This window comes from Mesocricetus auratus, unplaced genomic scaffold (assembly GCF_017639785.1).
Source record: "Mesocricetus auratus isolate SY011 unplaced genomic scaffold, BCM_Maur_2.0 Super-Scaffold_100007, whole genome shotgun sequence".
Classification (NCBI taxonomy): Eukaryota; Metazoa; Chordata; class Mammalia; order Rodentia; family Cricetidae; genus Mesocricetus; species Mesocricetus auratus.
The window spans coordinates 12,520,283-12,591,116 of NW_024429191.1; the positions used below are offsets into that span (position 1 = coordinate 12,520,283).

Below are 70,834 nucleotides of genomic sequence, written 5' to 3' on the forward strand. Positions count from 1 at the left end.
CAGAGCAGTTCGTATCCTAAGAGCACTCAGCAAATGTTTGTTGAAAGACTTTGTGTCCATACGTATGTGATGTGATGCTATTTCAGTAAACTCCTAACTACTCATAGCCTGGCTCCTGGCATGACTTTCAGTCTTTTATTAAGTACCTACTATGTGCTAGCACAAGCCCCAACTCCAGAGTGATCAAGTCAGTTTATAATGTGACCTCTGGCCTCTGGTCTGAGAGCTGCTCCCAGGCTCTGCTGGTAAGTGGATGCTGAACAAGTCACACAGCCTTTGAGGGAGAGCTGCCCAAGAAGTCAACCCCAAGGCAGCTCTGGGGGTGCAGTAGGAGGAGGAGCCCAATTTGGTTGGAAAACAACCATTTTCCAGGAAGTTCCAGCTGGCTGCCGTGAGTGAGGGGGTGTCACCTGGCATCCCCCATCCTACTGTTGGCTTTTGGAGTCCCACAGGGCACTAAATCATCAGTGAGCTTGGAAAATGGGGTGGGGTGCTGCCCGAGAGGGGAGTGGCCACAAGATCCCAGAAAGTGGTACTCTGAGGTCCCTCTCCAGAGCAGCCCCACATGACAGATGACACATGGCACCGAATGCATGGGCCTTAGAGGACACTTGTCCCCTCTAGAGTGTGGGCAGTAGAGTGACTGTGGCCCAGAACCTTCTACACAGATGCGGGTGCCCGGGCTCCCCAGCTGAGCTTCCAGGAAAGAAGACGTGGGCAGTGCTGAGCTTCCTGAGACGTGGGGAAGCTGGCCAGGACTACATGTAGGGGCTGGAATCCTAGCCCCCACCACCTCCTGCTATTTGAGCCTTAAGATTCTCACAGGACCTCGGATCTCCCCCACCAAATGAGGACAATATTGTGTTTTCTAGGTCCTGAGGACCCATTTCCTGCAGCTGAACGTCTTGGACCAGGAAGCTGCATCCCAGCACCCTGTGTCTAAGGTGAATGTGGCTTTCACAGTTACTCGTAAGATGCCATGCCTCCTAAAGAGCTGGGTCTCAGATGGCACCAAAACCTGTACACAGGGTCCTGTCCCAGGCGTCCCTTAACTCACTGTGCAGCCATGTGTGAGGTGTGAATGGAGGGCACTGGCTTCCTTGCCCTCCTGCCCCTTGTTGAGATGATGCACACACAGCCTCCATTTCAGAGCACTGGCAAATGCCTGGCTTTTAGGAGAGAAACAGCCCCTACTGCTCTGTGGGAAACAAGGCAGCTGTTTATAGTGCCTGCAGAGCAGGTTAAACAGGCCTGTGGTGCCTTTCTGCCTTGGTGACAGGTCACCAGCAGCATGCTGGGTCCACCCCTGCGTCTAGGACCTCAGCTCCTGATTTCCTGGTGGTGGCTGTGGGTGACCCCTGCTGCAACGCCAGGGTCCAGCTGGGAAAGCGAGAGGCACAGCAGAGCAGGCTCTCCCAGGCCACTGAGACTGGGGCATTAGAGGCTGTGATCAGGCAGGGCCATGGCTGCCTGGAAACCCAGGTACCATCCCTGGTGACAGGGTGCCTCTGCCCATGCCCAGCACACGGAGAACTCAAAAACTTGGCTGAATACATTGGGCTGGGTACTCAACGCACCTGATTCTCTGGCTCTCACCCAGGCAAGCAAGGGTTCCTGTGGCTCTTTAAAAGATATAACTGCATGCAGGTAGTGGTCGTTCCAACTGTGGGGAGGCAGAGGCAGGCAGATCTCTATGAGTTCGAGGCCAGCCTGATCTACAGAACGAGTTCCAGGACACCCAGGGATGTACAGAGAAACCCTTTCTTGGGGAAAAAGAAAAACCACAGCTGCAGAGTGAAAGGGGGGACATGTGACCTGCAGTCCCTAAGGAAAAGCCAGCTCTCAGAGGCTCTTGCTGGGGACAGGAAGGGGCAAGCTGTGATTGGGCTAGATGGGCTAGATGCAGACACTCCCAGACAGAGAAGCAGTGCGGGGGGGGCTCCAACCACCCAGGCACACTGCCTGTGGCTTGGGCCGCTGTCAGGTGGGTCCGTGACTCCTGTCAGAGCGCGTTCCATGAACCTCACTTCTTGAATGTTTCTCCGCCCCTCTTCTTCCCTCACAGCAAGAGATGGCCAGATTCGGAGCTGTGAGAAAAAGTTGCCCCTCACAAGCTGTCTCTCAAGCTCTGGGAGCCTACAGAAACAGGGCTGGCCCAGCGAGGGGCAGGTCCTGGGAAATGGCAGCCAACAGACCCAGGAGTGGGGAGCGTCTCAGTCAGTGCTTCACAGGTATCTGACAAGCATATTAGTTCACACTGTAAGAGTCAACAGGAGAAAGAAAGGATCGGGACGAGGTCCAGATAGGGAGCCGGGTCTTCTAACTTCTGCCAGCTGGCCATTGGGACATGCCCACAGCTCACCTTAATTATACCAGGGGAGTTATGGAGTTGCCCCAGAACACAGGAGGGGCATTACAAGACTCCAGAGCAGGTAGGGATGGTGAGGGGCAAGGAGCTCGCTGTTTTGCTGGGTGGGGATGAAACAATCCAGGGTGCTAGAGCCGGGGACACCTGTCCTGGGCTGCCACGGGGAAGACTCCCCCTCTGAGGAAGCAGTGAAAGCCACCTGTGCTCTGATGTCCCCGCCCACCTTCCCCCTCAGCAGGAGCTGCTGCTTGGAGCTGTAAACAGTGAGCTATTTTTGCTTTCCCTTAGAAAATGTGAGTGCTTCTTTCTATGCCATTGAAGGAGTTCTGTGTAGGTTCAGGCATCCTGTGTTCAAAGCTAGCTCGTCGCAGAAAACCACATCCCCAGAAAGTGGACATCCGTCACATTAACCTCTGGGCCCGGATTGCACATTCCTTAGTGTTAAATACCCTCCCGGAGACGACGGATCCCTGCATAAGACTTCCACGCACGCGCTCTCACTCATTCTCTCTCACTCATTCTCTGGGCTGTCTCCCCCCACCCCGACGCACGCACACACACTCAACCCCACCCCAAACAAGCATTGCACAGACAGAGGGCACCCTTTCCCAGCTGAAGGTCACCGAGGAGAGGCAGGTGATCTGCTAGGCAGTTCCTGAGCTGAATCTTGGGACAGGCTTTTGGGGGCAACATGTGTTTGAGCCAGAAGCAATGTCTGCCTGGGCTCTGGCCCCCAGGACCCCACCTCCACACCTGTCCTGCCTTGCTCATCACTGCGAGTGGCAGATGAGAGATGGCTCCTGACCTTGGGCTCCCTGATAGCCATGGTGTCGCCCACCTAACAGGGGCTTCAGAAAGGTGACCTCGCCTAGACCAAGCCCGCTGCATAGCTACGGCCTGTAGATCTTGATGACATCCTTGATGGGCCGCCGGCAGATGGGACAGCAGGCCCGTGCCTGCCTTTGGAGCCGCAGGCCGCAGCTGTGACAGAGGCACATGTGTCCACACGTGTAGATGACCGTGTCCACCTCGCTGTCGAAGCACACTGTACACTCTCCATTCCTGCTGCCTGCTGGTTCAGGTGCAGAGAAGACTGGGGACACTGGGGGACTCAGTGGGGAGCTGGGGGCTGTCACTGTCAGAAGGGAGAGAGGACATCATTAATGGCTCTCAGGAGGGCTCCGCGGGGCAATTCCAAGAACACGGTGTTCCCATGGTGGAAATGGGGCACAGTGTGGCGAGAGCCCCGTCTTTGTTCACTCTTGACATTTTTTGATATTGCTGTCCCCAAAAGCACAAGGTAAGCTGCCTTCCTCAGCAGCCTTTGGCCTCTGAATCTCCATAGTTATGCTCGCGCTGAGCACGGCAGAAGGCAGGAGCAGATGCAAGGGAAAATACAGCAGGCCTGCTCAGGTAGCAAAGGCCAAGGCCACTGCCACAGCCAAAGGACCCATGCTGTCAGGAACCCTGTCCCCTGGGGGGTTTGCATTTTCTTACCCAGAGATGACTCTGATGCTGAGGAAGACTGGTTGACACCGAAGGTCATTTCTGAATCACTGTCATCCTGGGAGCCGCTGAAGGACCCCGATGGAGTTGTGGTCTCCGGACCGGACTGCAGGGTACCTGGGAGCCAAAGAGACTCTGTTAGGGGTGTGAGGGTGGCACAGGCCCTGCCAGTCCCTGTTCCTCGTCGCTCTGCAGCCCTTCTGTCTAGGGAGCCGATCAGAGTGACTGGAGGGTTCCATCAGTGTGGTGGATGTCTGTGTTTTACCCACCCAGCCTCCATTCCTACTTGGGCCCATTCACAGTGGAATGGATATAACTCTACTCCTAATTCAGAAATGGCCTTAGGATGCCAGGCCAGGACACAGACCTTTCCATCCTTCAAGCCCACTGTGATTCAAGGAAGGACACATAACCCAAGCAAGGCCACCCTGCCACTGCCATTAGAACTGTTGGGAAAGGGAAGGCTCATACCACTGAGAAGGCAGCCTGGCACGGGGAGCCCCTCTGTGGCAGAGGCCTAACTGAGTGGGGGCAGCACAGGCCTTGTCCTGATGACATGTATTCATTATCTAGCCCCGGCTTTCCCGAATCCATCCAACAGCCGCCCCCACTTCTGAGGAGTACTACCCTTTGTGGCTTGGGGCACTTAGAATGGCATTTTGTCAGAGCTACAGGATCCCTGGCTGTGAGTATTTCTCTCTGCCCAAGCTCAGTGCTAATTCAGAAACTATGTCCCTCCTTATGAAGAAGAGTGATGCCTGCATAACTCTGGCTTGATGGAAGGCCAGCTGACATAGCAGGAACTTGGGCAACTTGTCTCAGGCTGTAATACTACATGGGTGATTCAACAACAACAGAATACAAACAAAATAATCCTGGCCAACAACCACAGACACCATGCTCCTCCTCCACTCTCCTTCAGACACCCAGGTTGTAGCTATATGGCTGTGACACTCTATGCCAGACACCAGCTGGGGACATGAAAAGCAGCCCATCATTTCACCCCACGACAACCTCACCACCCAGGATACCGAGACCCAGGAGAATGATGTCTGCCCAGCACTTCAGGGCTATGTGACCCTTGGATTGTGAGGTCTGCCTTTCTGTAGTCCTGTGTGTAGACGGGGGTAATTATGTGGGTTCACAGGTGGCTGGGAGCATCGGGGCAACATGGAGGCATGGTGGCTGTGTCTGCTGAGTTGGGCTGTGAGGATGACACTGTGCTCTCTGGACCCTTTGCTCCCCCAAACTTAGAAGGTGCCCCCTCTACTGCAGCTAATGTCATACTGTGCAACGATCTCACATACAGTAGGTGGCTACCCTGTCCTTTGCTGGCAGGCAGCAAAGGCAAGAATCATCTTTAAAACAGAATGGCTCTCCAGTCATCAGTGGCACACGCCTTTAATCCCAGCACTCGGGAGGCAAAGGCAGGTGGATCTCTGTGAGTTCGAGGCCAGCCCGGTCTACAGAGTGAGTACCACGACAGGCTCCAAAGCTACACAGAGAAACTCTGTCTCGAAAACAAAAACAAACCAGAAAGGCTCACGCCTTCCCTCAGCTCTCTGCACGTGTTGGGTGCCTATTGTCTTGAATATATGAGTGAATTCTCCTCCCCCACCTCTCGCACACATAATTAATATGCATTATGCGGCTTTTAAAAACATAATCATAAGGGATATAAAAACTATACCCGCTGTCCAGCCAAGCTCTGACAGAAGCTGGGTACAAGAGGGAGCGTTTGTTGGGGCCTTGGGCCACTCACCCAGAAGGCGCAGCTGGCCCGCCGCTCCGCCGCGCACCGCGAAGAAAGCCCAGAGCGCCTGCGAGGTGTCCACGCACAGCAGGCGTCCCCGCGGGCGCCCGTTCACCGCCAGTAGTATGTCGCCGCCCGGCCGCAGGGTGAAGCTGAGTGCGTCGCCGCCGCTGGGGACCGGCCCGGCACGCGCCACCACCCAGTATTCCTTGCGGTCCAGCAGCGCCGCAGGGTCGGCGGGCAGCTCGGATGGCCGCAGCGCGCCAGGATCGCACGACGTGATGCCGAAGGCCACAGCCGCGGGTGCCGCCAGGCCCGGCCGGCCCACCTCCACGCACAGGCTCTCGCCGGGCCGCAGCGGCCGCTCGGAGAACACCAGCGTGCGACCGCCGTCCGGTCGGGGCGCGCAGGCCAGCCTGCGATCGGCAGACAGGCTCACGTCGGGGCCGCGTGTGGCGTGGAAGCGCAGCTCGGCGTCCAGCAGCGCGGGTGACGAGGCGGGTCGCGCGCGTTCGCGGGCCACGCACGGGACGGCGGCGTCCGGACGGCCGAGAGTCAGATGACCCAGCTTGGCCACCACCTGGTTGTTCTCCAGCTCATTGTTGTCAAAGTTGGCGGTGTCGTGGCTGCCAGGAGGGGGACAGGCGCTGAGGCGGGCCTGGCCCAGGCGCAGGGGTGTCAGTGTGTCCGCGAAGGTGCTCTCTGTGGGGCAGAGGAGAAGCATCTCAGGAGACCTGCTGGCACCTCGCACCCCAGGGTTCAGACCCTGGATCCCATGACCCCCAGACCTCAGACCCAATCCCTAAAGTCCTAGACCTAGAGCCCTAGACTGCAGTTTCCCCCAGAACTGAACCCCAGGTTCCCTCCGACTCCACTCCTTAACCCCCAAACCTCAGAATCTGGACCTTAGGTAGCACCCGCCAACCCCAGACCTCATCTCCTCCAGATCCCACCCCGCACTTCAAGCCCCATCCTTGAACTCCTAGACCTAATACCCTGGACCCCAGATTTGTCTGGCTCCCAGTTCCCTTGGACCTCACTCCAGATCCTCATGACCTTGAACTCTGGAGCCCAGGGCCCCCTGCCCTTAGGCCTGCAGGTGGTCAGACTGGATTGAGTACTGCCTGAGCTCCATCCTTGTGTGCCTGGCCTCCCATTGTTTTGAGGGCCTTCTCTTCCTCTCCACCTCACCTCCTCTTTTCTCCCCTCCTTTCCAGGCTGTTCTTGAACTTGTGATCTTCCATCGTAAGTCTCCCAAGCCCTGGGGTCCAAGCACCAAGCCCAGCTTCTTGCCTCCCTCTTTTTGTTCCTGTCTGTCTTTCCCCACAGGTTTTCATACATTTGCACAACTGGGCATTTGAAGAGCCTTTGTTGTTTCCCGAGAGCATCATCAGGGTAAAGAGCTAACCCTATACTGGGGCCCTAGCATGTGGCAGGTTGACCTGAGCTCATGTGTCTCACTTAATGCTGCAACTGACAGGTATGAACTATCACTGCTTCCGTGTGGCAAAGATGGGAGCCGAGGCACAGGGTGCAGGGGGCAGGATCTGGTACACAACCCAAGCTGTCTTGTCTAGATTCAGGGCTCTTCTGTACAATGACCCCGGGGACAGGCATGGCAGGACACATGACAGAATGGGAAGGGAAGAGGGAGTGTGGGTGCCAGCGTCTGGAGTGAGTGGGCGGTGCCTTTCCCTGGCAGTAGGGTACTGGAAGAATAAGGGGTAGGGGAGAGTCACTCAGCGCAAGGCTGCGTGTCAGAAAGGCAGGGAGGCAGCGGGCAGGGTGTGCTTTTGGGAGCTTTGGCTTGCTAAGTCCCCTGGGGTTCCTGTGTTGGGAGCTAGGTCCTGGATGAGTAAAAGGTAGCACAAGTTCTGAGAGATGGGGCTGAGCGCATGCCATAGGAAGTGCTGGTCCCCAAGGGTGAACACTGGGCTGGGGTGAAGTCTGTCCTGTGAGAATGGGTTGTGAGGACAGGCCTGACCCCCGGTTCTCTCCAGCTTCTGTCTCACTATGTGATCTCTTTCACTTGTACCCATACTGTGATGGCAACTCCCAGAGGCCCCACCAGAGGCCAGACCAGGGAGGCAGCCTAATCTGCTCCTTCAACCTGCACAACATCCCAAATAGACGTCACAACAAAGCTTTGGGTATTCTGTTACAGCAGACAGAAGAGCAACTAACATGGAAACCAACAGTTTAGAGATGGCTTTCAAGGGCTGATGATGTCCTCAGATCAGTAGGTAAGGAGAAATGGTCTTGCTTAATGAGAGATTGTTCAAGTCTACAATTGTTTATACATACATACATACATACATACATCTATATCTCTATCTATATACACATATCTCTCTTCATGTTATATTATACACACATACACACATTTCCGTACTCTGGGTAACTCTAAAATAAATATGTATGTATGTACATATGTATGTATATGTATATATACATATATATATATTTTTGGTTTTACAAGACAAGGTTTCTCTGTATTGTTTTGGAGGCTGTCGGTCCAGCCTGGCCTCGAACTCACAGAGATCCGCCTGCCTCTGCCTCCCGAGTGCTGGGATTAAAGGCGTGCGCCACCACCGCCCGGCTATATACATATATTTAAAATACATTTATATATACTTATAAAACATTTTTGTTATTTTTATGTTTATGTGTGTTTTGCCTACATATATGTACGTGTACCACTTGCATGCTTGCTGCCCAAAGAAGCCAAAAGAGGGCACTGGATCCCCTGAAACTGGAGTTACAGATGTTTGTGAGCCACCATGTGGATGCTAGAGTAGAATCTGGGTCCTCTGGAAGAGCAGCCAGTGCCCTTAACTGCTTGGGAGCCCTGTATGTACTGTTTTTACATGTGTCTATGTATGCTGTAATTCACAACTTAAGAAAGTGAGTGCAGCTAGCATAGAGTCTAGGGCCTTCTGTCTCAGCAGAGGGTATGTAGCCTTTCCTGTCAGGTACATGGTGGCTTGCAAGACCCAGACAGGACTGCTGCTCTGGCTTCCGTACCCACAGCCAGATTTCCCCTTGCAAAGAAGAGCCCACCCTCACAGCTATGACCTGAGGAGTTGAGGGGTCCTTCAACCTGGCCAGTCACTATTACCACACCCCCTGCCTATGGCCACAAGTCGAGATGGGGTTTGAACCCTATTGGGTGGATGAGGCCAGTAAGTCTTGAGACCTAGAAAAGCAGCTGGCAGGATGCAGGATTGTCACAGCAGGTGAGTGGCCTGCTGAGTAGGAAGTCTGCAGAATGACAGCAGAGCAAGAGGTGAAGAGCCCCCCCCCCGAACTGCCCTTTACCAGTGCTGCAAGGCGCGGTGTCTTTTTTCCACTTAAGTAATACTGAAGCAGCCAAATATTTCAGACTGTCTAGCCTTCGCTGCCATGGCTTTAGTGTGATATTTGTTTAATTTGACCAGCACTGGGCAGAGAAAGGATGGGGACCACTGGAAAGAGGGATGGATGTCCTTCAGCCATTCCTGAGGACCCTGCAATGTTCTGGGGGAAGAGGACAGCTGGAATGCCAGCGTACCTTAGCAGACGTGAGCCTCACTTTCCTTGTCTGCAAGCTGTCCTGGGGTGCACTAATTGATGAGACAGGCCAGGCACGTGTGACAAATACAAACGGGGAAATGAAATCTAAAGTAATTCCATCTCAAGGTGGCAGGATGGCTAGGAGGGAGGGGGCGGGAAGGGAAGGGAAGGGCAAGCACCCAGGAATTACAGTCCTGGCGGCAGGCTGTACCACCTGAGAGCCTTGGGTAAGCCTGGTGCTGGGAGCCAGACGTGTTGTCACTGGCTTTGGTGCAGCCTATGCAGAGACTTTCCAGGTCTCCCAGGGGACTCAGGGTACAGCCAGGGCTGAGAGCTAGTGACACATCCAGCCTTGAAGACTGGGAGCTCCAGGGCTGGGCACTTTCCTTCTCAGAACCCAGATTCTTACCTAAGCGGGGAAGTGCACCCTGGGCCTGCCCGCAGCAGTGTGACAGCTAGACCCTGCAGGAAGACGCAGGGCAGGGCACACACTTCCACCAGGCCTAAAGGTGTGTGCAGCCTCTAGGCCCCTTCTGACTTGGCTCAAGTTCTGAGGCAGTGAAGGCACAGCCCCCAAAGACGACTGTGCTTCCCAGGCTTGTGTTGCTGGATGAAATAAAGCCTGGTTCATTCGAATTTTAGATAAACAACTTCTTTTTTCTGGTATGAGCATGTTCCAAATACTGTCATAGGCGGTACACTACTAAACTTTTTGTTTTGTTTATCTTAAAATTAAAATGTAACTGGATGTCCTGTATTTTTATTGCTCCATTTGACAGCCCTGCCTTGACGTCATCTTTGGGATTTGCTTTGTAGGCTTTAGTCAGTGGGGTACGAGAAGCGGGGGACAATGAAGGGTACTGAGTTTTTCTCTACTCTGGGCTGAGAATTTTAAAGCAATTATATTGCCTCTTCAGAAGTCTGGGGTTCACAGGGTACATCGGACACTGGCTGTTGTGAGGTATCCATTGGTCAGTCCTGGGGTTCCTCTCTCCCCAAGCCAAGTTTTCCCAGGGACCTCTCAGGGTTGTACATTACATCATCCCTTAATCGCTGTGCATTCTTAATATTAAGTCATGGTGGCTTAACATCCGTTTATTTGCTGTTATTTGAAACCTTTCATTCAGTGCTTGGGGATCACACCTAGAACCTCACATGCTGGATAAGTGCTCTGTTACTGGGCTATGCCACAATTTCTTTTCTTTTCTTTTTTTTTCCTCTCTTTTGATTTTTTTTTATTTTTTTATTTTGAAGCAGTTTTACCATGTAGCTCTGGCTGGCCAGGAACTTCCTATGTGGATCAGGTTGGCCTCAAAGTCACAGAGATCTGCCTGCCTCTACCTCCTGAGTGCTGGGGCTAAAGGTGTGTGCCACCACACCATGTTCCTCTTCTTATTTTTATTAGCCCCCCCGGCCCCCCCAAAACTTAGCTTTGGGGGAGATAAGAAAGAAAACACCACACAGATCGTTAGTAACCACTGGCCACCCTGGGAGGGTCTCTAAAGCCTCTTTACTCCCCCACTGTCTCTTTACTCAGATGAACCAGCATCAACTTGCTTTTCCCATGGAAGGAAAGAAATACTTAAGGAGCCAGAAGCCTCCCCCACATCACCCCAGAAACTGTCTTATTGCTCTTTCGAACTGTAAATGTGGCCGAGGCTGAAGAGATGGCTCAGTGGTTAAGAGCACTCAGTGCTACTGCAGGGGACCAGGTTCAGTTCCCAGCACCACAGTGATTCATAACTGCCTGTAACCCTAATCCCCTGGTGGTCTGATACCCTCTTCTGGCTGTCACCACACACACATGATGTATATACAAACACTCAGGCATGTGCTCATACATATAAAAAAAGGCAACATAACTGCACACATGCACACACTCTAAGGTGCCTCTTAAGAGATATAAGGAGAAAGAGAAATTCACCCAAGACCCCATGACCCCATGACCCCCATGACCCAGAGACAGAGTGCCTCTTACTGCCCGTTATTTGTTTATGTGAACACTGTTCTGTGCCAGATATGTTATCTCGATTAGCACAGCTCAGGGATAACTTCCAAATAAGGAAACTGAGGCTCAGGTTTGTTCTGTTACATGGTGGGCTCTGCCACTTCCCCGGAAGGGTCATAGAACACTGTGGTGGTGGTGGTGGTTGTTTCCATGCAAGTTTGCTGAGTAAGAGAATGAAAGGAGGGGTTCCGAGTATCCTCTAGGTGTTTTCAGCCTCATTTAATCATCAAGGCCAGCCTCCAATCTGTATTTTTAAAAATTCCTAGCCCATTTGCACTGTTCATGTGTGGCTATGGTTTCCTGTCTGCTCACAGAGATGTGGGTTGGGGAGCCAGGGGAGATTGCTTCCTAGCTCCACAGGGATAAAGTGGTGGGAGACTGGGAAGGTTTAGGAAGGCTGCAGTTCTTGGAGATTTCATGGAAAACCTTGAAGGGTAAGGGTGGGCAGGGATGTGGTTAGAATACCCAAGTAAGGCCCCAGAGTCGAGCAGTGCTGTCCAATCTGATCCGCACAAACCTGGGGCACATTCATTCAAGCCAGCAGAGGTCCTTGCTCCCCAGCTGGGGGTCAAGTGCTGTCAGTGTTTCAGGCCCACGCACCCCTCCAGACACTGTTTGTTTCCTATAACCCTGCCAATAATCCCATGCAGTGGGTGCCATCGTGTGTTGGGCCCCAACCCCATGGGGTCTCTGTGAGTTGCTGGTCAGCCTACAAGTGCAACTTGTTTTCCAGTCCAAGTGCTTTCTGTTTTCTAGTCCTGGCTTACTGCCCTGGCCTTGACCCTCTGACATCAACATTCAGCAGAAGGAAAACAAGGATCTCTTCTACCTGGGGTTTTTCCACTATGCTGTAAACCTGTATATAAAGCTCCTCCCTCTTACAAGAGGGAAACCTGTTAGCACTTGCAATAAAGACACACACACACACACACACACACGCACACGCACACGCACACGCACACGCACACACTCTCCTGGCAATAAAGGCAGCACATGCATTCTCTTAGTACAAACAAGTGGACGTCTGGTCTCTCTTTCCCTGATACCTTGGAGTTGCTTGTGGTGCTGGCGCCGCCATTGTGCACCTGCTTTACAGGTAAGAAGAACTGAGGCTCAGACAGTGTCTGTCTCAGTGCCGATTCCACACAGAGGGTATGCGGAGAGCCACGTCTAGGCACAAGTCTCCATGACTCTCACGTCCCTGTCTGCTCTAACCACTTAGGACCTCTTCAGCGTCATTATTTCTGGGGACAGAGGAGAGTCTGAATCTGCCCCCCCATGGTGTGGGGGATGGGCAGACAAACCAGAAACAGCCCAAACATTTAGCTGTATAAACCATCTTCCCATCAAAAAGAAGCAATCAGCAGCAATTTCTGGGGTGTGCATCCGTATAGTCACAGGGCATTAAGAAACAGGCTATGCAGAAAGCTCAAAGAGCCAAGAAGAACCTCGGGAGGGAGGAGCTTAAGGCTACAGATGGGTAGGGAAAGCTGTCTATCCGTCCATCCACTCACTTTTTGCCCTCCATATTTTTCCTTGCAGGTAAATTACAGACAGGGCTGTGTCCAGCTTCCCTGAGAAACCTACTCTCCCTTCACACCTTCCAAGTCTAGGCTGGGTTTTTAACTGCAGCTGCTGAAGAGAACATGTGACTGCCATTAAGGGGGGGGGCAGAGAATGGCCTAAGGGTCTGTTGTCCTTTGGGAAGAGTAACTACTATGGAACCAGAGGAAATGGGCACCAACTCAAGGTCATTCAACTATGCCTTTTAAAATGGCTACTTTGCTGTTTCCTGTTTGTGTTAATTCTATATCCTTTTTTTTTTTTGAAACAGGCTCATATATATATATATATATAGCCTAGCTGGCATGGACCTCATTCCATAGACCAGGCTGACCTCAAACTCATAAGGACCCACCTGCTTTTGCCTCCCAAGTGTTGGAATTAAAGGCATGCACCACCCTACTCCTGGCCAAACTCTACACCAGTTTTCTTTAAAGTAACACACACACACATATGTTCTTAGGCCGTCCTTGTACACATATGATGTTAGGCAGTCCTTGTAGCCATATGACTAGGTTGACATAGGAATATTTGGGTCAGGTGATGGTGTGTGTGTGTGTGTGTGTGTGTGTGCATCTTTCCTCCATGCTCAGCAGTAGGGTGGGCCATACACATTTATATACACATAAACATACGTGTATATATGACACACTGTCTCAAGATGATGGGAGAAAACGTTTACATTGTAGGCATCCAGTCAGAATTTCAGCACTATGGGGGCCTCCCCAATGCACCTTGAGCTCCTCTGCAGTTAGCCTGGCTCTGGCTGCTGCACCTGACTGCCCACTAGATGAATAGGAGCCAGCAGAGGAAATGCATGCCGGGACTGGGGGGTGGTCCATGGACAAATGAACAAAGGCGTGAAAAGGGGGTGAATGGGTGAGTGAGCAGTGGTCTAAGAGTGACAAACTGGCTAGCCAAGGCGTGGACTGTGGGCCCCGCCCACATGGGTTCTCTCCCAATTCTGTAACAAAAGGACCCTGGGCCCCGCCCACATGGGTTCTCCCCCAATTCTGTAACAAAAGTAACTCTCTGTGCCTCAGTTTCCTCCTCCGGAAGTTGAACATCATTGCTTTTGTGAGAGTCAAGACACATGGAAGACACATGGGGATACACTGGGCAGCCGGGTGCCCGCAGGTGAGCCGAGCCCGCACCCCACCCGGGGCGGGGGGACTGTGAACGCTGTGGATGCACAGGCTGTGCCAACCGACCTACCCAGCAGCTGCACCTCATCAGTGATGCCATAGACGTCAATGAGTGCCCAGAGTGGGCCTCCCACGGCCACGCCACAGTGGAACAGCACCGGCTCACCATCGTTGACACTGTAGAAGACGCGGCCATGGCGATCGGCCCAGTAGGCCAGCACCGTGTCCCGCAGAGCCAGGTTCTCAGGCAGCGCCTTGGCCCAGTATCCAGGCCTTGTGACCAGGTCCGGGCAGGCGTACTTGGGGATGTCCTGTGCGCTCATGAGCGACGGGTCATGCGCAGTGAAGCCAAAGCGCAGGGCACCGCTCCAGCCAGGACGCACGGCCACCAAGCGCAGGCGCACCTGCTCATACAGGCGGATGGGCCTCTGTGTGAAGGTGACTCCGTTGCAGAAACTGTTGCGCCGTGTAGCCCTGCGCGAGTGGCCGTCCAACCGCACGTTCTTGCCCTTGGCCTGCGCGTGGAAGCGTGGTGCCTCGCCCAGGACCGCTCGCCTCTCAGGACCAGGGCCATAGCAAGGCCGGGTGGACAGGAGGCGTGCAGGAGGGCTGGAGTCTGTGGGCAGAGAGAAAGCCCGTCAGCGCTAGGTGCTCCTGTGGTCAAGGATTTTATTAACCATAAATTCCACTTTAGACTGGGCATGGACATCTTTTAGAAAGTTCCTGCCTAGACCTAAGGAGTTCCTGTACCCCTGTAGGGATCCATGGCAAGTCACTGCACACGCTTCACAGATGAGCAAGCCAAGGTTTAACGCTGGGTGGGCACTGAAGAGAGTTCCCTCTGCACACCCAGCTTATCATCGCCTGGCTTGGGGTCAGGTGACCTTTGCATCCCCAGAAAACCACCTCCAAGCCAAGAAGCTGCCTCCAGGACTATATCTGAGCTGCAGAGTGCCAGGGTTCTTTGAGGAACAGGAGTGGGAGTGCGGTGGGGAGGAGCCGGCGTGTTGACTGCTTTCCTTAAAAATTGTGTTCACAGGTCGGACACTAGTGGCACACGCCTTTAATCCCAGCACTCGGGAGGCAGAGGCAGGAGGATCTCTGTGAGTTCGAGACCAGCCTGGTCTACAGAGTTAGTTCCAGGACAGGCTCCAAAACAATACTGAGAAACCCTGCCTCGAAAAAACAAAAACAAACAAACAAATCTGTCCTCACAGAGAGGTAGGGATATGGGGCGCACACATTCTTCTGGAGTCCCTAAAGCAGCCTTCAGTCCCAGGCTCCCGGCAACAGTGACAACCCTGTCAGTCTCTCCACCTGATTTTCTTGTCTGCGCAAGGGCGCAGTAAACTCCCATCACTGATGGGAGGCCGTGTGGGTCAAATACGGCCAGATGGCTAGTGTCTGTAACTGACCACAACCTCACAGCCCCAGAGCTGTTCCAGTCAGGACTCCGGCTTCCTCCCTTCTCTGATAGTCAGGTGGTTAGCTTTTCTAGATTGTACGTTCTGAGTATTCATTTCTAAGGAGATTTGTTCTGAGGGCCTTTTAGGAGAACATAGCCATTGGTCATAACCCAGGTGGCCCAGAATGGAGTGGGAGTAGTCTTCCCCTCCTTCCTCTTTCCACTCCAAGGGAGGTGGCAGGTGGGTGATCACCACAGGGAGGAGTCCTGCATTTACTACAGCAGCCGAGGCCATTTTCAGAGCAGGCCACCGCAGTGCATTCTGAGGAGAATGACAGGCCACTGTGGGGACACTCCTCCCACGCTCAGCCCAGCGTGCCCTGTGCTGTGGTCCTCTCGGGGATGGCGGTGGAGGGTTTGGTTAACCCTGAGGCGGACGGGTGGCAGAGCAAAGGAAAAGAACCATCGGGGCCCCTCTCAAGGCTGAGGAGGGAAGCAGGCCTCTTCAGACAGAAGGCACCCACCTGCCAAAGGTGATGCCATGTCAAGGAGCAAGACAGAGTTAAAAAAGCAAAGCAAAACAAACAACCCTTCAGGGTCTGCTGTCAACTAATTGCTTAGCAAGCATACAGCAAGGATCCTACTATGCACCAGTGGGGATATAACTGTCCCCTCTGATAAGTCTGACTGCACTGGCGGGAATACACTGCAGAGAACAGCGAGTGAGAGCCCGCCCTGGGATTTGCACGAGAGCCTCTCGGATGGGTGACTGGGGCAGAGAACACCAAAGGCAGTGAAGGAATGGGGAGCTTAGGGAGGAGAACTCCAGGCAGTTCAGAGCTGAGAGACTACCCTGGAGACCGGGCAGGATGGGCTGCTGGGAGAGCCACAGCTGGGACAGGCCTGCAGAAACACAAGCTCAGATGGGAGAGAGGCCAGCAGGTGGCGAGAAGGGGCCAGAGTCTGAGTATGTCTTGAAGGCAGAGGAGATACGAAGGTCCTAAGAAATTTTCCACACAGAAATAAAAACACTCCCTATATTTGCTTTGAACATTTAAATAATACGTAGAACCTGCTCTTCAAAGGTGTTTTGGTCCTATGGTGTATGTTTGAAGGAGAGCAGAGAGGAGAGAAAGGGTGTGGTTGTGGCAGGTGTGGACCCAGGGGCAGGGCTTCCATCACACCTTACACGCCCATCAGAAGCCTGGTCAAATCAGGTCCTCCATAAAGGCAAGCTGCTGTCTGCTAGATGTTAGTTACCTTCAGGGATTAGCTTCTCCAACAACCTTTTTCAGAAATGGGCCGATGGAGGGTCAGGGCAGACAGAACCCCCTTTTGGACTCCACACAAGTGTCAGGGCCACTACAGCCTCAGGTTGGTAAGGCACACATTCCACGTCTGGGCTGCAGCAAGACTCCATGCTTTTCCACACACCCTACAGTCAGTCACAGGTACCTGCTGTTCTGCCTGCCCACAATGCTCCCTCCTCCCCAGTCCAGCTACTGGGGTGACTGCACTCAAACCCAGAAGCTGGGGTGCAATCCTGGTGGTTACAGACCTTTCGGCTTGGGATAGGCTTTTACTAACAGACAGGGCAGTCACCACACACCCAGCAAACCCCAGGGGTTGCTTAGTCTGTAGTACTTGCCCTGCATTCTCCCTTCCATTCTCACAGTAAAGCAACAGGGGCCTGGGCAGAAGGGCTGCAGGAAGGGCTCCTAAGAGGCTCTGGAGTGACACAAGAGAGCAGCAGGCCAAGCGCCCCATCCAGTGCTCACTCAGTCTTTTCTCTACCCGCTCATACTCTCTGCAGACCCCTCAGAGTGACTGGCATCTCTCTACTGTCACCGTGGAGCCACTCCGACAAGGAGCATACGAAGGCCAGCACATGCCCCAGCACCAGGAGCTGTGGGCGGCAGTGATGTCCACAGAGATGGCTCTTGGAAAGGCAGAAGGCAGTGCTGTGGGCAGAGCAGGGAATTGGTTGCTGTGGAGAAAGCAGAGGACAGCAGTAGTGGCAGCTCAGGGTGCCAAGGTTGGGCAGCCACTGTGTGAAGGGTTGGTTCATGTGCTGTCCATGTCCTGGGACTCAGCTGGATAGTCCTGAATGCCAGTCCAGGAGCCTCAGACCACATGGCATGACCCAAGGTGAGAAGGGGCTATGCACAGGCTTCCAGCAGACCAGCCTTCGGCCAGCCAGTACTGCCTGCAGGGCAGGGGGGCTTTGGAGAGGCAGCTCTCTTTGGAATCAATGCAATAAGAAGAACTACCGATTAGAGACATATAGGAGTTTAGAAGATGAAATCCAAGCAAGCAGGTGCCCAATGTGAGCCATGAGCAGGGGTAGCACACACATGCAGCCTTGGGCAGGCCAATGAACATGGGCTACAGCTTCCTCCAGTGCCTAAAGACCAAGGTCCCTTGCATCTGCTGAATTCTCCAGGAAGCATTAATAGGACCACAGATCAAAGCCTTCAGAGTACTCAAGTGTACTGTGACCTTGGGTGACTATTTCTCTCCTGCTCTGCTCTGGGCACAGTCTTACCTATCCATTGCATCTTCTCATCAAACAGTCCGGGAGCCTCAGCAGGTGTTTCTAGAGCCCAGTCTGATGATGTGGGCAGGTAGGTAGGCAGGGAGATGGGGAGATTCAGCCTCTGCAACTTTAGGATAAGTTCCCTGCAGATACCACTGGGCTTTCAGATAGCACTCACCCAATGGCCCTAGGCTGACATATTTGTTTAATCTTGATTACACAACCCAACTTCCCTCAGAGAATGAGGGATAAGCACTCTGCTTCCCCCTTACACACACTGAGGCCAGAGACTTGATGAGAGGCAAAGAAAACCAGAGTGGTGGTGGGTAGGATGGACGTGTTCTCCACACAGAGTGAAGACACTTAAAAAGCAAGGGCAACGGGTGTCCTGATGTGCCTCCAGCACCTGCTTTGCTGGGCCCAGGGACACAGGGGACCGGAGTTATCAGGAGAGCCAAGGCTCTGGGCATGTCAATAGGAAACTGAATTCAGTCACTTCAGCAGAGGCAATCAATGGCAGAAAATTGAAGGGAGAGATCAATCCTGCCAGGCCCAAACCCAATGCACTGTTCATCTCTGTGCTGGTCCTGCTGCAAGTCACAGTCCCCCACTCTGCATCCCCCACGATGGAGGTGTCTCAGCAACTGCAGCTGGCTTTTAAGGTGAATCCTCACCTTACTGTCCCCATTTCTGGTAGACAAGCTGGCTCCAGGCAGCCATCACCCTCAGTGCACACAGCTTAGCACTGAGGCCTGAGCCTGTTTGCAGACCCCTTCTCTGCAGCAGCCAGAGGACTTGGTCACTCACCACCTTTGCTAAAACTGTTGGCATGCACCCCATCCTGCCCCGGGCCCAGCCTTTCTGGCACTTCACCATGGAACATCCATCCCATCATAGCTGCTGAGCTGCAGCTGTGAACACAGCTCTCAGCTGCTGCCACCAGGACCAGATTCAGACAAGGGCATTTGGCTAGGATGAGGCTCCCAAATCACACCAGGGATAAACACTTTCCTCCCACACACAGCCAAGGACCCTGGTTAGTGAGGTCCGTCTAGAAACTTAAGAGCCAGTCAGAGAGGGGGATTTCTGGGAGGTGCAACAGTGCAGACCTTCGAAGTCACCCTTGTTGTTGACAGCAGGGACAGTCTCTGCCCGACAACCTCGCAGCCAGTAGCTCTGGCCCCATCCAGGGGTGTGGTATGGGTCTTTCTAGAGTTCAGCTGGAGCAACAATGTCTGACACTAAGCCATGCAGATTCAAAGCTGGGGTGGGCAGATTGGGCATCTGCACTGCCCAGTCCTGGGCAAGCCTCTGAATGCTCCTTGGGTGGCTGGCAGGGGTGATGAGAACATACACAGATGCCTTCCAAAGTTCTGGCACTTAGCAGAAAGGTAGAAAATGGCCACGCCCTCTATCAAAGTGCAATCAGTGGGCAAGTCCCTCACCTCAAACTAGGTCTCAATATGGAAGGGGCTCCAGACAGCACCGGCCTGTAGTCATACAGATCCAGCGCAAACCAGGCAGCGTTGTATGCTTGCTGTGTGACCGTAAACTCTGTGCTTAACAACTCTGAGCCTCAAGCAGACCTGGAAGACTAGTGGAAGTCATGTCTACCTTCTAAGGTTGTCCCGAGGATGGCACAGGCTCATGTGATGTGCCGTGTACACAGCACACAGTGGGTAGCTATAAAAATGTTGGTCCTTTCTTTAAGAAGTGTACCAGGGACATAGTCTCTCCCAGAGGACCCATGGCTTTGTCCAGGAAATTCTACCCAAGACCCTTAGGGTTACTTCCCCTCTTGTCCACAGACAGAGGTCTATTCTTAAGCAGCCATCCCGTGACAGGCACAGGTGTGCTGTCAATTAGCCCCAATCCTCATGCCATTGAGCCTTGGGCCTACACTGAGGGACCAGCACCCACTGCCAGGCATGTTGGGAGTTTTCCCAGTGCTGGTAGTGACAGCATTCTGGCTCCAGCCAGGAGCAGGGCTCACCCACCTTTAGCAAGAGCATGCCCTCTGCTGGGGACCCCTGCTGAGCTCCTAAGATGTGCTGGTCACAGGTCTTCACACTAGGACTTAAACTGTAAACACCCCGAGTCTGTTTTCACTGCGGGCCATTTCCAGGGAAGAGAAGGTGAGGCCATAAGGCCAGACTCAGGGGCCTGCTCTGTCAGAGCAGCTGGTTGGAGCGCTTGGGTAAGGGTACGGTGGAGTCACAGGCCTTTCTGGGAGCCATGAAGAGTGCACAGCCATCTCTCCCCAGAAACATACCCATACTCCATGCACAGAATCTGACATTCAATTTCCGAGGCTTCCTGAGCCCTTGGATCATCAGTCCTTAGATTGTAGACCTTGAGTGAGAAACATCTGGTTCAAGAAATAACTTGCTCAAGTTCAAAATGCAAACCAGCTCTGCAGGCAGACCAAAACAACACCGGGTGTGCACACATGTAGGTGTGTGCAGGGCACGCTTCAGAGATAAGAAAAACGAGGCTTCCCGCCATACCAAAGGGGCAAGGACTTGGATGTCCCTGGCAGCAGAGGGAACCTTTCCATTGGTAGGTTTGAAGTGGCTTGAAAAAGACAAACCCGCCCTGGCTACCCTGCCAAACACAGCAACAGGCGCACAAGGGACTTTGTTCTTGGCCTCAGAGGCCTGGCTGGCCAGCACCCTGGGTGGAAGAGGGCCAGCCCGCGCTGGATCCCGCCACCAGCTGCCTCCCCTTTGCTCTGCAAACAACTGTCAGCAGTCAACAGCTGTGGGGGTCTCTCCAGGCTGCTGGGGGGAAAGTCTTGTCTGTTCTCTGGGGACTTCTGAGTGTAGCAGCCCCTGGGCTGCACTGGCACGGATGGGAGCCCAGGCAGTGTCATCTCACCGCCCTCCAACTGCAAGGCCCTTGGGACAAAAGGACCCAGGAAACTCCAGCCTCTCAGGCACCAGCTTCAGGGTTAGGGCCCCAGTGCTGTGAGGGCCAGAGGGAATGTCCCTCATTCCTTCCCCGGTATGTCACTTCCTCCTCCATCCGACAGCTCTGCCGCATCTGCTCTGTGCCAGCGCCCGTGTGGGTTGTGGGGTGCATGTCCCAATGAGTCACATACGGGACTCCCCTGCCGCCTCTTTCCCCCGAGGAGGTAGACTTAGAGCTGAAAGCAGCAGGAAGGACACACGGACAAGCTGCACAAGTTGGAAAGGGTGACCCCGCAGACAGAAGGGGCAGAGGTGCAGTACAGGATAGGGAAATGTGTTCAGGCAGGGGGCAGCACCAGGAAAGTCTAGAGGGGAGAACAAGCAGACTGCCCTGGGAACCTTGAGTATGGGGTAGAAAGGAGCAGGAGGATGCAGAGGGAGCCAAGGGATGCAACACGAAAGGTCTTCAAGCCCGGGCAAAGGAGATCTCCGGGACGCTTGGGGACTGCTGAAGTTTGAAGCTGGACAACGACCCCAGTGGATCCAGCTCTCTGAAGAATGAGGATCAAACTGTGAGCCTGCCTGTCAAAGCCGCCCAGTAGGACGGGCATGAGAAAGGCAGCCAAGATTTTGAACACCGTGTCTAACTGCCGCACGCTCCTGCCTGGTCCAGTCCCCAGCCCCCAAGTGGCACTTCTCCAGGCAGCCCTGGCGGCGTGCACTGATAAACTGGCTAGAGCTGCCCGGGCCTGTGTTTCTCTCCCTTTGCCTTGCAGACAGCCACTCTCCCAGCCTGGGTGGTGCCCAGAGCAGAGGCACTGTAAGCCTCTGTGCCAGGTGAGCACCTGCAGATCCTTCTAAGAGCCGGGTGTTTGTGGGAACACACTCACTCATCGCCTTGCAGGGCAGAAAAGGGACGGAGAGGAATAGGCCCTACATCAAGGCTGCCTCTCTCCCCAGAACCCCCCCCCCCGGAACGGCACGGTCACCCCAGGTCTCCCGAACATCCCAACCTGCGAGAACGTTGCAGACGTAAGCAAGGCCATTGTGGAGCTTGGCACAGAAAGGGATTCTGCCTGGGTCAGGCAGGGTGGCAGTGGAAGTCATCAATCAGCTGGTTCAGAGCCTCAAAAAAGGTCACGGTTTGGCGGAACTTGAGATGAACAAAGGCAAAGTTTCTAAAAAGGGAAAGCGGTGACCATGGGGGAGGGGCGTCCCAAGGACCTGAAACCCTGAGGTGGGAAAAGAACTCAAGGGGAGCCTGCTGGAAGGCAGATCCTGGGAGCCAAGGCCCGCCATCTGCCCTGAGACAGAGGCAGCTGCTAGGGGCCCCACCCCTGAAGAAGAGGGGCTTGGAGAGGCAGAGGACCTGCCTAAGGCCCAGCAGGCTGAGGTGACTGACAGGGAGGTTCTGAGCAGCCAGGAAAGCTGGGTGCAGACCACGACTGTGGGCCGGAGTGTGCTTGGTTTTGTACCCCAGGCTGGCTCTTCCAGAGTCTCACAGGCCCCGGAGAACAGCCTGTTACCCTAAGAAGCAAAGGTGGCTGCTGGGCCTGTGAAAGCCTCCTTCCTACTGGGTCCTGGCTCCTTGTGGCCACTCTATAGCTCAAAGTCCATTTTTGGAGATGGAGAGGGGCTGGCCACAGCCAGGGCACAGGTAAACCACACCTCAGTGAAAGCCCAAGCTTGTTTCCATGGAACAGGATGTGAGATTTCAGATGTGACAGAGCAACTTGGTATTAATCCCTCAGCTCGACAATCTTAGGAGTGTGGATTCTTTGCCTCCAAGAATGAAGGACACTCGTGGAGTCCTACTGTGTGCAGGGCCCTGACTTCCGTCTGACATTCATTTGCAAACCCTGAGAAGGAGAGCAGTGCCATCATTATTCTCACCCTAGAGATACCAAGGGAATGGGGGTGCAGAGTGGGCAACTGTCTTGTCCAGGGACACACAAACAGAGGTTTGAACTCAGTGCCTCTAAGACCAGCGTTCCTTCAAACACCTCTCTTGGCGTTCCAGCCGAAGTCCAGTTGTGATTGCTCTGAGACCCTGGGCCAGCCTCCAGGCCTCAGGGGCCCAATCTGACAAATGGGAGATGGGGCAAGGTGATGCAGAGCTCCCTGGCTCCGAGAACAAAGTCCCCCGATGTCCAGGATGGAGTCCTACGCTATAACCCAGACACATGGAAATTCCAGCCTGCCATCTCCTGCCCTTGAACACCAAGAACCTTGAGGGAAAGGAAGCTCTCCTGAGGCCCAAGAAGCTGCTGCCTCCAGTGGAAAGTTACTGAGCCCAACTGTGGAGGCATGAGGTGGAACGTGAGCCTACCCATCTCATAAATCCATCATCCTGGAGGTCCAAGGGGGATGAAAACACATGCCCAAGGGCTATAACTGTGGTATAAACTGGGCGGTGTTGAGGGTGTAAACAAAATGCCCTGGGCACTCTGCCAGCCCACAGCCAGATGCCCCAGCCCTCCACTTCCCCAAATGGCTTACTCATTAAAAAGCTTTCCCCACCAGTGGGAGGTAAGGCCTGAGGTAAGGCCAGTGGAGTCCCTGTAAGAAAAAGGAATGAGGAAGGGCTAGGAAGCTTGGCAGCTGTCCTGGGTGGAGTTTCCAGGACATGCTCACAAGCACCAGAATCACTGAGCTAACTACACAGAGACTGGCTCGATTAGCTAAGACAGATAGCTACCTATCACCTCAGTGTCCAGATCTGTGAAATGGGCCTAAGCCCTGCAGACTATTAGGGGACAGAGGTGCAAGGCTGGGAGGGCCACAGAAGGCATCTCTGACTCACCGGGGAATTTCTTCCCAAGACTGGAGTGGACTGGCCTCCCAGGGTCCATGTGATGCATGACAATGCCAAGTCACTCTGGTGACAAGCACGCGCCTGTCACCTTTGCCCATGCGGCCCTGCCCGTCGTGTCTGAAAACAGCTCACAGGTCTTGGAGGCCCCAAGCTGCCAGTGGAGACACTTCCAATAGGATGGCACAGCTTCCTCCCAGCTGTACTTCCTACAAAGCCACAGGGCAGTGGCTGTCCCATGCATGGCTTTGGCAAAGGCTGCCCACCAGACCTGGGGGACTCTCAGGCGGGACACCATGGTGAACCCACAGGCCACTTGGAGCATGCCCAACCCACCGCTGCTGCAGGTGGGATTCAGGACAAATCACCAAAGAACACAGAGCTGCTCAGGGTTAACCTGCAGGGGGCACCCTCCTCTACCCAGCAGTCCCTGGAAGAGCATTCCTGCACCCCAAATGGCAGAAACTGTGTCCCTCATGGTACCTGTTTCTCACCAGTTACGTGGGGCTAACAGCAGAGGCTATTAGGGTCTGGGCTGAGGGTTAAACAAGTGTACTGGCTTGGAATAGGTTTGGCACACACAGGTTTCAGCAGTTCTTTCTCCCTCCCTCCCCCCCCCCCTCTCTCTCTGTGTCTCCTTCGAGAGCACCACCGGATCCAGGCTCAGCATGGAGCAGCTTGCTGGCTTGGTGGATTCACAGCTCTAAGGAGCCAGGTAAACACTGTACTGATCCAGAATTTGGAACACCTGAACAGAAGTATCATCACCTCAAAATGCCAGGAGGGGTTTGAAGCTTGGACGGTCATGTTACCTGGCTGGCTGATGGACAGGCAGGTCACAGAGCCAGTTAGATTATCAAGGCCCCTGGCCTGTGTGTCAGTGATGGCCAGCATGGGGACAGGCTGCTCTTGCCTGGCAGCCAGCTTTGCTCACTGAGTTCAGGTTGAGAAAATGTGGGCCCGTGGTGTCTGCCATCTCCTGGGTGTTCCAGTCCACTGGGCAAGAACATGCACCTTCAAAGTGACCGGTGCAGAGCCACGCCCACCTTTGTAGATGCAGAGCCAGGGAGCTGGGAGGGGATATTTTTATCATAGGCAACTGGCATAGGAATGTCATCTTCGGATGACAGAGAAGGCGTGCCCCAGGATGTTTAGGATGAGGACAAGGGGCAGCCACTTGAAGGGAGACAAAGGTTCCCGAGGGCAGGCCTGGGGTTGAGTTGGTCACCTGACCCAGGGCAGGTTTCATTACTGTTTCAAGTCTGCTTCCTCATCTTGCCCTTACCCTCTGCTTCAAACACTACCGCTGCCAGCCTCTGCGCTTGTATTTTAAACTCTCAGAGCACAGCACAAGGTACAGGGTTGCCTCTTTCCACCGTGGAGGAGTAAACAGCCTGGCCCTGACTCTGATGGGGAAGCTAACAAGCAGATTGCACCCCATCTGCAAAACCCTCCTACCACCCCAGCCCTTCCTGTCACCCCATTAATTCTGGCCCCCAGAACTCTGCACTCTGCTCCCATCTTCTCCCCAGACCTGGGGTCTTTGACCATGAGGCACTCTGCCGTCCCCAGCCACCACTCCCACTTTCCCGACAGTCTCCTCTTCTTTCAACAGACTGCCCCTCCTCCGGGGAATGCTCCCTGCATCTTCCTCAGGTATCCTCTGTCATAGTCACTTGCTATGTCTTTGCTGGTGTCTACCACTAAAACCCAACTCCTTAAAAAAACAGGCTGTGGTCCTTATTGTAGTCGAGTGTACCAACTGCCCAGTGTCAGCTTTCTCTCTCAAAAGTAGGTGTTGTGGAAAGGGCTGAGAACCCGAGACCAATGTGCTTGAAGGGAGTCCTCCAATCCTCGCCTAGGTGAGGCTGAGGGTCACTCAGCCAGCTGCCAGCCAGCGCTTATGGCCCCAGGAGCAGGACTGGGAACATCTTTCCCCAGTGACAGCCATAATCATGATGCTCCTTCCCGTTTACTGCTCCCAGCACACTACCCAGTTCACCCTTCCAGCCTGGGAGTTACCCCGTGTGTTCCAGCTGCTGCTGAGGATCCGGGGTGCAGTGTGGCTCTGCCCTCACCTCTCCTGCAGCCAAGTGGCCTCTGTCAACACAGGCTGTGACCATCAGAGAGGTACATTTTGACCTGTCACATGAACAGGTGGTGGGGCACCCTAGCATTTAGGAAGCAGAGGCAGGAGGACTGCCGAGTTCAAGGATAATCTGGACCACACAGAGTGAGTCACTGACTCTAAAGAGTCCCCCAGGACTGTAGAGATGGTTCTGTGGTTAAGTCTGTACTACTCCTGCAGAGGATCAGTGTTTGGTTCCTAGGACCCACAATAGGTGGCTTATTATATCCATTTCAGTTCAGCTCCTAGGGCTCTCAATGTTCTTCTGGTCTCTGCAGGTACTGCACACATGAGGTACACACACATGACGCGCGCGCGCACACACACACACACACACACACACACACAACCAAATCTTTAGGACTGGAGAAACTACTTAACATTTAAGAGCACTTGCTGCTCTCCTAGAGGGCCTGAGCTTAGTTCCCAGCGTTCACACCAGATGGTTTACAACCACAATAATTCCAGTTCCAGGGAACCTGACAATTGTGGCCTCCGAGGACACCTGCACTCATGTGCCCAATCCCACACGCATGCAAATGCATAATTAAAATAATAAGATATATTTAAAATAATCCTTTTGTAACAAGTACATGCCAGTACCTTTTCTATGCTGTATCCTTAAAGAGCGTTTAGCAGCTGGTGCTAACCCACAAAGGACAGGCACTCTGGAGGCCCAGCTTGGTTAGGGGATAGGGTGGCACTAGGCTGGTTCTACATTATGGGACATGTGGACCTTCTGACTGTGGCATTCAAGACTGTATCTCATGCCTGGCACATGACAGGTGTTGGTGGCTACTGAGTAACCAAACCATAAAGCCACATAAGCAGGTGCTCAGCAGGACTTCCCTTCAGAGTAACCCCCAGGAAGCCTTCCTGATTTCGGGGAGGGGCAGAGTGGAACCAGAGAGGATAAAACAGAAGAGGCCCGCCTGCTCTGCCCATAGACCATTTCTCCACCACCATCCCATCCCAGAAGAGATGCCCTGCATCTTCCTCCTCTACTCACTGTGGGCATAGCCCGGCCCACAGCACCCTTACAGGACCTCATCCAGGGGTCTTGCCCAGCCCTCCTGAGCATTAGTTGGCTGCATGTAGGTAGGTCTCAGGGAAGTTGAAGGAGCTACTGTGGCTCTGAGAGGCTCAGCTTAGCTACACAACAAAAGACATTCTAATGACTTGGGTGGTGGTGGTGGTAAACATGGCCAAGAGGACAAAGGAAACTCAACTCAGCTCCAAACTTCAGATGAGAGAAGGCAGAGGGTGCGAAGAGAAAAGCATTGTCCCTTGTTGGCTGGCTACTGCATGCTGACCAAGACTGCTACCTTCCCAGAGGCTGATAAAGTCATGGTTCAGGGACACCAGTGACTGCTCGCTCAGGGAACATCATCTCCGTGACCAGACAGGTTTGCTTTGTCTAGGAGGGTCTCGTTTGGCTGCACCTGGTCCAGGATGGTATTGTCTAGGAAGAAGGAGGGAGGGGCTCTGTGGGAAGGATCATCTAAGGCAGGTATGAGTACACCCCTTCTAGACTTAGCATCTGCAAGCTATGTGGTGGGTTAGGAAGCCTAAGTCTGTCTGTCTGTCTGTCTGTCTCTCTCTCTCTCTCCTGTAGTGGTGCCTCTGCCCTTGACCTTTCTGAGCCTTCATTTGTTGCCTGTGAAATCAAAGATGTCCCTCTGAACACTGGCAGCAGAGGTCTGGTCCAGCCTGCCCATGGTGGCCCATATAGACTCAGCCTACCTCCACAGCTAAAACTCCCACACAACTGATCAGTGAACAGACTCTGAAAGCTGTTGGCTTGGCCAAGCACTGGCCAACTTAATGACTAAACCAATCCCATAGTTTGAATTCAGCATCTCATCCAACCAGTGCTGGGTGAACCCTAGAGGTGCACAGGGAAGGGTCTAGAATGTGCTGGCTAGGAGAAAAGGGGAGAACTCTTCCTCATACCTACCCCATCCTGGAATGCTGCCCTTCCCCATTTCTACCTGTGATATGTTTATTTTCCCTTGGGAAGGCCAGTGAAGTGAAGAGCACTGCATGGCATTAGGAACCTGAGGGATCTCAGTCAGCTAAGTCCCAGCTTGGTTAGAGCCTGCGTGAGCTGGACTTATCCAGTATCCCTGTGTCCTCTAAACTGGAAGGCTTATACTGCAGCTGGAAAGGGAGGCTGGAGCACACAGTAGGAGCTTAGCAGATGCAAGGTCTCCTGCTGACCGTGCTCACTCCTGGGTCAAGGGTATCCATCGGAATATGTTGGTGCAGTTTGAGAGAGCTGCTGCGTGGGTTCCCGCCACCAAAGGGAACTTCTCTTTGACATTTCCTTATTGTGCCCTGTAGCAAGCCATGTGCAAGGTGGAATACCCAACAAACGTTATCTAAACCACGGGGGCACTTAATAAGTGTTATCTAGGCCTGGGTTGAATAACTGAGGACTTTGGAGCTAAATAAACCTGGGTTTCAATTCTGGCCCTGCCAACTAAAGGAGTTCTGTAGGCAAGGATATGTCATTTGACCTCTCTGAGCCTCGATATTCCATCAATTAAATGGGAGTAATGACCCTGCTGTGCAGGGTTGCTGGGAGAATTAACCCCATTCATTCACTCATTAATCAACCTAGCCCCTACTCCAGGAACTCAACATATACTGGTGATCAGACATACACATGTGTCACACAGTGACATTTGTGTGCTCAGGAGAACTACAAAGCAAAAAAGGGGTGAGTGGGAGGAATGACAATGTCTAGACCCAGTCTAGAGCAGGGGCCCGAGGGAAGGGAAGGGGGAAGTCACATGGGGGTCAAAGTGAGACTGCCAGGCAGCCCGCTGGGAGCGTAGCAGCCTTAAGAAACGTGCTGGTGTGTGATCGCAGCCACACATGTAGGGAGCCTGGCACGGAATCCAGGTGCTCAGCAAATGCCAGCTCTCTATTTCCAGTCCTGCGGGATGAGCCCCACACACATGTCCCTTCCCTGAGAAGGAAACACAAGTGTCCTCGGGGCAAGCCCGAGCCAAGCGTTCCTTCGGCCAGAGATGCGGCCTCCATTTGTGCTCCTCCACCCGGTGCTGAGCCTGCGCCAGGCACCAGGCTCCGAGATGGGCAAGGCAGGGAAGGGAACGAGATGACCAAGGCACGGGCCCTGACCTCATGGAACCCCATACAGAGTCACAAGAAGAAGCAGTGACATTGCAGCAACGTCGTGTGAACAAGCCAGGCCACAGGGCCGAGCGTAACCGCAGAAGGGCTCCCGCCAACGGTGACCACGGAGCTTGGTGGTGAGACATTGAGTGGACAGGGAAGAACATTCCAGGTGTGAGGGGCTGAGTGTAGAGGTTCCAGAAGCCAGTGGCAGGTAGACTGGAGAAAATACACAGCCCTTTCACATTTTTCGGCACCTGCCATCTGATGAGCCTCCTCCTCCCGCACTTGGTCCCTCAGACACTAGGGGGCTCCCACACTTACATACAGCATGGGATGGCCTTCCTTGACCCTGAGCCCCCAGCCTAGAGTGCCCCGCCCACAGCACCAGGCCCCAGAGGAATGGACACAGCGCGAGTCTCAAGCAATGCGTGGCCACCTGATGAGACTTGCCTGTCCCTTCCCTTACGCCAAGTGTGACCCACAGGTGGCAGAATGGCTTTTTAAAAACTAACTAGACTGGTACAGACGTTCTGGATTAAGAAACTGGGTATGGAGCAGTGGAGCGGCGTCTCACCCATGGGCTTCTGTGACTGCCATCGCTGATGACACCTCAGGTCCCTCGGGATGGTGGTTGGGTCTCCCCCATCCTAGCAATCGCCATGTACACAAGAAGCAGTTGTCACTCTAGTACAGACCCACGTTCTAATGCCACCTCTGCGGCTGACCAGCTTGTGACTCCACCTGGCTGACAGTAGGAGCCATTGAGTAAAAGCTGCCCAGGGGTTTATTAGTAGAAGGAGCTGTCTCCTTCCTCAGAACCCCGTGGACCTCAGGCTGGCCCTTCACAGACAATCCCTTCCAGAGGAGACAACTGTGGGGATGTCAACCGGGCTGCACTAAATCTGACCTACAGCCAACTTTCTCTCTGAGCTACCCCTCACCAAACACACACTCAGCCTTTGCCCAAAAGTGCTGCGAATGCCCAGCTTCATGCCCAAACACTTCTGAAGACTTGGGGCAGTAGGGGGGGCGGGGCAGATGGACTGACAGGGCCCATGCAGTCTCCCACCACTGCCTGGTATCAGGTCATTTCTCTTGTTCTGAGCTTCAACTTCTTGTGTAAAATCGGGGTGCCCTTCCTTACGAGGACATTTCTTTGCAGACAGGCAGTGGCACAGAGCCTCGGCGAGCTGACCTGTTCCACCATCATTAGGTATTTTCAGCGTGGTGTGGTGTCCCCCGGCCTCCTCACGCCCGCCCCACGCCCCTCGCCCACAGCCTTCTCTGGTCTGGGAAATTCTAGGGCGCTTTTAACTAGGGGGCGATGCGCTCCGCAGCAGAGGCTCAGAACCCCCAGCTGAGCGGACACCGGAGCTGGGCGCAGCCCGGCGCGCGTGGGAACGCAGCCAAGAAGTAGCACGTGTGGTGGGGGCGCCTGCCGGCTGCGCTCGGGGACCCGGGACACCCGTGCCCCGCAGCCCCCCTGGAGGCTCCGGCCGGGGGAAGCCCCGATGGCCCGCGGCTCGCTCCTCAGCCACCTCGGGCTGGAACAAAGGCGAGGGGCGCACGGCCAAGGCCAGGAGAACCAGGCGGGGGTCTGCACGGCCCGGCAGGGGTGCGGCTATGGGGATCAGGCTCAGACAGCCAGACTCCCGTGTGTACCCGGGGCTCCACGGCTGGGGCTGCCCGGGGAGGACCGAGCGCTCCGCGCCACCTCGGGGCGCGGCTCCGCGCGTACCTGGCAGGGTTCGGTGCACCGTGTTGCCCATCGCTGCTCCGAGAGTCCCGGCGCGGGGCTAGCTGGGCGGGCCGGGGGCCGCGGTAGGGCTGAGGGGCATTGCCGCTGTACCGGCGACCGGCGGGCGGCAGATGGGCGGCGCGGGCGGCGGCGAGAGGAGGCGGAGCCACCGGCCCGGGCGCGCCCGCCCCGCCCCCGCGCCCGCCGCTAACCGTGCCGGGGCGGGGCCGCTGCCACCGCCGCGTCTTTTGAAAGTTTGCACCGGCAAGGCGTGGGAGAGGCGGGGCTGGCCTCCCGTCCTTGCGGTTCCCGCGCGGGTTGCGCGGGTTCTTTGCCATTCGGGAGGGGTCACTGGGTGCCAAGGCCTCTTCCAGGCGCTGGGCCACTCTAGGCGGTGCCCTGACACCAGGGGTGATGGTCACACAGTCAGGTCGCGCAGGACAGTGTCAAGGACTCCGTGGCAGTTCAGCCAGCGTGAGCTGGGAAGCCTAGGAACTTCCCCATTCTCTAGGCCAGAAACCTAGAAGGGGAGACTTCGGTAGTATGCTGGGCGGGGTGGGGGCGGCGGAGGTGGGCGTGGGGGGCGTGGACCTCAGTCATTAGTTTATTATCCTTCCTTAATTAAAATACTGGCTACACCCTATGCACCAGGCCCGGTGCTGAGTCCCCAGTTACAGTCTCCAGGAAGGGACAGTAGTCAGGACAGAGGCAGGAAAGATTAGCAATCAAGATTATGCAGTGATCAAAGCCAGCAACAACATTGATGGTGTCAGGTAGCATTGGTTGTGGGTTTGGGGGAGACTGGGGTTGTGTGTGAGGTGGGTAGTGTGTGTGTGTGTGTGTGTGTGTGTGTGTGGGATAAGCATTCCTCCTGGATTAACCCACCCCATAGGTCTTAGAATCTTTTGCCCTTGGCTACTCTCCTATACTGAAGTCAGCGAACCTGTGCCTCCCTTGATCAGATTCACGGGCTGGAACCCCAAGGTGGGGGAGGTGTGATGACTGTGAGGACACCCTGTCCCTAACCTTTGCTTTCAGACTCTAGTTCCCATACTCTGCATTCCTGTATAAAGCAGGGTTACTGTGCCACGTCACAGACAGTGTTAAGAGGCTCAATGAGTAGAATAGACACCCAAACCTATCTCCCAGGTGCTGAGGGCCAGCTCCTTCTGAAGCTATATGAATTAAATGGGGTGCTCCAAGGAGAGCCTCTGCCTTTAGCTTCTCAGGTGTCCTCAAACCCTCCACCTTCAGGAAGCTGTGTCCAAGCCTGCTCTGCATTGTGCTATTTATGTGTTCACCCCAAACTCTGATGGGGGAAAGGTCCGTTAGCTGGGTGGCCTTCACTCTGTGAGCCTGGGGTACTTATAGAGGTCACCATTACTATAAAAGGAATTGAGGAATTTCACTCAGATAAAACGACTGTGGCAGCAGGGTAGGAGGCTGCTGTCCACTGGCCTTTTAAAGGCCACTTTCAGAGCCTCCAGCAAGTGGTTGAGTTGTGGTCACAGATGGTTATCTGCAGTCACCAAGCCCCCTACTGTCCTGGTGTAGTACAGGAGGTGCCCACATAGGATTTGACAACCTCTCCATCCCTGTGAAGATGTACTTTGGAAAATGCTGCCCCCTTCGTGATGACATAGCAACAAACCACACAGAAAAGACCTGGGATCAAAGAATTTCTCGGAGATCCAGAGTTCCAAATTAGTATGTTAAAAAACATGAACTTAAAATATGGATGTCTAAGTAACACACTAACCCTATAAGTAGACATCCGACTGCCTCTCTTCTCTCCTATTCAGCTTTACATGCATGGGCTCTTGGGGAGAATGGAGGTGGCCCTCTATCTAGAGTCTAGACAGATTGTAGACTGTCTTATATTGGGGTATAAACTGTAATTGCTCATTCACTGAGGTCCCTCTGCATCTTGTCCAGTCTTTCAACTACACCCTCACAGCACGTACTGCCTTCCTGTCCTTTCCACTGCCAGGGAGGCACATTCATCCCTCGCTTCCCACACAGGGCTGGCCCCACTCACTGCACATTGAATAAGATATCCGCAGAGAGGCCTGGCTCTGCTGGGAGAAGACAGGAAAGAAGGAAGGGAAGCAAACGAGAAAGAAGAGAGGAAGGAAAACATTGCAAAGGAATGAGCTTCTGTGTGACAGTAGTCCCGCCTGCTCATCTAGAGTGACAGGTGTGGGCAAAATAAGCAAACACAATAAGCAATGCATTAAAACACAAATTAGTCTTATAACCAAGGGTGTGGCCACTCTAGTACAGGCTGATTTGCTCATTCTAGAATTTGCTTTGGCTCTGGAGCCCACCTCTGAAAAATAAACAAAAACAAAAAACACTAAGATATTGCATGAGGGTGGGACTTGGTCAGGTAGGCAGACTTCTGTGGCAGGAGGTGAGAAACAGGGAGGAGCTTTGCTGTGAGGGCTTCCATGGGTTTCCAGAATTCAATGAGTAGCGGGAGTGCACTGTGGTAGGCCATTCTAGAGTCCCAGACTAGAAAAGCCACACATCCATGCTGATCTCCTATGGCCCTGCTTCTGTAGTCCCTGCCAATATAGCTCCTCAGCAGAGCCAGCTGAGAGTTAGGAGTTAGGATGAGTTAGGAGACCTGGGGCAGAAACATGAAAGGGCAAGGAGGATGGGGGGGGGGTGCTGCTCATGCGCTATGCCTGGGGCTCTGTGACCATAGCATCCTGAGACCCTCTCCTGCCTCTCCAGACAGATGGATCATGCCACACCAAAGAAAACAGCTTGCACATACAGAGCCTCTGAAAGTGGAGAGTCTTGCCTCAGGCATTCAGCTGCTAAGAGAGTAGGGATTGCTGCCCAGGTCAGAACGGCTTTAAACGGCGTGCCTCAAAAGTGAGAAAAGACAGCACTACTGGGGGCCAGGGCACTGGAGCTTACAGGAATGAGTGGCAGGTCAGAAGCATCCCCACTGGACCCGGGAGACAGCACAGTGGAATAACATCAGGCTTTGGCACAGGCTCCGATTCAGCTACTCTTGAACACACAGCCACCTGCCCCACCCAGCACAGAGACGGCTGCCCTCACATGGGCTGTAGGCTCTGGGTGAGCATCGCCGTGGTTTACTATACAAAGTCTGGAGCTCCTAGAGCAGTGGGCAGTGGAAGGTGTGGCCCTGGCTCTGTGCCTGCGTGGCCAGCTCTGACAGGCCCAGCCCTGGCAGCAGTAGGAACACCTGCAAACACTCACCTGAGCTGGGGGTGCCCACCACAGACACATCCACCAGCCCAGGAAGCCAGAATCCAGGCTGCAGTTGGGCTACAAAACTGTTTTACACTTGCCACAGGAAGGTTGCAGGAGGCTTGTGAGTTCCTGTTCGGCATAGGCTCCAGAGCAAAGTTCTCATCCCCTAACACCAGGACAGAGAGCTTGCCTGACGTGCACAGGGCCCTGGATCTGGTCCTCTGCACTGAAAGAAAGTCTCAATTTGCAAACCTCAGGGTCATAACACCTCATTTTATCAATTGCTATTAACAAAGTGCCAGCAGCTGGGTAGCACCCTCTGAGTCCTCACTACCACCTGCCAAGGTGACCATGAACCTCTTGGGAAAGAAAACAACCTCAGAGATGAGGTGTGGTAGCTGTGCGGCTCACTCAGTCGGGAGAAGGTAGAACTCAGGTTCTCATTTCTCTATAGAGGAGGCAGGTTCAGAGTGATGAAACCATCTGAATTTCTCTAGCTCCAGGATTTACTCCTGCTGCACTGCCCTCAATGAGCAAATCACTTCTACACGGCACAGAACCCAGAAACCACATACCTGGCAGCCATGGTAAAAAAGGGGAAGAAGCCTGTGCTATGGTTTTCCCTGTTTGCTTATGGATGCACGTTTGATCCTGAAGATAACTGAAGCAGGAACTCACCTAAGGGCCACAAGAAGATCGTTCTTTTCCAAAGACGATGTCTACAATGTTCAGATGGATGTAGACATCAAGGTGGGAATTTACCTAAAAACCGATGGGGGTAGCTCTGCCACAGCCGGGGTCGTGGGTGCCCAGACTTGATGTTTCCATGACACCAGGTCAGAGGGAGGTGTTTTGACTCACTCTGTGGGCACAGGGCAGAAGGCTGAGGCCGGGTTGGCTGGTGTCAGTCCATGATCCTAGCTTTCATCGGCTGTGTAAGTACTGGGGTAGTCACAACATGAAAGTGGCCCACACTGAGTGAGTACCAGGCCTTCCAAGGCCCTTTACGTGCACTAAGATTGCAATCGTGTAAGCACGTAGTTCCATCAAGGTGTCTCTTTCTCTAGATGGGGAAAATTAAAAACCAGCACTTGTGGGTAGTGTTTGTGGTCATACAGGAAGAGATTCGGAACATCTGAGCTCTAGTTGTTTATCCTCCAGGCACCTCTTGCGATGAAGTAAGAAAAGGAGCTAAGGGTTGAGAGGACTTGCATCTGAGGCCCTCTTATTTGTCCCTTCCTTTAACCCTCACCTCCTACATCAAGGCAGGGATATTATTTCTGCTGTTAGGAGGCTCAGAGATGGCGAGGAGCTTATCTAAGGTCACTCAGCCAGCTGTGGCACAAAGAGGCCTAGAAGCCCATCCAGTGTGACCCGGAGCCCTTGTTTCCTTTTTCTTGGCCCCACAAGTGGCTGAGAGTTTGCAGAGGGGCCAGCCTGTCCTACCTGGAGCAGCCACAGTCGGGACGAGTTCCTGGGGTTGTAGAAAACTTGGTCCAGAGATAAGGACTTTTGAAGAAAAACTAGAACAAAGGAGTGTGTGTCACTCAAGAGCCCAGCTTCAAGCAGCATTACCCTTACTGACTGGTAGACCCTGGGTGGGTCACAAGCGCTGTCTGCCTTGCTTCTGAGTTCGTGCAGTGGAGATGGCCAGGGCACACATGCCTCTGAGCACTGGAGGTGGGTCATTAGCAAGCCACAGGAGCCACTGCTTGAGAAGCAGTCGGTGTGCGTACTCAGGATGCTAGCCACCCCCGCGCCCGTCACTCTGTGCCTGCTTGCTGCAGCATCCTCTGCCAAGAGGTCCAGAATGGGCTGGGTAGTGGGGGCGCACACCTTTAATTCCAGCACTCGGGAGGCAGAGGCAGGCGGATCTCTGTGAGTTCAAGACCAGCCTGGTCTACAAGAGCTAGTTCCAGGACAGCCTCCAAAGCCACAGAGAAACCCTGTCTCAAAAAAACAAACAAAAAGATTGAACAAAATGAAGAGGTCCAGAATGGTCAAGTAAGATGGTCTGAGTCCTCATTCTGCCCTCTTCTGGCTGGGCAATTAGCCAGGCCATTTCAGGGCTCTAGGGAGGAAGGCATTGGCTTTCACTGCATTCCTGTGCTGCAGCAAGATCTCCGACTTCACCTAACAGTGGTTCACTGGAGAACTACTCTGGCTACCAACATGCTAAGAGGAATCCAAACAGGCAAAAATAAACGAAGGGGCACATACTATTCATGGCTTGATTGGCTCCGTATTTTGAAGAAGTCAGTTCCAAGTTGATTGACAGATCCAATATATACAACCCTAACAAAGTTCTGGTGTGTGTGTAATACATTCTAATTTTCACAAAACTATAGAGACTGAAGGATGAAACAGCTTTTTACAGTGAAGAATAGGAAGAATGAAATGGGAGAAGTTCCTTTAGTGGGTACCTTTTGGTTTTGTGCTATTTTAATTTTCTTTTAATTAACATACAAGGTAACAGGTTTCATTACGGAATCTCTATGCCTACTTTACTTTGGTTGAGTCTCCCCGGCCTCCTCCTTCTCCTGCTTCTCCTCCGTCTCCCCATTCTCCCCCTTTCCCCCTCCATCTCCCCAGCCCTTTCCAGCTTTCCTGAATATTAATGCCAATTATAAAACTAACTAAAGCAGTGTGGCATTGTGTATGGATAAATGACCAGACCTGTTGGGTGGAAGACAGAAGCCAGACACAAATAGACATGATGTGGTTTATACCAAGCACAGGGTAAAGACAGTCTTTAATGACTCTTGTTGGTCCAGTTGGCTGTCCGTATAGGAACAGACTCCTGCCCCACGCCATCACAACAATGGTCGCGGAAGGATCTAGATTAAAGGAGAAGAATGACACAGAAGAATGCCTTCAGAGATGGAGTGCAGGTCAGTTCCTGCTTGCTTGGCATGCACAGAATTTCAACCCTCTTCCTCATAACCTCAGCAAGGTGGGACATACCCGCAATCCCAGCGCCAACGCTTGAGAGGAGGAGGCAAGAGGGTCAGAAGTTCAAGGTCATCCTTGACTACACATGGAGTTTGAGGTCAGCCTGGACTACATGAGATCCTACCCCTAGAAAAAACAAACAAACAAACAAAAGCAGACACAAAAAGAATATCTTCATATCAGGCATGGCACACACCTGTAAAACCACATTCAGGAAGCAGAAGCAGGAGTCAACTACACAGGGAGTTAAAAGCAACAGCAGTAAAACCAAACCAAAAGATCCCCATCCTTTAAAGAAACATGTAGCTGGATGTGGTGACTCAGGTCTCTAACCAAGCACTAGGGAGGCTGAAGCAGAAGGATTGCCCCAAGTTTAAGGCCGGCCGAGGCTACATGAGCCTTGTCTCAAAATATCCAATCCTGAAAGTCTTCTTGTTGATATGACATTCAAAACAAAACCAGAAAACTGACCAAGAGCTGTGGTGATGGTTCAGTGTGTGAGCTGACTGCCATCCAAGCCTGAGGAACTGAGTTTGGATTTCCAGAGCCCATGTGAGACGGTGGGCATGGCAGCAGGTGCTTGTAACCTCAGCATCTATTGTAGCTGAGCCTGCCTCGATGTTACACTGACCGTGTACACCATCAAGCTCTGTTTCAAGTCATGCTGGCAGAACAGACGGCGTGGAGTGAGGAGGAGAGTGACATTGCGTGGCGGCCACCTGGGGAGCTTGTGGGAGCTGGAAAGTTTGTTGCCTCTTAGAGAAATCTCAGAACCACCCATTGTACTCTCCCCTGAACTATGCTGTCTGTGCTGAATTCTACAGGGAAAATATTCTGAGAGCAAAGACTCCTGGCAGTCAATCCAGACATCTGCCAGAGAGGTTCAAGGTGGCCTTACGGAGTCAGAGCTGGGGCTGAGGAGAGCTGCCCCAAGCTGCACGGTCCTCTTGGCTGGCACCTTCTGGGCCAGGGTGGAAGGTGGGTCACCTTGGATGCTTCAGAGGACCAAGCCCTGAGCTCATCGGCGTGCGTGTGAAGCCCACATCCAGCAAGCAGGTTGGGAGATGATTCACATTTATACTGAAGGGCTCATTCACATCCTGCTACAACTGTGTGTGCCGGGGTGGTTTCCTCAAGTCTCGGGGCCTGTGGGGCCCCTCCTGGCAAAGGTGGCAGCCATGCTTATTGCAGAGATGGACAGCTGGGCAGGTATGCCAGGGCTGTGGGGCCACCTTGGGAGTGGAAGCAGAGTCACCTTGAGGCCCTAGAGTCAGTGGGAGGAGCCCTTTGGGGAAGAGGTGGATTTTACAGAAAGCAAAGAAGGAGGTGTCCCAGGTCTCCCACTGTGTGAAGCTACCACCTTGAAAAGGCCAGGCAAAGCACCCTTCCCCCCGACAGCAGCTGCCTCGAGAGACCCATGCTGGTCTACTTCTCTGACTGACACAGTCTCCCAGTCTCTCCTCATCAAGTCAGGGAGAGGAGAGGGAGGTGGAAGGCTAGCCCATCGCTTGGCCAGAGAAAATACACTAACAGGGAAACTTTGTACAGCAGGAGGGGGACACTCTGTCCCTTATATTGCCAATACAAAGAGGAGTAGGTACACACACACACACACACACACACACACACACACTGTGTGTGTTCTAAAGAAAAGAGCCAGAGTTTGACAGACAACTGAGGGGTGTGTCTCAGCACTGCTGTGCCACCATGGACAGATTCCCTACCTCTCTGAACCTCATTCTGCATCTGCTAATGAAGCTAGGAATCATGTCCAACCCAGGACCCCATTGATGGAGGAAAGAGCACACTGGCCACTACCTCCTCCCAGGAGGGGAGCTGAAGTTCCTAAGGGTGAAAGAAAAAATGGATGCAGGTGATGTAACACCAGGTCAGTGAGTTGCGCGAGGGAACCGTATCAACACGGCACGCAGGTGGACAACCCCGGGGCATGCAGAGAAGAGCTGGGCTCTGGGAGGAAAGACAGAGGATACTGAGCAAAGGTGACCTGGCTGAGGGGCTCACAGGGGCTGCCTGGGTGGTGGTGGAGTGTCTGAGAGCCACAGGGACATCTCATTTTTGTTTGTACTACTGTGCCTGGCTCACACAGGTATCCAAAGAAAAGAACGATTCAAAAGGGCACAGAAATCATCTCAAGGCCACACAGGGGCCCCAGGACCAGGCTTAGAGATTTCAGCTGGTCCTTCCGACCTTCAAGACCTGGGCTCTAAGGCGTCCCAGCTAAAGCAGGCTGCTTGGTTTGTCTTCCCACAAGGAGCCACGGCACAGGACACTCCTCATATTTCCTGTGCAAAGACAAAACCCACCCTGAACTGGACCTCGGAGAAGCTCCGGGTCACTCTGGGTCACTCTCTGGTCCATCTCAGGGACAAAGTCCCACCCCCACCCCCGAGTCTGGTCTCCTTGCAATGAGATTCTAGTAGAGATCCTAGATCAGGCCTGCAAATGGCCGGAGAACAGTTGCTGGATGTTAGTGAGAGAGGAGTGGGTGTGAGGACTCACGGAATGGTGGAGGCGCACATAGGCAGACAGGAGCTTGCCTGGAAGTGGGAGGGTCAGGGGAAAGCCAAAAAGAGCAAGGCTCTGCAGATCTTTCTTTAAAGACAGTGTGTATCGGTTGTAGGCACCACAACACAGGGCATCTTTGTGGTAAGCTTAGGTCCCACTCGGCCCCCATCACTGTTTCTTGTGTCCACTCTTGACAGCTGTGCTTGCAGCCTCTCGAGGGTCCCAAAGGTGCTGCAGTCTAGGTTGCACAGGAAGACAGAATAGGGGTCAAGCTGGGGATTTGATGCCATAGACCTGGGCCTGCCTCTCTGAGGCACCTGGAATGGGCACACACCAAGCCTGTGACTCAGGGAGTATAGAGGGGCTCTTAAGCGAAGCTCTGAGGTCTCTGATGGTCCCCACCCCAGGCTTTGCAGGAGCTGGCTTGGCCCCTCTGCTGAGCTGCTGGAGGAGAAGGGAAGACATGGTATTTTGGGACTCATCTCATGGAGCAGGCTGAGGTTCCCCCTATTTTTAGCAATCAAGCTGCAGGTACCTGCTTCTCCCCCACTGGGAGAAAAACCTCCAACAAACATCCGTTCACACTAGCCCAATAAATTCCTTAAATAAAGCAGCTACATTTTGGCATTCCCCCTGCCCCCTCCCCGCACTAGAAACACACGCGCCCTGGGTTTTTAATATCATGCACGTGGCTTGCATAATTTTAACCTGAGTGCATGGTTGCTGTCTTGTTCCATGAGTCACTGTTTGGGGTGTCAGGATATGGGGGCGAGATGGGAGGGCTCAGTGAATGTGCAGGCTGTGTGCAGTCCTGGTGGTCTGCCTCAGGGATAGATTCTCCTGATCTTCAGACAGGGAAGGCAGTTATAGCAAGGTCTGGAGGCCACTGCAATCCATTTTCTGGATCCTCAGCCCATAGCCAGACCCCCTCTCCACAGCTTCTGCTGGGCCCTTACTCGGTGGGTAGAACCTGCCTTCCCACTTGCCCATCAGATTCCACCTGGCCTGGCTCCTGGCGATTCCCATAACCTCCACCACCATGGCTGTGCTCGGCAGGCGCACTGAGCCTCCTGTAGCTTCAGGGTGCCTGCACCTGTTGTCCCCCTACCCTAGAATGCCCCTCCCTCAATCTCAGGGCTTCACCTCATGTCATCTCTGAAAGCCACAGCCCTGACCATCCTGACCGTCTTGATTAGGTGGATGCAATCTGTTCCATCCTCTCTGGAGCCTGGTGCGTTCTCTGCCCTCCGCCTCCCTTTCACTCCAGGCTCTGTCACACTGACAAGGTGGCTTGCCAGCTACCATCCCTTCCCCGGAACCCCACCTTCACCATCCACCAGCATGGTCTTTGAGGCCTCCTTAGTAGATGCTCAATAAATATCCACTGAATGAGTGAGTGAGCAGTCACTCTCAACTTCCGGCAAAGCTGTTTCCTACCTTAGAGATGAAGAGACCGAAGAAACGGAAGCTTAGAAAGGCTAGTGGCATGTTCAGGGTCACACAGGCTAGATGTGGGCATCCTCCCAAGAGAGTCCAGGACGGGGAGTGCCCCCAGCACTGAGCCCACCCTCTCTCTCCCTTTCTCCTCTGTAAATATGGTGAATACCCCTCTTCAGGGCAGGCAGGGAGAGGCTGGGGACATCACTAATTAACTGCCACTGGGCACCGTGCAGTGAGGACAGGTGTTTGAGTATAAACGGGATGGGGATGGCATCCATAAGAGTGTGTCATTGAGGCCATTAACTAGCTGGCAGTTCTCTGGTTTGTTGTAAAGTCAGTTTGTGGTGGGCTCTCTTGTCACCATGAAGTGCTCAGAAACAGAGGGAAGGGTCATATTAGAACACAAACTCTGAAGGTCTGATAGCAGTGTCATGGAAGGCGGCTCCTTCCATTTGGAAGACCTCCTTACATTCATCCCTCCTCCAGGCACCCTAAACCTATGACACGGCTACCCTGAAGCCCACTCTGGTTTCAGGCGCATGAAAACGAGGACCAGTGAGCTTCGGAAAAATGAGCCACAGCATACATTCACTTACAAATGGGCCACGGAGATGCCCAGGCCCGGTGAGGGCTATGATGGTTAACTCTTTGCCTCCACACTGCCCATCGCCTCCACAGGGCTGCTGTCTCTACCCGGACAGCCACCTTCCATTCTGCTGCCCAACTGCTGTCTAGCTTCCCCAGTAGCTAATGTAACCCTGCCCTGGCCTTCCCCACTTGACTCTGTAGATAGGTCTCTAGCTTGTGGTGGCTGGGAACAAGACTTGCAAATGCATCAGGGATGAGCTTATCCCTTCCTGCTGGTCATCAGAGACATAAATGGAATACCCTGGGAGTCTGGGACCTCAGTGGATGTGAGCCTCACAAGGGGCCAGAGAGGCTGGGTCTTTGGAACTTCTTATTCTGCAGGAGGTCTGAGGGAGGCCTGGATTCTTGTGTCAGCCTGCCCAATGATTCTGATGTGGGACACAGAAAGGGTTGCTTTGAGCTAATCCTGACCCCATGGTTGCAGTAGCAGTTAAAGACAGCCTAGCAGTGAATCACATAGTCAGGACAAGATAACTAACCCTGTGCCACCATTGAACGTAATCCCTCTCCTCTTAGGCCAACAGGATTTTTTTTTACTTTCTTTTGATGCAAAGCTGGATCCCATGTGGTTCCCCCCTATTATGGTATGCAGCCCTTGCCTGCAGCCCCGACCCCCCCCCAGCTCTTTCTGGGGCCCATGCACAGTTATGTGGTCCAGGTGTTTGGAGAGGAAACATTTTCTTGCTAGGAATAGTTTGACCCCGGATAGCTCAAGCCATACCCAGATGTTGCTGGAGAGATGGCGACACAGTACCAAATAAGCCCTGACACCTATCAAGTGGCCTACCAATGGTCAGCTGGCCTGGGTTGTCCTCTACAGATTCCCACATGTCACTGAACCCAACCTGCCCAGAGGGAATGGGACCCCACTGGAGAGAGGCATGCATGTGGGCTGTCCCTCTGGGGATCCTTTAAGGATGACAGAGCTGTGGGGGGCTCTGCACACATGGTGAGTGGAGGAGGGGCCAACAAGCAGACCTATGCTGAACCCACCCACCAGGGAAAGGAAGAAGGCCCTGCCACGGAGCCATGGCCTTCTGAAACTGGGGAATGACTGCTTTGACAGGTCTGTGGGAAAGCACTTCCTTCCTGCTCGCCCCAGAAGCCCAGGTTTATGTCACAGCTGGCAGAAGGCTGAGGGAACATGTTTGTTGGGATGTCCCTCTACTCTTCCTTGTGGTCTTCTTTTTAAATTTCTGTTTTACTTTACTTCTCCCAGAGCTGGGTTTTCCTCCATCCAGCTCTCCAAATGGGCTTTGATGAGGGTTCTGGGGCAACACCAGCAGGTCTGACTCCTGATGAGTGTCCTGTTGTTTTAGGCTTCATGAGATGGATCCCTGCACAGCTCATGAAGTAACCCTGCTTCAAGTCTGGAAGACGGTCACTTCAGGAACCTCCCTGGTGGCACAGCCTCAGCTGTTTCCAGCAGAACTTCCCCTGATGGCCTTCCCCTTGGGCATGCCTCTGGTGTAGTGAACAGGCTGCACATAGCTGTGGCCTTTTGGGCAATCCCATGTTCCTTTTCTTTCTGTCATCTGGGATCCAGGAATCAAACTCATTTCACTTCTTAGAGGCTGGTGCTTGAAGTGGTTTGTTTGTTGGCTTCTACCCTCTAACTCCACCCTGTGAAGCAGTATCAGGGTAGCCCAGCGTTCTCCCAGGGAAGACACAAGCACAGCCACACCTACAAGAAGAGCAAGCGGCCTGTAAGGACCCTGAGTACTGGAAGAAATGATGGATGCCGAGGTGCAGAGGGGGCAGGACCCATAAACTCTGATTTTGGTCTATGTGGGTGTGGAAATTTGGGGCTCATTTTCTTCTATTATCATTCCTCCTTCTGCCTTCCTAATTACACATGTGTTTAGCCATGCTAAGGTATCCCAAGGTCACTGAGATTGGTACCCTTATAAATTACTTTTGAGGGTCTGGGCTGAAGCTGGGTGGTAGAGTGCCAGATCCACCCTGGCCTCAAACAAGTGAAAGTTATCTTTGTGTCTCATTTTGGATAATTTCTGCTTCTCTGTCTTCAAGGTCATTAACATCTGGAGGTGCAATGGGGATCCAGTTTAGGGCTTGGACCTGCTCAGTCTGTCATGTGATCTCCCACTGCACTGAGCAGCTACACCATGCAGTCAGTGTAAACCGCTGTGGACTGCAACTCTGCCCTGGAAGCAAGGGAACAGCTACCATCAGCAACAACATGGATGAGCCTGGAGGACATTACATCGGGTGAAATAAACTAGACGTGGAGAGACGGCTGTGTACGTGGTCTCAGGTATGAATCTGAAACAGCCAGAGGACTCGGTTTAGCAGACAGGATGCGACTATTATACAGCTAACAGCAGTATAATGTGTGTTCGAAAAGGCAAAGAGGAGATTGTAAGTGTTCATCACCAAACAAAAGAGTAGGTATGAGGTAGCTGGCTGTTGGCCGGCTTGCTTTGGCTGTGCCCCTCAGAACAGCTGAGTATGATACCCATGATGTATGATGCAGTATTTGAATTAATTTTGAAGATTAAAAATTTTAAAAACAAGTTTCAACAGATGCCCTGCCCACTACGTCTAGAGAAGAAAGCTTCAATGTGCAAGACACCAGAGGGAGGGTGCAGGGCTGATGGGGAGAAAGACCTCTGGAGTGATGGCTTATGTAGTTCTTAGAGCATTTCCTGGCAAGGGTAAGGTTCAGCATCTCTACAGAGGACTCTTGGAACAGGCCTTTGTCTTGCTCCATACAAAGGCGTAGCACATGAATCAGGTGGTCATTTTCCAAATACAAGATGCAGTTTACACACAGAGAACCCAGAAAAGCAAAGGAAAAAAAGGCTAAACCACTCAACCAATAAGCCTTTGTGGTGGTTGGAATAAGAAGGGCCCGCATTGTCTCATGTGTTTGAATGCTTGGTCACTAGGGAGTGGCACAATTGAGAGGGAGCAGGCGGTGTGGCCTTGCTGGAGCACCTGTGACTTTGTTGGGGAAAGTGCGTCACTAGGGGTGGGCTTTGGGGTTTCAAAACCTCAAGCCAGGCCGGCTCTTTCTCTTCCTGCTGCCTGCAGATCCAGATGTAGAACTCTCAGCTCCTTCTCCAGTACCATGTCTGCCTGCACGCCACCTTGTTTTCCATCATGATTGCAATGGATTAAACCTCTGAGCTGCAAGCCAGCCCCAGTTAAGTGCTTTCCTTTGTAAGAGTTGCCATGGTCGTGGTGTCTCTTCACAGAAATAGAAGACTGACAAGGACCGCCCATGAACAAGCATTTCTGAGGCTTCACTGATGTCATGTGCAGTCAGAATCTGGGTGTATCTGTCATTCCTGTGCTGGAGCTACGCTGGGGAAGGACATAACTGAGAGGACCTAATCTCAAACAGAAGGTACAGCATAAGAAAGTCTCCAGAGAGGCAAGGATGGCCAGTGGAAGGAGGTAGGCATTCATCCCCATCTTCTGAAGACCCTACCTAGATACCACCATGCTACTGCTTCCTGTGGAGGCGATTAGAGGCTCAGCTATACTACCCAGATGTGCGAGCACATGCTGGCAGATTTGCTGTCAGCTGTGTGTTTGCAAACCCTCCCCCAGAACTGTTGCCCCATGCCTGCTGACCAACACCAAGCCTGCCTCCTGGCCACTGCCATTCTGGTGGACTTGAACCTCCATTTAAGGCATCAGTGTCTGATTACTGGACACTTCTGCTGTGGTTAGTCTTCTATGGTCAAGACCCATCCATCAGGGCTAGATATGAATGGCCAGGCTCCAGATCTGCAGGATTTCTGAGATCCTCATATCCATGCCCACACTGGCACCGATTGCAAGGCACCAGCATGTTCCCAACAGAGCTTGGCCCTGGCTCGTCTGGGTGAGCTGCTTTCAGCACACAGAGCCCCACCCATGATGCAGTCTGGCACTGTGTGCCATCTCTTCCCTTAGAATGAATTCCCTACAGCAAGCTGGTATGTTACCACGTAACACAGCCAGAGGCTTGGTGAACAGAGCCAGGCTTAGAGGACACTATCACCTATCAGACCATCAGCCTGCAGGGAATGACAGCTGCTCGTCCCGCCCCGCCCTCCAACCAGCCTGCTCTCCTTTGCATCCTGCCTCAGTGGCAGCCACTTGCTGTGTTTGTTCATTTGCTCTGAACAAACACCATCAAGGCTTAGGACGCAGCAAAAGAGCCATCTGGAACCTTCCATCTGTGGAGGCTCTGAGGTCACACTGTCCAGGAGCCATTTGGGAGTCCTGGCTTGTAGCCCTGCTTCACTCACTGATGAGAGCAAACTGCAGAGCTGCTCCTTCCCCATACAGTGTCTGGCTTTTCCCAGAAGACACCTGGCTGTGTTGCTCAAGCCCTCATTGTCATGGTCACCCCACCCTCTGTGCAGTCATGATCCTCCTACCTTTGTCTCAGGCAAAGACACCTGGCATTGCCCCTGCAGCCACTTGGCACGTGATGGGAAATGGCACTGTCTGCGAGTTGGGTGGGGGAAGTCTAACTGGGTGGCATCTGCAAAGATTAAGGATAGGGGCTCAGGAGATGGTTTAGTCAATAAGCATTGTCGTGTAAGTATGAGAACCTGGGTCCGAATCCCCAGTACCCATACAATTCCCAGCAGCTGGGCATGGCTATGCATATTTGTAACTCCGGTGCTTGGTGGTGGAGGGGGAGGTGAAGACAGGAGGATTCCTATTGCTCATTGACTGTTAAACTTAGCAGAACCGATGAGATCCAGTAAGAGACTGCGTCTCAAAAACAAAACAGAACAAAATGCTGAAGAGTCATAGAGGAGGATATCTGGCATGGCCCTCTGGCTTCCTCATGCAGGTATGCACTCACACATGCGCACTTCAGCATGAACATGTGCACCGCATGGCATGGGGGAGGCCTTGGCAAGTTAGATCACCTACCCGAGCCTTCATTTACAAAATGGGACAGGTGGGACCTCTGGCAGTGCAGTCCATGGGAGAACAAGCAAGCTTCGAGTGATTGGCACAGGGCTGAGTGCACAGTGGGTTTGGAAGAAAGTGGCCCGCAAGGGGAGTGTCACTATTAGGAGGTGCAGCCTTTCTGAAGGAAGTGTGTCGCTGCGGGGACAGGCTTTGAGGTCTCTTTCGCTCCAGTTCTCCTAGAGTGACTGTCAGTTGCTTCCTGTTGCTAGGAAGATGTAGGACTCTCAGCTGGTCTCCCAGCACCGTTTCTTCCTGCACACCACCGTGCTTCTTGCCATGATGACGATGGGCTGGCCCTCTGAAACTGTGAGTGAGTCACCCCAATTAAGTACTTCTCCTTTATGAGGGTCGCCATGGTCGTGACGTCTTTTCACAGCAATAGAAACCCTAGGACAGTGTGCAGCAGCTGACACCCATCACATCGCTGCCCCCCTGCAGGGACTTCCGAATCACTGGTCTCTTGAGCCTGGTCTCCCAGGTCTCCCCTGCCCTGCCATTTGGACCAGTGTGGTCAGCACAGACCTTACGCAGCCAGCTCTAAACAGTCTTTCTGAGGATGGCCTGGCCGCCATGGAACCCCTTACTGCAGACCCTTCATTTAACCAAGCACAACACGTTCAGAGCGCAGTTACAGGTTTTCTCCAACATTCCGGTCCCTTCTGCCTTGTGAGCATGGGGACAGCATTGTGATAGGACCCCTGCCTCCTCTTCTTCTTCCAGTTAGTAACCCTGGCCTAAGATGCTTCCTGGGGCTTTCAGCATGTAGCCTTCTATTCATTCATTAATTCATGGCACACTACCTACCACCCACCATTCATCCATCCGGCACCTACCCAGACCCATTCATCCATCACCCATGCACAACCCTCCAACTCTGTCCATCACCCGGTCTCCTACCATCCATGCCCCCTCATTCATCCAGTGTCTGTCTATCTTCCACCCCGTCATCCATCTTACCCGTCCATTCACACACACATCCTTCTAAGAAGCAGATGACTCAGGTCTGCTCTCAGCTCTACAACATAGTCACTGAAACGCACACATTTTCCAGGGAAGCTAATGTCAAGAAGATTAACCAGCAAACAGACAGCTTTTTTCCGTGCCCTTCCCCTCAGGACCTGGCCCCTGGTCACCTCTCTGGCTTCGCCACTCATCCCCTCACCTACTATAATGCAGAATCTCGGTGAGAACTCTCCCCTGAGCCTGGAGAGTTGCTCTTGTACCTTCTCCAAAGAGTTCCTTTCCACTCTGAAGCAGGCTGCCTCCGGAGTGCAACCTGAAGATGGATTTTCTGAACGACTGAAGTAACATTTGGCTAATGCACCCACCAAAGAGGAGTCAAGAGCGTGGCTACTAGAAAGATGGCTGTCCACCTTCCTCCCAGATACTCTACATCCAGGAGCGGGAACTTGCCATGGGGACTCTGGCAGAAGCCCTAACCTGGGACCCTCACGGGTCTTCCTGCCATCTGTGCACCTCCAGCTTCCTGTGTGTCAGCTCAAGTCTTCTCCCCAGGACTGTTCAACCTAGGCCTTCCTGCCTTTTAACCCAGAACTGCTTAGCTCCCAAGGGTCACCTGAGGGAGGGTCAGTTTTACACTTTCCTTGTGGTCTATGACTGTTTCCTCTGTGGTATGTCCCCATTCCCGGTCCTAGGCTCATAGTAAATGAATGATCAGGTTTTGAGTGAAGAATGCCTCGAGGTTGCTGAGTTCACGTGAACCCAAAAGGCAGAACCAGGAAGCTTGTTCATGGACTCCGAACTTGAGGCTCCCACTGAAATGTGGGATAGAGCTCTCTGCTCTATCTCTGCACTCTGGGTGCTTTTCTAGATGTCTGGGACCTGGAAGGAGGCAGGAGCTTTGCTCTCTCTGGTTCCTCAGGAGAGGAGGGCAGGAAGCTCGCTACTTCCTCCCCCACATCTCCCAGGCCCTCCTCCCCCATGCCCATCCCTCACTGCTGTTCCAAGGAGGCGGAAGAATGTCGTAGATGCTGTAGCTGTTTTTCTGGAAGACTGTGCAGGCGCATTAAAATATGTGGTCCGTGGGCGTGAGCTGGGCTGGGGCCTCACAGCTCCATGACGGGGGAAGGCACCATGGAGATGTGGTAGGGAGGAAGGTAGAGAGACAGAAAGAGGAGGCAGATGAGGGAGAGAGAGAGAGAGAGAGAGAGAGAGAGAGAGAGAGAGAGAGAGCTATGAGGGTCTGGCCCCTGGCATAGCCTCCGGTTTTCAGTTCTGGACACAGATTTACGAGGGTTTATCCTAAGCGTCTGCAGCGTGAGGCCATGGATATACACCGTGGTTATTTTGGGGAGAAACAGGGAACCGCTCATGGAAACTGCCTGCCTCGCCTCTCTGTCCCCTCCCTGTGCCCTGATCCCTGTTCCTTTCTAAGGAACTGGCAGGATGCAGACAGAGATGGTTCACAGCCCCTTGGTTCGAGTGGGAACCCCGGGCTATGTAGACAAGGCTGATTGTTGGGGATCGCTTGGCCTGTGAAGAGAGAGATGCTGGGCAGAATGGAGTGGGGTCAGGATGGGGAAATCTAGTGGGGGAAACAGTGATCTGAGAGAGCAGGAGAAACTGTTAGCTGACCACAATGGAGCTCTACCCCATTCGAGGCCCTGTCCTCTACTCTGTGACCACAGGGAAGGGAGGTGTGTCATGTGGCTGGCCACCATTCTCTGTCCCTGATTCACCAGGAGCAGGAGAGCTTTGGGAAGGCTGCATCCCTCAGCCCCACCCTCCCAAGTGCTGGCCAGCGCTCTCCATTGCATCCTATCCCATCCTGCTGGGCAGGTCTTGGAATATTTACAACATCCCTGTGCCTAGCAACCTATTATTACATCCCATGCCCCGCTACATCCAAGGCCAGTGCCTTCCCATCTCTGGGCTGGGTTTTGGGGTCTTCAGGCATGAACCCTGGCTACTGTGATTTTCTCTAAAGCAAGGCATGAACCTCCCCAGTCATGAAGTGTGGGGTCTGCTGGCTGTACTGAGGCAGCCACACTTGTTCTCTCCCTGGAGGTGCGCAAGCGCAGGCCACAATCTCCTTGACAGAAGTCACATGACCACAAGTGGTGACTTGGTATGGGCATGGCCCCAGCTGAAGCCCATGGCAGAACCTTGATCCAGCCTCACCTGATCCTGTGCTTGCCCAACTTGGGTTGTTAGTTTAATTTTTTGAGACAAGGTCTTGCTGTGTAGCCCAGGCTGGCTTAAACTGCCTCTTTCAGCCTCTTGATAGTTCATTACTCACTGAGTACTGCTCAGTCACTAGTCTGTGACTGACAGGAACTCCATCACTAGTCTGTGGCTGACAGGTAGTGCGGAAGGGTCAGGTAATAACCTCGGCTGTGGTAGCTTCAGTGACCATGTCCCCTTTCTCGGCCTCTCTCCTCATAGACATGATGCTGCCAGTTCCCACACCATTAGCTGAAGGGAGTCTGGCAACACAGCTGCCCCTCTGCAGTGTTGTTCTCACACTGCCTCCAGAAACCGGTGCCCTCTGACTTGCCCTTGTGTTCAGACACCTGTTTCTGGGCTTGCAAGTTTCTGGGCTTCTGAAACTCTTGCTCCATGGCCCCACAGCAGCAGAGCCTCTTAAAGGAGGGCTAACTGAGGGTAACGGCAGGGTGCAGACACAACTTTTCTGCTGCACTGAAACCACAGGTGAGGACTTGGCCCACTGCCCTTTACAGTGGGAGGCAGAGTCACCCAGAGCACTACAGCAGACAGGTGTGAGTGGAACCTTCCCAGATGTCCCAGGCTCTGCACATAGCCACAAACATGCACCCATCTTCATGCAGCTCTATTTTTTAAACCAGATTTATTGACATACAATTTGTATATCATAAATCCGCCCATCCAAAGCACACAACTCGCTGGCCGGCAGTCTCATTGGTTTCGTAACCATTGCCAGCATCAGTCTTAGAGCCTCAAAAGGAAAACTGGATTTTACTATCTGCCCTGACCCTCATTATTGTCACCGCCTGTAGGTTGCCCTCTGGCTGCCTCCTGTCTATAAAGTCCTTTTCTAGACGTGTCACAAGAGTAACCCATGCCACCTATGGCCATTGGCAAATGGATCTCACTTGACATACCATTCTCTAGGGCCTTCCCATGCTCTAGTGTGTCTCAACTTTACATTTCCCTTCATGGCTGAATATATGCCGTTGTATGGGCAGATCACATTTTATGCACTTCTCTTTGGTCATGATGTTTAGGAGGATTCTACATTTTTGTCTCTGAGTGTCGGCAGCTTTTCTGTGGACATTAACTTTTCCATTATTTTTTAAAATTAATTTACATTTCTCTTTTTCTTCCTCTTAGGAGTGGACTCTTACCTAGGAGTGGGCTGACTGGCTGTGGGAATTCTGAGGGGCCACCTTATGCTTCCTCATCTGCAGGGCTCAGCACGCTTTCTCTAGTCCCTCCCCGCGTTTGTCCTCTGTCTTCTGGGTCACAACATCCCAACTGACCAGTCTCATTTTTGAATGAGCAGGCTGGCTCTGACTTACTGTCTTGGAGGCTTCTCTCTGGCATTGTCCCATTTTAATCTTTCAGTGCATAACCCATAGTCCACTAAGAAACGCGCCCTGTTCCCTCACTCCCTTAACAGAAACATTAATACCGCCTTGGACTATAACACACACACACACACACACACACACACACACACACACACACACACAGAGAGAGAGAGAGAGAGAACACAGAGACACGCATACATACACACACCAAGGGGAAAACACACAGAAAGACACACATACAGACATACACAGAGAACACACACAGGCAGAGACAGGCAGACAGACAGACAGACAGACAGACAGACACACACACACAGAGAACATGCACAGAGAAACACACAGAGACACACATACATACACAGAGACAGAGAGACACACAGAGAGAACACACAGAGAAAGACACACACACAGAACGATAGAGAACACACAAAGACACACATACATACACAGAGATAGAGAGACACACACAGACCACATACACACACACACTATACAGAGACAGACAGACACACACACACACACTATACAGAGACAGACAGACAGACAGACAGACACACACACACACACACACACACACACACACGAGAGACACACACAGGCCCTCACCAGTCATACACAGACACACACAGTGACGTATTCTCTCACTTGTGTCCCATCCTTCTGTAATGTCCTGATCCACTAATCCTGACAGCCCACATGCCATCACACTGAGGATTAACTTCCATCAAGTAAGTTTAGGGGACACCAGACCCTAAGAAGCAGAAATGAGCAAATGACATGAGGACCAGCCCCATACACTTCCTCTCCCAGGCTGTGTCCCCATTGTTCTGGACCTCTTCCCTTGCATGGAGGGTCTAGAGAAGCTTAGGGGAAACTTTCAGCCACTGGAAGGAAAAATGGCCAAGAGGAGGGGACTTGTTCTCGGGAAGAAGTTGCTTCTGGGCCTGGGCAGGTGACACACGGTTGTCCCCACACATCAAACGCTCCAAGCCTGGCCAATATGGACACCCAGCCCACTCAGAGGACACAATGTGTGAGCCATACTCCACACACTTCAGAATGACAAATAAAACAGCCCCTGTAGATAGCACCCACTCTGGGACTCATTCATCTCCCCATCTCCTAGCCGCACCCCACTTGGCACCCTTGAAGGGCTCAGTATAGGCCTGGGCTGGGGCAGGCCAGCCATGCATACATGAAAAGCTTGAGAGAGAGAGAGCTCAGGTCAGAGACAGGGCTTGTGTGTGGTGAGTGTCATGTCTTGTAGGTGCATCTGACATTGGGGAGGGACCTTTACAGCCTCCCCAGTGTCCTTGAAGTCACTCTGTCCCAGCCCCCAGGACTCCTGGGAAAATGCTCCCAGGGCTGCCCTATAATCCTTGAGGAGACTATCTGCCTCTACCTTCTTGTCTGAGAGGAAGGTAAGGGGACAGTGGCCTGGCCTCAAAGCCCCCACGCCACTTGTGTTGATGGTGTGTCTCCTGTTGGCCTGAAGCTCAGCAAGCTAGACTTCACTCCACTACCTCCTATTCAGGGACCTTTGTGCAATAAACAGACACACAGTGGCCCTGAGTGGTCCAACCTGCTGCAAGGGGAGGACAGATCACTTCCCCCTGAGTCACAGTGTCACAATGGGGCTTGATGCTGACCAGAGGCCATCCGTGTGTGGGGAAGAGCCACCCACAGCCTGCCTGGGAGATTAGGGACAGTTCGCTGAGCACTGCTCCGAGTCACACAGTCGCAACAGAGGAAGGCATGCTCTGAAGGGATCCAGTTTGGGGGACAGAGGAAGAAGAGTTGAGGGGCTGCTGCCCAGGGAATCTGGACCAAGGTGAAGATGTCTGCAGACATGCAGCCTGTCTCGAAGCCACTGCCTTCCCATTCTCCACACCAGCCAGCATGTCACAGAGGAGACACAGCAGAATCACCAGCACGTGTCAAGCATCAGGGACACAGACACCATCACTCTCATTCTGCAGACAAGGAAGTTGTGCCAAGAAGGCAAGCTCCCTGCTGGCTGCAAGCTGGTGAATTGCCATGCAGGGGGCCAGGGTCGGTTGTCTTAGCCAAGAGCTTCCGATGTGTTGACACTTATGTCTTTGCAGCCCCTAGGGCACTGGTTCAGTCCCTCAAATTCACATTGGCATGTCACTGGCTAACCACAGTAGGAGGTGTTTTGAATCCCACACTGCCAGAGACGAATCCTTAGCAAATTGGAGCATCCCAGCCCCTTGTTCCAAATGGGAAAACTGAGGACCAGAGACATGAGTGTCAGAGTTGGGATTAGATCACAGTATCAAGTCTTCCCCTCTTCCCTTCTCCATTCCCACCCCCTCACCTTCCCCTCCCTCTATCTTATGGGACCTGAACCCAAGGCTTCACACATTCTAGGCAAGCACTCTGACTCTCTTTACTGCTAGGATCCTCTTTCATTTTTGAACCCACAAGTTCAAACCCTCCTAGGATTCAGAAGAGGGAGAAAGCTCAGAGATGTGAAGTAGTCCACCTAGCACTACACAGCAATGTGACAACAGAGATGAGGTAGAGACCTACATCTATTTGCCCTGTGCAGTGTTCTGTGCCTGCAGAAGTCTCTATTGGCTGTAAAGCAGCGTTCACATCAAAGGACTGGAGGCTGGCCTAAAATAGCGCTTCCCAAGGATTCTGCTTTCAGTCTGTGGCTCCTTTCTGGCCCAAGTCCTAACCAAGTATGGCTAATGACTGCCCACCTGTCACTCCAGCCCCTTGAATCTGGGCTTCACAAGCCTCCCAGAATGCAAGAGGTGGAAGATAGTTGCCTTCTGTCCATACCAGGCTGATTCTGAGCAGGAAAGAATTTTTTTCTCTCTTCTTCTGGCTTTAAAGGGGTAGAGAACCCTGTGGGTAGCCAGTAAAACACTGGAGAACGTAAGCAGGCCAGCCAGCCACAGCAGACATGGGGAGGCTGATGACAGTGCAAAGCCATGCTCAGTCACACCGATCCCTCAGCCTCAGCAGACATGGGGAGGCTGATGACAGTGCAAAGCCATGCTCAGTCACACCGATCCCTCAGGGCACACGGCCAGCACCTCGACAGGCAAAGAGCTAAACCATTAGTTGCAAATTCAAAATCTGCCCAGGCTGATCTGGTTAGTGGGGGGAAATGTAAGTTCCAGGGAAGACTGCTTCTACAGGGACAGACCTGTCATGATCCTGTAGGAACTGGTCAGGGCCGCCAGACTGCCTACTTGTCGGTCAAAACCAGACATCAGGCTTCTGTGAGAGCTGTATTTGTTGTTGGCAACTGCTTCAACCATAGACACAGGAAGCTCCTTCTCACGGAAGCGATTGGTTGAGCACACAGTTGTGCATAGACGGAGCTCCAGGCAGCAGATAAGCAGAGAGAGATCAAGAAAGCCAGTGCCACAGGGCTAGTGTCAGCACCATGGGACTGCCTGGTGGCCAGGAAAGAAGCTGTGTAGACTCAAGAACCAAATACTTTGAAATTTAGCCAGAGCAGGCCAGCACACGCGTGTGCGCGCATGCGCGCACGCGCGCGCGCACACACACACACACACACACACACTTTCTATGTCTCAAAAAAAGATACAGAATGAGACCATTCTGATTGTATAATGCATACAATGTAGTAAAGATTGAACCAGTAGAAGAGGTTGATGCCAAGGGTGCCCTGGCAAGTAAAACATTCAGAATAAACACAGGCAAAGCACTTCTCTCAAATGAATCCATTTTAAGAGGACAACAGGAGGAACCTTTATTCTAATGTGTCTATCTGATGATTTAGATAGAAGTTCCCATGAAGCAATGTCTGAAAGAGGCCCTGAGATTGACCATTCATGAGTCAGGCACCCCAGTCACCTGCCCTTGTCTGTGATTGCAGCTCAGACATCCTGAGAAGAAAACCTCGAAGTGACAGAGTAGGGGAGAAATACCCAGAGTCCCAGCACAGGGGAGACTAAGGCAGGAGGATCTCTGGTTTTAGGATACCCAGACTGGATGGTGAGATCTTAATTAGTAAGGGAAGGGGAGGAGAAGAAGGGAAAGAGAAGAGAAAAAGAAAGGGGACAGGAAGGAAGGGAGAAAGGGAAAAGAGAGGGAGGCAGCCGACACATTACATAAACTATGTTATCATCATCATTATTATTATTACTATTATTGTGTGTGTGTGATTAGACACACGCGTGCCATGATGTGATGTGCATGTAGAAATCAGAGGACATTTTTCAGGAGTCTGTTCACTCCTACGATGGATTCCAGGGACTGAACTCAGGTCATAAGGCTTGTATGACCAGTGCCCTTACCCACTGAGCCATCTCACTGACTCTTAAAATCCACACTCCATAAGGTAAGATAAGACCAGCAGCTTGTGGGTCTCCTACTGTGTGCTAGTACAATGCACATAGCAACTCCACAGAATGCAGGAGTTTGAGGGAGCTGTCCACACTGCATCCAGTCAAGGAGCAGAATGTCACAAACACACTTTGCTTTCGCCATGTTTTTCTATGCAAGACCCTAGTCCAGGGACTAGTCCTGCCTATAGTCAAGATGGGTCTTCTCACATCAAGTAATGTGATCTAGATAATCCCCCGAAAGCAAGCCCAAAGGCCTATCTCTTGGGTGAGTCTAGATTCTGTCTGGTTGGCAGTAACCATCACACACTGACAACCTTATGAGAGCAAAAGGGTTTTGTCACTAGATATGCATGGCCTGGATGCTACACATAGAAGGAGATTTGATAAGTTAGAAAATTCTTCACCAGGTGCCTACAGCACCCCTAACTTCTACTCTCCTGGATCAAGACAATCAAAACGTAACTAGATTCTGCCGGATGAGGCCCACAGGGTCACATCCTCAGAGACACAGTCACACAGGTAGTGAGCACTGTGTTCCCTCTGTGAAGGACGAGCTGTGGAACGAATTGAGAGCTTTCAGCAATGTTTCTGAGAGACCAAACAGAAGACAATTGCTGGAGACAAATGAATCAGAGGGGCCTGTTTCACACGAGCGTGGGCTGTGCAGACGTGCGCAGTGGAAAGGGACACCTCCCTGCCTTCCTGTCAGAGCTTGCTGGTGACATCCCAACAGTCCTGTGTAAATCCACCGGTACCGTAGGTAGAGGTCCCTGAACACTCCCCACTTGGACTCGGAGCCCTGCAAGAATGGCACTGGCCTTCTGGGGCTCCTGGAAGCCATCAGTGGTCCCTTGGCTGACCACGTAGGACTTCCTGACACCAACTTTCCAGTACACACCCTTGGCCAGCAGGTCTTCCGGATTCCTGTTTGGCCTTTGCTGAGCTGCAGCTGGGACTGTCCCCTAAGGATAAGACATTTGTCAGCACCTCATCGGGATATCCTTAATCAAAGAGCCTGGCACCACTTCGCCCTTCGTTGGCCCTAACAGTCGGGCCCTGTCTCCACGTAGACTCCTTTGGTCAGTCAGAGGCCTCCCCAGTGTATCAGACAGCCTCATGATACACACCCGTGTCTTCTGTGACTGTGTGTGAACTGACCCAGATGCCTCTACTGTGACTAGCTGGAGATCAGCGCCCAGATGGCCAACATCTTCCACACCACAGTTTGAATGAGCGTTTCCCAAAGTCCTATGTGTTTACATTCAGTGACAAGCCTGGGAAACAAAAGATCCCATAGGAGGAAGTTAGGAGACTGGGACTTGCCCTTAAAGGGGATGATGGAGTCCTAAGCATTCTTCTCTCTGCGTTTTGGCCACCATAGGATTAAGTCTCCTCTGCCACCTAGTCTCAGCATGACATAGCCTTACATGGACTATGACATTAGGGCCAGCCAGTCACCGATGGGCTGGCACCTCTGAGACCATAAGCTTTATGGAGTCATTTACCTCAGGATTTGTTCCACCCACCCTCTCCGGCTGCCCATCAAATGCAGTAGACTCAAGCTGGACAAACACAGACACGAGCCTGACTCCACTCATGTATGAAGTGGCAGTCCTTCAAAGCTCTGGTGGAGGCTAACTGGGCCGACAAGGGTAAAGTGCCCACCTAACACAGCACCTTACACACAGCAGATCTTCAATTGGGGCATCTTGTGGGGTTCTATCAGGGCTGATAGAAAGTTCTAGAACCAAACAGTGGGGATTATACAACTACATAGTGCCCCTGAACTGCACATTTCGAATGGCTGTCAGGTCAGTTTTGCATAGAGTTGTTTGCCAGTCAGTCCACCTATCCATGCCGATGCCCCCTGCCCGCTGCCAAAGTCCTCTGCTTTGGACTGCCCGGGTTTAATCCTCAGTTTCACCTCCTTTCCTCTTGAGACACTCCTCAAGCTGACCCTGAAGCTGACTAACAGTGCTTGTTTTTTCCTCTTCTTGGAAGACTGGGTCCCCCAGAGACCATGTACAGGGCCAGGCCGACCAGGGGAAAGAGCAGAGAGACTGCCTGTCCTCCCATTCTTCAAGCCCTTAACGACACTTGGCAGCCCGGGTTGAAGGACCCACCCATCCCAGAAGTTTGGAAGGCATCCCTTGTCTGTCTGGGGTGGTGATGTGAGCGATGGAGTCCACTGAGTTTATAGAACCTGGGCTGCTGTTTCCTCCTGCCACAACTCCTCAAGGTGAAGCATGAAGGCCTGAGCAGGGGTAGAACACAGGGAACAAGACTGTGCCATGAGCAGGTGAGGTCAGCAGGTGCCCAGGCTGAGCACTGAGCAGCTGCAGTGTTGCAAAGACAGCGGGGTTTTGCACAGAAGACACCTCAGAGTGTTAGAGTGGTCACCTCTGGGTGATGCAAGTTTTTAATGTTTTATTTAATTAAACGCTCTATTCACCACCTCGCCCCCACCCCTGCCAGAGGCATGTTGTGAATTCACCCAAAAGCTACGCTGGAACCCTAAGCCCTGGGTCCTGATTAGGTTGCCAAACAAGATGAACACACACGCACGCACGCGCACACACGCACACACACACACGCACACACACGCAACACACGCACGCACGCACGCACGCACGCACGCACACACGCGCACGCACGCACGCACACACACATGTACACGCACGCACACACACACGCACGCACGCACACACATGTACACGCACGCACACACACGCACGCACGCGCACACACACACATGTACACGCACGCACACACACACGCACGCACACACACATGTACACGCACGCACACACACACGCACGCACGCGCACACACACATGTACACGCACGCACACACACACGCACGCACGCACACACACGCACGCACGCACACACACGCACACACGCACACACGCACGCACGCGCACACACACATGTACACGCACGCACACACACACGCACGCACGCACACACACGCACGCACGCACACACACGCACGCGCACGCACGCACGCACGCACACATGTACACGCACGCACACGCACACGCACGCACACACACACATGTACACGCACACACACACGCACGCACGCACACACACACGCACGCACGCACACACACATGTACACGCACACATGTACATGCACACATATGCACAAGGCCTAAGAATGAAGACACCCAGTCTTTGGAAGTCATGGGAACCACAGAAAGCTAATACAGTCAGTGAGTCTTACTTGAATACCAGAAAGAACCCAAGTTTAAATTTGAGAAAGAAGTAGAGAACCAGGTGCAGGAGGGAGGAGGGGCCATCTGACAGGAGCCTGGGAGGAGCGATTCCCCAAGCCCAGTTTAGGGAGGGCCTAAGGGTCAGAATAGAAAGTGCTACTGCCTGAACAAATTGTCTGCCTGGGTTGGAAGCCATCTTTACTTCCTTCCTGTCTCCCCACTGAGCTTCCCAGCCAGCATGGCTCACTCACCACCCCACCACTCAGCTTTGAAGCTGTCACCGGGCAGGTAGGCAGGGAGTTAGCAGTCCTCTGAACCAACCGCTTCATCACACCAGAATCAACATGGTCTTGACACATACCCAGTTTCTTGTCCTATACCCTGTCATTGATAATGCCTTTAGGCTGCCTCTAATGCAATTGACTTGGAACATAGGTCAGACTGTGCAGTGCCCTCTAAATGTCATCACTAGCTCCTCAGACCTGACACAGCATTGGGACATCATGTCAGGTCTCCCACAGTGCCCCAGCACCTCACAGGTCTGAGCCTAGTGTGCCCACCTTCCCTCACTCCCAAGATGCTCAGGCCGCTTGGTCAAGGGGTGGAGGGGGTGGGGTGGGCTGGATTGTTTCCAGGCTGCTTAGCTGAGAAGAGCTCTCTCCAGCAGGGGAAGCAGCCATGGGTGCCTTTTGTTCCTCTAGTGACCTTCTCAGCCTTGAAGAATAGCAGGAAATGCCCTGGGACCCACTAATGAGGGCTGGATGTCTCCCCTCAGCCCTGGCAGAGCAATGAGAATCCAGATCTTCCTTCTTAGATACTGCGGTCCTTCCCCGTTCTCCACGCCTCCTTCCTTTTCCTACTCCAAGAACCACGAGGTTCGGAGACTAGGCCCAGCCGGGGGGGCGGGGGGGAGCCAGGCAGAGGGGTCCATTTGTCCTCCTTTACCCACTTCTCAGCCCAGTGGAGATGAGTGAGGCAGCTGTGAAGTGGGGAGCACGGTGGGAAGAAGGGGACTTCCCAGGCTCGGGATGCCGGCCAGCAGATACAAGCACGGTCACTTTACGACTCCCCATCTCGCCGCCTCTCTCCTTCCCTCTGCACATTTCCCCGATTCTTTTTATTTGCTCATCAGGGTCTCCAAATGGCCACTCCCAAATGGCCACTCCCAAATGGCCACTCCCAAATGGCCACTCCCAAATGGCCACTCCCAAATGGCAGCTTTGGTTTCCATCCCCTCGAGATCGTCCAGGCCCACCTGATGAATGCAGAGTCTTCACGTCCAATGCGACACCCAGCAAGCTCTCGGAGGCCCAAACATGTCCAGCCTTGGTCTAAGGCAGTGGTTCTCAATCGTCCCAACGGTGCGACCCTTTAATAAATTCCTCATGTGGTGACCCCAACTATAAAATTATTTCGTTGCTACTTCATAACTGTAATTTTGCGGCTGTTATGAATCATAATGTAAACGTCTGTGTTTTCCAGTGGCCTTAGGTGATCCCTATGAAAGGGTCATTTCCCAAAAGGGGACATGAGCTACAGGTTGAGAACCAATGATCTAAGGTGTTCATAACTACTTTCTCATCTGCTTCTCAGAGCAACCCTGCAAGGCAGGTTTTCTCATTATCTCTACTGAGGAGAAAAACAGATAAGGAAATGGGAGCTAAGATGGTGGGCAACTTGCCTAGGACCCCCCTGACCTCTAAGCAGGGAAGGACTTGGGCCCAGGGCCAGAGTTTCGCCTGACTCGGTTCTGGGTCAGGTCTCTCTGGGTTAGATGTCCTTTTCCATCCCAGCAACAATGGCTCAGTGAACAGTGTCTGGGATGCGTAGCCACTGCTTCTCCCCAGTTCCTCTCACTCTGGTAAAGGGCTCAGAGGGGCTTCCTGAGGAGACAATGATACTCCCTCCCTCTAAGGGTCCCCCAGTCTGCACATCTGCTTCAGTGGAACTCCCTGGTTCAGAATCTCCCCGAGAAGCCCTTGTTCCTGGGCCTCCATTCCCGGCCTCTGTGGGCCCTCTCTGTCACCAGGCTGTTGTTTTTTATAGTGAGATTTAAAATACAGTCCCTGATCTCTGCATGGGTTCTAGGGAGAAAGTAAATATTAAAAACATGGGTAGGGAGAGATTACATTAAGAATTTTCACCTTGTCCTGTGACGCTGGAGGACAAGACTGCGGTTAAGATATGTAAATTACTGAAAATTAGACAGCGGCTCATGGCAAACAGGCTTCTGTGGTGTCCGGGAGGCGGCTTGAGCTTGCTCTGAGCAGAGTATGGGCTTCTCTCAGCTGCCTGGCACCCAGGATGCTCTTCCTTAACTTCTGGGCATGCTTCGAGCTTGGCCACCCTTTGTTTATTTATGAAGGGCATTCATTACTACAAAGGATAAATTTAGTATTGCCGGAAACATTCTCTGTTTGCTTTGTCCTCTACCATTTGTGTCAAGCAAGAACCAAGGTCTGATCACCCCACTTCTTTCTCCTTGGTCACCAATGAGGGGCCTGACATTTGTCTTTGTCTCCCCATGCCTCTTGTCACTCCCGCCCTTCATGTTGCCACCCGTACCTTCCCATTGGGTAGTTCCATGGGCAGCACCTGGCAGCAGGAGGGGTGCTGAGCTCTAGGCTTTACTTCCTTGCCTCCTTGGGACCATTTGACCTGGGCAGTGGCCTCGAGTGGTGCCTCTGTGCCTTCTAGTGCTTCTGTCTGCTTGCAACATAATGCTGTTAGCTTTTTTCCTCCATCCCAGGAAGGTTCCCGTGCTGTCTGGGGCCAGGAAGGGAACTTATTGTAGCCCTGTGGTTCAGAAAATACACATCAGTCATCTAGGCTACACTCCAGACTGACGTGGGTACCAGAGAAGGAGCTGAAGAGGTCATCTTTGCCTCTTGGCTCAAGCACCCCTGCCTCTCTGAGCTTTTGCTTTCCTGTCTGTTAAATGAGGTTAGCACATGGGTCGTTCAGCAAATGTTACTTCCCTTTTCCTTGATTCCCCCATCAAGCTCTTTCTTGCATCCTACCTATGCGAGGCTAGGTATAATAGAATTAGCACAGGCTTAGGGGTTTCATAGCAAGCTGTGAAACATTGGGGAAACCAGATATCTCTGGATCCTTGCCATCATGTTCTCTTCTTGAGGCTTCTGTAGAAGGTAGACATTCCTTGCATGCCCTGCCCTGCTGGTGTCGGGGACCCCAAGCCCCTGCACTGACCCAAGATCCACAGAAATCCTACAGTCATTGAGCCTGGAAAAACCATGGGCTCCAGCCTGGGACACAAAACACTGCATCTGTCTCAGCAGTGGTGACAACTACTGCTTCCCTTTGCTCTTTGGATATCCCTGGGGATGAGTATTCTGAGCTTGTGGACATGAGCCTCTGGAATCCCCCTGCCAGTGGCCTCTTTCGCTGTTTATGTTGCTGTAATTGACAAGACAATAAATGCTCACGACTTGAGCAGGCCCTGGGCTGGTACTCAGGTCCTATAAGAAAGATTGGGCAAGGAGACGTTCCTGGTGACAATGGCTTTCATGATGACTGGCTTGCTGGCTGCCAGCTGAGGTTGACTCGCTCTCTCTGTACACAGCACCCATCAGGCACTGTAAATGTTTGAGTTCAAGAATGAATGTGGGGGTCACCACCTGGGGTTCCTGCTTGGGGAGGTGACATTGCTAGGTCAGTATAGTGTCTCCCACCCTTACACAGCTGGACACAAAGCGCGAGTGTTCCCTTGCATCACTGGCCTCTTGGCTGGGGACAGTGTCCTTGTGGGACAGCAGCTGGAGCAGCTGTGCATCCACGGCGGGTGGCATGTGCTGTGCTCTGGGAGGCACTCTCCACAGCAGCTGCTGTTCACCAGCCTGCCTTCTGTAACACAAAGCTGCCAGCGACTTCACCCCGCTCACGGTGACCCCCTCACGGTGGTGCCTGGGCCTCCGCTGTGCTGAGGAGGAGATGGAAGCCTTGAAGGAAGCTACTGCTCAAAGTCACATGGCAGGCACACTGGGCCAGGGCAGGGACTCTGCCCTCATTCTGACCACCAAGCTTAGAAACCGTGCAGGAGAGGGAATCACCAGGTACTTCCGGCAGCACACGTGAGGTGCCCGCACTTAGTAGACCTTGTCCTCGCGGGTCCCTGATCACACAGAGAGGTATAATCTCTATGTGATTGGGAACCCAGTAGGGGGCATAGGCTTGGCCCTGCCCACTACATGCATGGGTCCTATACAAAGACAGTAGAGGGGAAGGAGGTGGGTGCTGAGGTCCCATCTCAGGCTGGGTCTGAAACCTGGGTTCTGTAGGCTGTTGCACTTTCTGGTTAAGGGACACAGAGCTGGCTAGGTCAGGATCTGCTCTGTGTCCCAACACATGGATGAGGTCTGCCCCTCCTTCCTCTCCCCTAGTCTGCCTTCTCTCTCCTCAGCGACTTTGTATTCTGTTTCCTCCTCCTCTTGGGAACTTCATTCTGAGGCTTCATTGAGACCCAGTCCCCCTCCCAGGCAGATCCCAAAGTTCTCAGCCAGAGGTGACTCCCAACCCACCTTCAGAGGGTTGGGGAAGGGCGGTCCCTGGGGACCCCTCCCAGGTGCTTTGCAGGCCACAGAGGCCACCTTCCAGCAGGGCCAGAAAAAGCAGGACTCCCAATCCCCACAGACTAAGCCTAGCAACAGTCGGGGTTCCCATGGCAACCTGAGGTTTATTTTTAGTTACACTTTAACATTAACATGATGAGAGGGGATCTGAGAGTTACATTACTCTTTTAACAGCACCAAAAGAAGGGGGAGGGAAGGAACAAGGCTCTTTGCAAGGAGGTACCAACCGCTGGGCAGAGGAGGGAGGTGTCTGCCAGGGCCTGGTGTCAGTGGGTGCTTTGATCAGCCAGAGTCCCAAGATAGCCTTCCATTCCAGGACTGTGGGGCAAAGAGGGACCAGGAAACCCATTGCCCTCAGGTGGGCGAGAGAGTGGCAGGAGGTGGGGGTGGGGTGGGGGTGGGGACACCTAAAACATCCCAGCCACTCTGTGAAGGTCCACTGGCTCTCCGTGGAGGACTAACAAAGCAAGGGGGAGGAGAGAGGGAAAGGGAGGAAGGAGAGAAGGACGAGGGGAGGGGAGAGGGAAGAGGCGTAAGGGGAGGAAGAGGAAGGAGGAAATAATGGAGACGAGCACAGGCAGATGTGTATGCTGCCTTATTCTGTGCCCAGCCTGGCGGCCTAAATGCCATCCAAGATACAGATGTGTGGAGTTGGGGGTGGGCACGGCGCGGGGCGGTGTGCAGACAAAGGATGAGCCAGAGGAAGCAGCTCCCAGGCTATTCTGGAAAGGGCAGGCTTGACAGCTCTCTGGCTGCTTGGCTGGGCTTCTTTGGCTAAAGCTCCTCATGCCTCTGGCCACTTTACATACTCAGTCCCCAGCAAATGTGATTGGGCTAAGAAATGGACACACGACCCCAAAATAACCAATCAGAGCCCGTCCCCGAGTATGCTCTACAAATACCAGGTGAAAGCTGTCCCTCAGTGGGGTTCTGTATTTGTATTCTGAGAAGCCACGGTTGGAGATGGAGAGGAAACTGAGGCCAGGGTCCGAGAGAGGCAACCGCAGCACTCTGACACAACTGCACAAAGAAGCCTCTTTGGCGTGCCACACTGGAGACAGTTTGACTTGGCTCCTGTCCTTGCCGGTCGAACCAACTGGACCAACCCCATCAGAATTTGTGCTGTGGCTAAGAGGAAGGGACCCAGAACCTCCTGAAGGGAGACAGAAGGGGGTTCTGCTTTATGCTCTCTGTGAACTGCCACCATGCCTGGTGACAGCTACACTTTTTAGAGATGTCTCAACCATCTTGGACAGTCTAAATTCTCCCGCAGGGAGCTGGCCACTGGAGAGGCACAGAGTCCTATCTCAGGGCCCCCTGTGAAAAGTCACTCTGACCTGGTGGTGGATCTAACTGGCTCTACCCTCCTTCCTTCCCTCCCTGTGGTCCCAGACTAGAGTGTCCAAGTACCCCAAGCACATGCCCAGAAACCGTCCCGGGATGTATGCGTGTGGGCAGCTGAAAACCAAACACTCCCCCCACAACAACTCCCTCCAAAGGCCACGGCCACAGGCAGCTGGCCCCACCCTGCCCTGCCCCCCACAGCATCCTTTCTACCCCGACGTTTCTCAGTTTGCATCCTTCCCTTAGCTCCGTCCCCAGGTTGGAGACAGGGGGCTTCCCACGTGACTACCTCAGCGTGACCCTCAGTTCTTAATGTCATGTCTTTAAGAGGGAAGCCTTATTATGTTCAATTGTTTGTTCTTTGGTTTTCAGGGGACAAGTTCTTGCAGCGAATCTCAGGGCAGCCTCCTGTATGTTGGCACTCCAGGCCTGTTTCCTATACCTGACTTGTTTTCTATTAATGTGTGGAATAAAACCCTGGTGACGGGCCACTGGTTGGTCTGAGTTGTAAGCTTGGATAGCCTGTTTTCTCTCCTAGCCTTTTGTTTCATCTCTAGGTGATCATAATGTCTTGGGTGGTGAAAATGTTGCGTGAATAGCTGGTTTACTGTAATTTTATTTCTATGACTTTCCATCACTATGTTGTTATATTTTATTGCTCCCAAGTATTTTCTGTGCAAGGGCCATTGAATCTGTGGGTACAGTGTCTGTGGGTACTAAGGGCCACTCACCAGCCTTCAGCACTATCCCTTCTTAGTATCCCAAAATCTTCCACAGGCCCTTCTGACGCTACCTCATTCGTCCTTCTCTATCTGCTTTAGAGGCAGAAACGTCTTTACCTTTAAAGGAAATGCCCAGTGACAGCCTTCAGCTCTGGACGGAGCACGGATGGTGGGATTCAGCCACTCAAGAGGGGGCTGTCTCCTGTCAGGGTACACAGAGACAGTCACCCTGGCTCAAGCACCAAAGACTCCTTGGATGGGGGTGGGGGCTCCCTGACCCCTGGGCTGACTCAGGCTGCTTCAGCAGATGGGCAGGGCAGCATGGAAGCAGGAGAGAAAGTAGATGTGTGAGCTTGGGCACAGCTTCCCCAGCAAGGCCGCTCCCATGCAGAACTCGGCAGCTTTTCATTCGGATAGTGTGTCTCCCTTGAGTCAGGTTAGGTTCAGAGGCTGCTGTGTGGGGAGCCCTGAATCATGGCCGGTCTCTATCTCATCGCGCCCTGGGCCCATGAACTGTGCTACACAGGCTGAAGGAGGCATGCTGCTGGCTCTCCCTGCTAGCAGGGCTGCAGCACGAAGGGGCAGCTTTGCTCCGAGCATGTGGAAAAGGAATAGCTGCCACACCCTTGACCGCTGCAGCTGGGAACTCTGAGACCCAAAGAGGATGGCCTCGAATCAAAGCTTCGTAGATCAGCCTATGAAAACCTTCCATCAGTTAAGATTTAGAAACCGGCTAGTCCTGGATTAAAACCCCACTTACAGCTTCCAGGACTGTGTAACCTTGGGCTCTTTAGGACTCAACTTCCAATTTAATCTCTCTAGTGAGCAAGTTGACATCAGGACTTGGGTGAGCCCTAGGCCATTGGTCTCTATGGTCCCTACTCCATAAAAATGCATTGAGACTATATTTTATGAACCGTGGGAATAGAAGCCAATCACCAGCATATATTATGTTAATTTTCTCTCATGATTTCCTAAGATGAGAAAATGTAATGGGTCCTCACAGGCTGGAGTGGGCCTCAGCATTGCATGATGTACCTTGAGGGCTTTTCAGCCTGGGTCTCTTGAGGCTCCTAACACAATAATGAAAGCTCACATTGCAGGCCAACCTGGGAATCTTCTGCTAAACACTTTGGAGGAACCTGTTGGGACCAGCACTTCCCCACTAGGGTGTTCTTGGGAGCTGGGGTTTTAAGGAGTGTGGATGAGGCTGAGGCAGGTCAGTTGGAGCCTGCTGGCTTTTGTTCAATGCAACCTGAGAAGCAGTGTGGTTTGAGATGCTGAATAGATTGTCAGAGTTGAACTCAGGAGCTGGGTCCTTCACATGCTGAGGGACCTGAGCCAGGCCTGTGCAATGCCAAGTGTCCCTGGTATTCTTGGTTATGGAAGCAGGATTAGCATCCGTTCAGGGAAACAGATCAGAGGGGCCGGTGACCCAATTCTAACTGTATCCCCTGGTGCCCGGGGTCTGTCAGAGCCATCAGTGGGTCAATGGTGCATGCTGGTCTGCTCTCTCTGAGTCCTGGCCTGTAGGAAACCCTTCATGCCTGCCTCTCCTCTTGGGACCAGGTCTCACTCACTGCCTCCAGGGATCCCTCCTTGGCTGCTTCCTTTCCATGCTGTCCTCTGAAGCCCGGACACCTCCCATCTGCACATCCATTTAACCCAGTAAATGTTCACCATGCATCTACCCTCAGTCAGGCCCTGAGTGAGGCTCATGGAAAGAAGATTGGTCATAGGTTGACCTGGAGTTTCTCCTGCCCACTCCTGTGGAGGAAGATAAGAGTCCACAGAGTCAGAGTTGGCACGTGTTCTTGCTCAGGACTTGCTGAGACTGAGGTGGGGGTGGCTCATGCTCCCTGCAATACTTCCATTGGGGAGGGGGCAGGTGCTGCTGCTGTAGCCATGTTGGTGCAAGATGGGCCTCACCAAGCCACAGCTTTAACAAGAACCGCTACCTAAGGTTGTTCTCCAACCTTCACATGGCTTTCGCATGAGTGTTGTGAAACATGCATGCCCACGGCCTCCCTACCCCATACATACACGTGTGTGCCCACACTCCGGAGTGGTCTGCAGTCTAACCCAATGGGGTGCTTAGAAAGAGGAGAGTACAGTGGTGTGTGTCTGTGATTCCAGCACTCTGGAGGCTGCAGCAAGAGATCATGAGTTCTAGGTTACCCTGGGCAACATAGTGAGACCCTTGTCCTTGACCTATTGGCCTCTGGAAGTATGAGGCTAAATGACAAAGCTGATGTGTAGCTCACTCTGGTAGGATCAGCCCTTTGGATCTGTGGGTCCCAAACACAAATGGAAAATATGTCCTAAAGTTGTATCTGAAGGGCATGACAGACCTGTGTCCTTTTGTCTGAGAGCTGCACAGGTATACACACCATGCACAGCTATTCATACTGCATTTGCCGCTTGTCAGGTCATCCAGAGCTGATTTGCAACTCGGAGACTGACATGCCAATCTTTGACCTAGGATTTCAATGTCAGTGAGGTCTGGAGCCAGTCTGCCACGGATGCCAAGGGACAAGACAGACTTGTCACAGTAACCTTGGCAGTCGGCATCTCTGAAAACTCTAGAGCCAGCTGCCTTCTCCACCACGGTTAAGTCTTTGCCAGAAGTGTGGTTTTCTGGACAATATTCCTGAATGTTCCCTACAGAGCTTGTGAGACAGAAGCCTCAGGGTAAGCATGGGCCAGGACCAGACTGAACCTACTACACTGACACCTGGCCAACACGCAGACTCTCAGATGTGATACTCTGCACACAGCCCTCCTTGTTGCCGTTTCCACAATCTTTATGGCTGTGAGCCACCCAGGTATCCCAGACTGACAAAAAGGGCAAGATCACAGCTCTGTCTCTCACTAGCAGTGTGACTCTGAAAGAGTCCCCTTGCCTCTCTGAGCTTTGGTGTCCCAGTTTATAGCGTGGTGGGACTGAAAGCCCTCACTTTGAAGAACCGGTTTGTGAACTGAGGGAGGAAAGGCCTGATACGGCCAGGTCATAGGCTAGAGTGTAAGGCAAACGGAGAGTAGCTGCTGTGCCAGGCTGCTCCTGGCTCCCATGCTGAACCTGAAGGCCCCTGGCACACGGCAGGTGCCCAGCAGTGCTTAAGCCTGAATAAACAAGCATTTGCCTGTCTGACACTGTGGAATAGAGTTTTGCATGTCCCTGTGTGTTTGTGTGCCATCATCCTGGGCACAGTTCCTGTCTGTCCCCTGCTTGAGTTTTGGAATGGGTCCAGCTTCCTTACGGGGTATATGTGGGTTCTTCCAGGTCCTGCCTTGCAGGGACAGCACATACAAGAGTGGCAGGCCCTGAACGAACTCAAGGGGAGTCCGGCTTGCTCCGCTATGCCTGAAGCAGGTACGTCCACTTTGCGTATTTAGTTTGTGGTCTCCAGGGATGCTAGTCCCCATGTCCCTGTGCTGCCTGAGGGGATGTGGAGGAGCCCATTGCCGTTCATCTCCCTGTGCCCCCCCATATCGAGCTAGGAAGAGAGCTGTCCCAGAGATGATGACAAGTTTCCTAGTTTGGTACGTGGGGGTATGGAGGCCCATGAGAGCTGCTCAGGCCAGAAGTCGGGCCTGCCAGGCTGTACGCTCAGCACAGGGAGAACAGCTGGGTCAGGCTAAGGGCTGCGCTGTCCTCTCCTCGCTCCTGGCTAGTCACCCCCACCATCAGGGAGCCATCACACCAACAGATCAGCCTCCCTTCCAAGTTATTGTCTCAGGCCTGGGACGCTGAACCCCTGCCCTGAACACCTGTCCTGGCCAGGATAAGAAACTGATGGGGAAAGGCTCCCGACTCCTGGGAATTGAGTGGCAGCAACAGACTTCAGTAGGGATGCTGGGCGGTCTGGGTGCGGTTTGTTCACATCAGGGACTGGCCCCCTATGGCAGTATAAGAGGACTTTCTAGAGCTGGAGCTTCATGGGAGGCACGTGCCCTCTGAGGGGTGTAGGGGTGACTTTGTGAGGTGATCGCAGACCAGCAAGAGTGGGCTGGGACCAGTAAGCCTGACCCTGGAGTTGTCCTGATTCCTGTCTAGTTCTGTTACCTTTCCCTCTTGTCACGATGTCACTGAAGGCTAAACCAGAAGGCTTGCCCAATCCTGGATTTTCATCCTAAACTGTAAGCTTAAAAGGCTCTTTTTTTTCTTTATAAGTTACTTAGTGATTTTGTTATAGTAATAACAAATGAGCCAGTACAGGAGGAGTCTAGGTACTGGCCTCTTCTCTTGCCTCCATGACTAGCAACTTGATCTGAGCCACCATTAATTATTGCCTGGGCCACTGGTCTCTCTGTGATGCTCCTGACCTCAAGTCTACTCTCTACCTAGCGCCACAGGGACCTTCTGGAAGCAGAGGCCAGAGCCTGTGCCTCCCTGGCTCCAAAGTCTGCAGTGACCCCACAGACGCGTGAAGTCTGAGGCTCTAGAATTCTAGAATGGCTTAGAAGCACTACCCCCACCCCCCCACCTTGGCTTCCCATCCTTCCCTCCCCCATAACCAGAGTTGTTCCGGTGAGAATCTAGATCCCTGTAAGCCCTAACAAGCTAGGTGTTAGGTGTGGCCACCCATAGGCCAATGAAACACGGTGAGAAGCCAAGGTCTAGTCAGTGTAGCCACGCTGTGAAGAACAATGAGGAGCTCAGGGACCCCCACAAGTTCATCTTTCGGGTACTGACATGAGGCTTTTGTTTAAAAAGAGGGCAAGAGGCATGTATAGCTAAGCAGCCCTGGTCAAGGTGAGGTCGCAGCCGGCATTGTCTCGGCTCCGGTCTCTCCTGCCTGCCACGTGGTCTGACTAGGTGTAAGAATGGCGTGGGACGTCTTTCTGGAAGACAGTCACCCCTCCAGCCGGCACCAGGCCTCAGCCTTTTCCTGCTCCCAGCCCGAGACTCCTGGGAAATTCCAACGTTTTGGAGGCCACAGTTTCGGTATTCTGAGAGCCAAGGGAGGGGTGCAAACATCTCTAGATTATCTTCCTCCCGCCAGGGTGACTCCGCCCTGCTCCCCTGGGGCCGGCCCCTCCTTTACCACTGTCTCCACTAAACACCAGCTCGCCTCACTCCTCAGGTCCTTATCACAGTTGCTCCTGGGCCTGACTGCCCTCCTCCTGGTGCAGGCCTGTCAAGAGACCTCTGGGGCCCATCTGTGCAGCCAGCAACTGCTGCCCTGTTCCTGAGGTCCCCCCGTTCCTGGGGTCCCCCCCTGTTCCTGGGGTCCCCCCTCCTCTCTGCCTTTCTCAGCACTCGCCAGCTGGCACCCAAGGACCCACACATTCTCTTCATGGTACCACCTGTGCCTGCCATCCCGCCTCACAGATGCCAGCTGCATCTGCTCAGCATACATCCCCAGACCCTGGTGACTCCTGGACCCCCGGAGGGTACTCAGTATTTCCTGAAGTAATATTTAAAATCACCACAAGAGGTTGGATAGAAAGTAGGACTTACTGGCTGACCCTAGGCAAGGTTTGAGCAGAGACCGCAAGGAGAGTTGGACTCAACTGCTTTGTAGTTGAACATTCTGGTTCCTTTCTGAGGCTGGGAATGGAAGGAACCCAGGACTAGGAACTGGGGCAACTTGCCTGGCTTCCAGAGGCTCCCCCTTAGCAACAGTACCCAGGGAGCCCCCCCCAACAGATGCCACTTTACAGGGATGGGTTCCTGTCATGATGGGTAATTCCTTTCTGTTTTCCATGAAGTCACGCATGGGCCACCAGTTGACTTGCTGGTGACCTGGGCCAGCACTGGAT

At 53.1% G+C, this 70,834-nt stretch overlaps 1 protein-coding gene and 1 long non-coding RNA gene across 3 annotated transcripts; one reads left to right on the top strand and one right to left on the bottom strand.

The window, feature by feature from the left end:
• Positions 1–1,937: 1,937 nt before the first annotated feature.
• Positions 1,938–30,727, bottom strand: Neurl1b (neuralized E3 ubiquitin protein ligase 1B). Its single transcript, XM_005086999.4, has 5 exons — positions 30,568–30,727; positions 13,966–14,511; positions 5,637–6,329; positions 3,866–3,991; positions 1,938–3,503 (listed from the first exon to the last, which is right to left on the bottom strand). The coding sequence occupies exons 1-5, from the start codon at positions 30,596–30,598 to the stop codon at positions 3,259–3,261; spliced, it is 1,641 nt and encodes a 546-aa protein (XP_005087056.1). The 5' UTR covers positions 30,599–30,727; the 3' UTR covers positions 1,938–3,258.
• Positions 30,728–45,821: 15,094 nt separating this feature from the next.
• Positions 45,822–47,998, top strand: LOC121141117. Of its 2 annotated transcripts, none has more exons than XR_005878025.1 (4): positions 45,822–45,921; positions 46,073–46,183; positions 46,518–46,614; positions 47,566–47,998. It is a non-coding gene; the product is annotated as an uncharacterized LOC121141117 (long non-coding RNA). The 2 variants fall into 2 exon arrangements; XR_005878024.1 differs by having other exon boundaries at positions 46,076–46,183.
• Positions 47,999–70,834: the final 22,836 nt, after the last annotated feature.

Bases quoted from the DNA above. Each gene is read 5' to 3' on its own strand.
- Neurl1b (XM_005086999.4), bottom strand. From the start codon at position 30,598: ATGGGCAACACGGTGCACCGAACCCTGCCAG. The intron at 6,330-13,965 runs GTAGGTCGGTTG...TCTGCCCCACAG, and splicing joins TGATGAGGTGCAGCTGCTGG to AGAGCACCTTCGCGGACACA. The intron at 3,504-3,865 runs GTAAGAAAATGC...CCCTTCTGACAG, and splicing joins AGCATCAGAGTCATCTCTGG to TGACAGCCCCCAGCTCCCCA.